The following is a 72,089-nucleotide window of genomic DNA, read 5'->3' on the forward strand; positions in this document are numbered from 1 at the left end:
TGATTTGATGAATGAAACCCCACAGGTGAACTAAATTCATAAATTATTTAAGTTCGTAGTTCGAAATCATTAAATTGGACATAAATGATTTCAATAAATGGACTAGCATGCATGTAAGATTGAATGGATAGCGTAGTTTCATGGGCTATAGGGGCATAGAGATACTCGGTCAATCACATGGGTATGCATGAATGATGCATGATCGAACTATTGACCTACTTTGAAGTTCAAAATATAGAGCTTTTGAATATATTAGTGGATTCCTTCGACATGAGTGGAACACTATTTTCATTCAATCATTGATTTAACTGTGGTACACCCGAACGTCATTCCGTAAAAGGGGACTATAAAAGGTGTTTCCTGGTTGCTTTAAAAGTTGAATGGGAGCTTTGGTTGCCATAAGATTGGATTGAGTCTACCTATTTACTTAGGAATGTGTCATGGCCTCTTGAAGAGGGAGAATTCAGAAAATGCATGGCCGTGCTCAAATGGATTACATAGTAATCATTTATTTTTGCAATTCTAACTCAGTATTCAAGAAATGATTTGTAGATTAATATGATTTTGAAATGAGATGCAATCATATTATCAAATCGACAAACATTGACTTAAGGAATTTTAATATTTCACACTTGTCTCAGACAAGTGGGAGATTGAAGGATTTATGTCTTCGTCAAGTGCAATTACTAAATATATCAAGGATCATTATTATGGAGATAATTAGTTCATTCTTTTGGGTCGTCATTGTCTATTGCTAGATATGATAAATGATCTTTGGGCTAGTCAAATAGTCCAAAGCCAAATAGAATGGATACGATGAGGTCACACACAAGGGTTTTGGATTGAACAAGTATGAAGCCCATTAATGGGCTTCATGAGGCAATGACAAGACATGTAAGTTGTAAGGCTAGAGTAGTTTGGATTGGGTTAGGAGTTTGGGCTTCAAATGGACTCTAATTATATATGTGATATATAAATAGAGGCCTTGCCTAGATTAAGCAGAAAAGACACAATTAACCAAAGCAGTGAATTGTGAAGCAAGCAACCAATCCCTCCCCCTTTCACTCACACGCCTCTCTCTCCCCTTCCCTGACCGTACAGTTCGGCCAACGGCCAAGGTGGACGAACGGTGGTGGTGGTGGTGATTTGTGGCTCGTTTGCCTCCTCTCCTCTCCTCTCCGTAGAAGGTTGATTGAAGGGTTCAATCATAACTAACTAGCATTAGTGGAGGTTCAATCCTTGCCCGTGACCAAGTAGAGGAATCACGTTTGGGTTCTTGTTCTCCTTATTGTTCTTGCTCGATCACTCGTGGAATCACGCTTCACGTATAATTATGTGTTCTTTGTGTGTTATGCATAGATCTTGTGAATGATGCTTATGAATAAGATTCATGCAATTCCGCTTATAGTATCTAAAGTCCTGCACATCATAAGAACCACTCCCATCAAGTAATGTTAACCCTGGTGTTGTTGTCAAACTCTTCTTTAAGGTTTGAAACTCTTCTTCACACTTATTGCTCCAAATAAACTTAGATTCCTTCTTCATCAACGAAGTCATAGTACTAGCTATTCTTGAAAAGTCCTTCACAAATCTCCTGTAATATCCGGGTAGGCCTAAGAAACTCCGAATATCCGACACATTCTTGGGTGTAGGCCGCCCCTTCACACCTTCGATCTTTGCACGGTCTACTTCTACTCCTTCCTTAGATATGAAATTTCCCAAAAATGCTACCTTCTCCAACTAAAACTTTGACTTTGAGAATTTGGCATACAACTAGTTATTTCTTAAAGTAGCTAACATTGATCTCAAATGCTTTGCATGGTCCTCCCTAATCTTAGAATAAACCAAAATATCATTTATAAACACCACAATGAATTGGTCTAGGAAAGGTTGAAACACTCTATTCATCAAGTCCATAAAAAATTGCAGGTGCATTTGTTAACCCAAAAGGCATTACTGTAAACTCATAGTGTCCATACCTCGTCCTAAATGTTGTTTTCGGAATGTCCTCTTCCGCAATTCGTAGTTGATGATATCCAGACCTCAAATCAATCTTGGAAAATATTGCTGCACCTTTCAACTGGTCAAACAAGTCATCTATATCCTAGGCAAAGGGTATTTGTTCTTTATGGTTACCTTGTTTAACTCCCTATAATCGATACAAATGATTCACATTCCCATTCAACTTGGTATTTTCCTTAAAATTCCAGTGACTTTAAAAATTCCCTTATAAATTAAATATGCCCCAAAGTTTCTAAATAATGAATAAATATTTCCAAAACCAAATATATAAATAGAAATGAGTTTTTAATTTATTAAAATAAACCTTCTTAAATTATTAAAATACCATAAATAATTCATTTCAAATTATTTAAATACTTCATAAAATAATACTTTAAATTAATATACGTATAAAAATACAGGGTATTACACATGCAAGGAGTCTAGTTAACACAAAAACCAATTCTAAACGGAGATGAAAAAACAGCCTTGTCAGAGTACAAATATTAAAAACTACTGACATACACATCATTTACAAATATTGTAAAACTTACCACCTAGATATGCCTACATTATCCTCTGACAACACATACATCAAATGAGAGAATTGCGATACTTTAGGACATGGTATTTCAGTAGGCACATTTGTTATGTTGCTAGTAGGAGGATTTATTGAATTATAACCTCCTGTGCTTAGGCTGTGTCACTTGCTGTGGAATTGAGTTTGATGGTGCACCACGCGGCCACGCCTCCGCTTCATGTTATGCCCATGGCCGGGAGGATGAACAAAATGATGAACTACACCCTACCAACCAAAGAAAACAAGTATACAACGATTAATAACCAAATAATAGAGGTATTAAACTACTCACTATATCACATAATATGCTTATATACCTTTGTCTCACACGAAGGACCATTACTATCCCGAGCTTCCTTTGGATGACTCTCACCATACGCTACATCCAAAGTCTACAAAAATTAAACACACATAAAAACCAATTATTAACCAATAACCCCTATTAACAATCAAGTGACCAAATTAATCAATGCACTACAAATTCACACTCACTAACCCCCAATTGACCATAATCACCTCCACTTGCAATTTGATCCTCTTTAGTGGAAATACCAATCTTATTAATGTCCCAGACCTTATTCATGGGAAATTCACCCCATTGCACAGTAAACCGGTTTAACTTGTCCAGATAAAAAACCTATATCGAAGCAACACATATCAAATCCTATAAAGCCAGGAAACAACATACACAATAATGGACTGAGTTTGAACATTTCCATACATAACACTGCAAAGATTGTACACCCGCCACATCCACCGGCAACACCGGTTGAGTAAAAAACGTTGGGAAAATCTGGCAACTCTCTCCATCAACTTATTTAACACCAAGTCACACCAATTGCAGGAAGCATCATTCATAGCACAAGTCAAGGCAGGAAACAAATCACAAGCCAACCTAGGAGACTATGTAGGACATAACACCATTTCAAGTGATAACAACAAGAACAATGTTTTAAATTCCTCCTCCTCATGTGCCTCCCATTTTCCCTCCAACCTTTCAATCAACTTTAAATTCACAAGTATGCCTATAAAGATGTAAACTCTACCTGCAAACTTCCTTGACCTTGTCTTAGAGGGTTGACCATATTTTTCCTGGATTCTAATCACCTTTTCTTGCAACAAAGAGGACATTGATTTACCAGTGAGGACAGTTAAGCCACCATTTGGAATGCCTAAGACCCAATGTACTTGATTGGCAGATAACGAGAATTGTTTCCCATCTGGAGCAACAAGCACCTTATTCAAAGGATCTATACGACTCATTAACCAATATCCCTAACTGCCAAGGTAATTGTATGTCACTTGGAGCAGTCAACAACCCACCTAACCCCATTTCATTAACCCACCAAATTCTTCTCTCATCCAATGTATGACATATTCTAGAAGAGGTCTCAATACGACAATTCATTTTCGGTGGCTGCAACAATTAGGACACAAAATAGAATTACAAACTACATTCCACCTTCCAAGATTTCCAATTTTATAAATCTACAAAACACTAAAATGAGACATACCCTACCAAACACTTCATTTTGCTCCTTAATTACCTTACCCTTCATCTTCACTTGACCACCAATGCTAATACAATTATCCTTCACAACAACATTAACATTTCATTAACAATTTCAAAACACTTGTTTTCACTTTTCAATAATACACATTTCATTAATAGTTCACTATCTAGAAAAATCCATACCATAAACAGTTTCACTTCATAGAACTTTCATTTGAGGATCAGCAGATCGATTATTCTTAACCTATAATCATGATAATTGACTAAATCCATAATTTATTCCACAACTACAACATTATTCACATGTACAATGTGAATTGAAACCCAAATTTATTTGAAAATTACAATTGTTACATTCCCATATCCATGTTGGACTGTGGACATTATCTCCAATAATTGCCAAACCAAACTGCATATGCGACATTTCACAAATTTTGACAAATTTAAAAGCAATAACAAGTTTTGCCAATAAACAAACTCATGACACTTTAATGGATACTAAGATTTTTCATCAGCACCCCTAACAACAATCGAGCAATCAACATGCAGCTAAGTGAAAACAATGTTTATCTTTACTTACTTATAAGCACAAATACGCTATATCATTGCTATAATTGCTTCAAACTACAAATAATTGGCAATACGAAATATCAAACATTGACAATTAAGTGAAAACTAAACCTACATACCTCAATTGCGATTTCCTAAAATGCAAGGACGAACTGAACAATGCAAAGACGAACTACTCACCACAATATATCGATCACATTCCACATAGCTCCATGATTCTGCAATTCAACACATTTATTACGACCTGAAAAGCGAATTTGAATTTTGACTATTCGATGAACAACAGAGGAACGAAGGCGAACTTAGCCCCAAAACCATCAGTTTTCGCCTTTTCTCGCTCATAGGGTTTCGTTTGGCATACGTTAGTGAGACCATTAGTCAAAGTCTGGGCTACCGTTTGTTCAATTGTTACCGTCAAGCTCGCTCATTACAACAAAGTCCTTGCACTTTATTTTTCATGACAATTTTACCCCCGTGAGAAACATTTTTGGTTTCTCACCGAGATCAACTTGTAATTACCGGATAGTTACTAAATTGAAATTAAATTTACGGAACTAAAATTATTTTCATTGAAGTGAAGTAAAAAGGGCTTAATTGTCAATTAGACAAAAAAAAAAAAAAAAAAAGAGACGGATGAATGTTGCCCTTACCTCCTTCTACTCCTCTCTCAGCGTTCTCCATTGAAGCGCACTCAACGTGTTCCATTGAAGCGCCTTCTGATACTTGTATCCCCATTGAAGGAGCTACTGAGGTAATTAGTTGTTTCTTTTTGTACTCATTATGTCAATTTCACAATCTAGAGTTTATCGTTGATCTAATTTAATTTAATTTAATTGTCATTGTAGTAAGTTTAGGGTTCGAAAATTTGAATTATTGGTTCTAATTACTAAGATTATATGGAAGATCATAACCAGCTTTTATGTTGCTAGAAAGGAAAATTATGAGCCTAATTTGATAATTGAATCAAATAATGCCTTTCCTCCCTAACTTGATGTTCGTTCTTTTGGATCGTATTGGGAGGATGTTTTATGCAATACAGGTGATTGACATTCTGATTGTCGAAAAGAACAATACCGTCCTCTGAAAGTTATGCAACGTTTCCCGTATGATTTGAGATTCTTTTGGGCTCTTTTCTTGTTGAGATATTAATGGAATTATTGGTGCAATCTACTATATTATTATTATATATTGAAAAGCTTTCCTAAACAAGTTTAATTTAAAAGTCAGTCAGCTACTAAGCTATTACCATAGTACATGTCATGGAAATAATGCAGTAATTCGGGGCATTGCCGGGCCTAAAAAGTAGTTATGTGTTCTATAATGCTCACGTTGCCCCATAAGTTAGTGATTAGAGTCGAAAGGGATAGTGAATTTCTTGAATCAAAAAGCTGTAACTAACTTTATGAATGGATCGTTAAAAAAAGTCAAATCTTAAAATGAAAAACCTGCAAGTTGGATGAGGAATGAATTAAGCATTATGTTAGAAGTTAGATTTTATGTGCATAAGGAATTAAGGAAAATAGAAAAGGGCTGTAAAAGATGTATCCAGTGGTACTGGATGGCTATTTTCCTGAAAAACAATCATAGAGTGGTAATGAAAATAAAATGGTCTAGATTTATAAAGGGAGTATTTTGTGTAATGTGGCGCCTGGTTGTGCAATTTTTTCTTCAGGGTAGAGAGACCCGGAAGTCATGCGAGGATCAGTTACGTGGTTAACGCTAAACTTGTGGATTCTTATATCAGTATGTGGCATTTTCATTGGAAAAAGTCTTGCAGAAAGTGTTACTCTAAACGAAGCTAGGCAGCTCAGAGATGAGGTATTCTTTCTTGACAATTAAGATTATAGTTCAAATTCCTGTAAAAAAAAAATGAAGTAAAGAAAAAGTGTATATAATGTCTGATGAAAGAATATGTGGATTCCAAGAGTACCATCTGGAGTATTTAACATAAGCCATTTGTTTGGTTGCTTTCTGACTTTTGAGTAATGGAGTATAGATTTTCTTCTTAAATGTGCTCCAGATTAAATGTATTACTGCATTGTTTGGGATTGTGATTTTAATGTCATCAATGCTGTAGGATATCAATGTACTTTAGAGGGATTTTTCTTTTTTTTTTTTTGCTTGATGCCACCTACAATTAATTTTCACTCAATTTCGGAAGCACCATGTCTTCCAAATCTTTGATGTAACTTCGCAGTGAACTAGTCTAAATTTTTTAATGTCACTTTCTGATGGTGGTCTATGCCTTATATTGGCAACAATTATAATTCTGGATGATTTCAATTAAGTCATCTCTCACAAGAAAATTGAATCATCTTAGTTTTGGGACTTGTAAGAGCTGAGGTTGATAACATTATTAGGCCTTTGATGTGCTAGCTAGCATATATAGATTCTTAGAGAAGGTTACAAACTTAGAATTGGAAATTTATTGTTGTTGTTGTTGCTGTTGTTTTTAGCTGCTTGCTTACTCTTCATCTTCAACTTGCATGGCCATTATTGAATTCGGCAAGCAAGAGCATTAGATTTGAATTTCTAGTCAGACTGCTTGTATTGTGGTATAGATTATCAATGGAATTAAACCATAGAATAAACGGAATTGTTGGTGTCATTAAACCTTATTAAAATCAACCGGCTAAATTTTTGATCCATTTTGTTAGAGTTGACAAATCATGCCTCACCTAGCAGTGGTAGCATCGCAAATCATGCTTCACAATCCTTTTCAAAATTAATACGGGGCAATTTTTAAACTTATTACTTCCTATGTTTTCTTTTACTTGTAATCTAGCTTTAAGACACACTTTTAGGAGGTGATTAGAGAAGGTAAGCAGACGATTTTATCAAGATTATTGCAACACCGGGAATAAGGAAGGGTTATGTACTATATGCACACATTATTTTGTTTAGTTTGTCATTTACATTATCTAATCTCTTCCTTAAAGTGCGTGCCATAGGGCTGTGTTGTAAATAAAAGAAAATGGAGGAAGTATAAGATAATAAATCCATGACTTTAAATACATCTTTCTAACTTATCCATGTGAGGTTTTTGTTGGACTATTTTGATTGGTTTTCTATCTTTTCTTTTTATACATTTTTTTTAGTTGAATTTACTACATGATCAAAATGTTTTACTTCAGGTTGAAGAGATGTTCTTTCATGCATTTAATGGATACATGAAGCATGCTTTTCCACGAGATGAGTTAAAACCCAAGTCTTGTGGCGGAGAAGATACTCTTGGTGGTTATGCCCTAACTTTGGTAAGAAGAAACCTTCAGGTTCCCATTTTTAAAAATTTGATTTCTGCTTGGTGGAGAGTTTGATAATATTCCTACCCTAATAGTTTTGCCGCACATTGAATCCCTCTTTGTTGTAGGTTGACTCCCTTGACACATTGGCTTTGCTTGGTGATAAAGAGCGTTTTGCCTTTTCTGTTGAATGGCTTGGGAATAACCTTCGATTTGACATTGTGAGTTGGTAATCATTTGTGCTATATCATTAATCATTATTGTTGTATTGAGAGTGTTCTTTACTAGAAACCTAGCAAAAGATAACTAAATGAGCAATGGTATCATATTTCTCTATAATACATTAATCACTTTTTGTCTGTTAGGTCTTAAAAATAAAGACAAATAAAGGGTGCAAGGCACCAAATATAGAGGGAGGGATTAACTATTAAATTTTAATTTGTATCGGCAAATACGAAAAAGAATCAAACAAATAGAAGGTGGTGAAAAGCACGGGATGAAGCAAGTGCTCCTTATGTGTAATATTCTATGACTTGACTATTGTGAATAATGTCAAATTGTGAACAATATTACCATTCACCCTTGTGAAACGTGTCATATATTCTGTCTTTATGGAGTCCTATCATTGTTATGCCACCTAATAAGATATATCCTAGCTTATTTTTCGCCTTTATTTAGTGGACTTACAAAATAAAACTTTACATTGGCCGTGATGTTAGTATATATCATATCTTGTCGACTTTGGGGGTTACCAGCTTCATGGTCTTGCAATATGCTGCTTTTGTGTTGGTTACTGTTTGTGTGGTTGCAATCTAGAGTTTTTGACTTTTTGTAGTTGCACTTGATCACTCATAATCCATATCTAACCAATCACTTCACGGTTCATATTATGAATTTTTCTCTTTTGTGTTTTGATCAATTTTGCTTTAATTATAGGAGTTCTGTTAAGAGACTTATAAGTTTGATCTTCTGTGGTAACATATGCAGAATAAAACAGTGTCAGTTTTTGAAACAACTATTCGAGTTCTTGGAGGTTTGTTATCTGCCCACCTTATTGCAAGTGATTATGCTACGGTATTGTTTGCTCTCTTCTCACAGTGGTTTTATGGCTGGCACTTACACTATCTTATCTGGAATAATTTGCTCATTTTCTTTCATTTCTGCTAGAATTTAGTATCTCTTGAATTATATACTTGAACTTTTGTTGCTACTCCGTGTAAGATAATGGTCGAATCATCTAATTGATCCAATTGGTTGGTTTAGTTTTAGTTGTCATGTATGTCACAAAAATGTGCGCCTTGATGGCATCATTTTGGGGAAAATCAGCATGTAATGCAATGATCTGTTTGTTACCTTTGGTTGACAACTTGACACCATCTCGGAATAAAATCGGATGACCTGTTCCCTCCTCTCTTTGTGGGAGAGTTGAGGACTTAGAATAAAACTATAGTCACAATGTGAAAAGCATGGAAACTTTTTCCAGTTGGCCTTGGTGAAATCCGAAAGGTTTTAAATTGCCCTGAGCTGCTTACGATAGGTCCCAAAAAGCACATATCCTGGTATTCAAAATGTCAAAAGCTGTGGTTGACCGCTCATTTTGCAATGTGTACTCTTTTTCAGTCCATATATTTTCCAGATAAGGAATAACTTAACCTTTCTGAATATCGGAATCCTAATTACTTCTGGGCCTCTGGCTGCAGATCTGTTTCTTCTCTAATTCTATCGACTCTCCTATCATGTTTCTCTGTTCTTTCTATCTCTCTCTTGTTGTCACACCAGCGCTGACATGATGCCAAAATTAGAGTTTTTCAGGATCCCTCGGCTTTCAGTTGAGGAGTCAAGCTGAGAGTGTGTGTATGATGGGCAGACTTTCCAACATTCTGTTTCACTGTTTTTTTTAATTAATTTTATTAAAAATAAAGATTGAATAGAACAGTTAAGCTCATTTTAGAACTATACAACATAAATGAGTAGAAACTCTGTTCATAATTTTCTTGAACTCTTTTTTTGTAAAGAAGTCCCAAAGGACACTAATTTTTATTGATTAAGGCTATACGACATCTACAATTGACAATTAACGACAAAGAAAATAGATTTAAAAAAATTAAACAAGAACTAACCGGGAAAGGACTAAGAATCCAAATACATAAATATAACAATTCGACACATTCTCGATTCGTTGTCTCATACAACTTTTTGAGTGAATCCGTCGTCGCTTCGTAATAGCTTTTCCCAAATTCCTTTTTTCATTATTTTGATTGTTTTAAAAAAAATTTGACTTTCCATTTTCGCTTTCCATTTCCGCTGTCGTTTTTGTTTCTGTATCTTTGACTGCCTAGGATTGCACATAGGGTCACATAGTTGTAGACTTGTAGTAGTGGCATAATTGGAAAAATTTGAACTTCGTCATTTTAATTTACAACATCTAGAGTCCTGTAGATGTTAATGAGTTATACTCTTATATTTGGAAAAATATCTTTGAACTCTAAAAAATGTATGGGTGATTTCAAGTTTTTTTTTTTTCTTTTCCGTGGACAACAAATTCTTACAAGAAGATTCTACAGTAATTGAGGTGTTCATCTGTATAAAATTATACAAATCGACTCTTTAGAGGAAACAGGAAAGCCTTAGTGTATGGATGTTTCTGGGAGTTTCTTGGCGCCTTCCTCTTTTTGTGGAACTGGGAGGGGGGAAGGGGGGTGGAGGCAACAATTTGTTTTCAAGTCCTTATTAGATGAACAATTTTTTTCCATTACAACTTGTGAATCAATGCTGATTTTTCTTTACATTATACTACCTCTTTTTATATATTCCACTCACTTTTCATTTAGATCCTTTTTTATTTTTTTACTCTACTCTCTTCTACCATATTCCCTTTTGACAATCCCCCTTTACTATCTTGCCCCTTTTCCCTACAAAATTTACACCTTTCCACTCTCTCTTATGCTGTCTACGTTTTTCTTACATCCACCCACCTTTTTACTTTTTCTCTCTTTTTTTTACCTTTTCTTAAACCACTCACCCTTTTCAGTGTATAAAAGGGGTCAAGGGTGCATTATGGCGGAAAAAAGGTTGTGCTCTTTATCAATGTCTTGCCTGGACAAAAAAGGCGCTTGACTCATATTACCTCAGCACCTAGGCATGCCTTTTTAAACACTAGACACCACGAAATGGACAAGTGTTGTATGTGGATCATAGTTCTTATTGAGTTAGGAAAGCAAGTAGGGGGTCTTTGAGCCTAGGGACTTCTATCCCTTTTAGGAAGGGGTCAAAGTGGATTTAAGGGGATTGGATTGCCTCATTATATTGCTCGATTGACTGATTGAATTCCAATGATGGATAAGGAGGATAATCAACCAATAAATGCCCAATTGGCTTAGTTTCTGGGGCTAAAAAGCTGAAACTTGGCCAAACAGGGTTTTTTTTGAAATTAACTTTAGCTTCTTTCGAAGCACAAAACTGTTTTAAGTAGCATGAACAATGGAGCTTACCTATACTGCTCACAACATTTACTAAGTTTTTTTAAACAGACTGGTATACCCTTTCTGGAATGCACTAATGACCTTATACATAGAAAATACACTTTTCCTGCCCTCATCATCTTAGTTCCTCATTGTTATCTCAATGAAGTAGCAAAGCATTCCTCAATGAAGTGGCAAAGCATTCCCAAATTTCCATCCCTATTTTATTTCTAAAAAAAAGTAGTAAAACATGTCACTGTAAAGGATGAGAAATATAAGAAAGTGAGGAGGAGGAGAGGGGAAATAAAATGGAGGTCTGGTGCTAATTTTTATGAATGCGTTTGGTGACACCACTGAGGTCAATTGAAAAGCCTTTGGGTCTTGTTTTGTGGCGGTTTGAGGTTGTGTTTGGGGTATGCTTCTGGGCTAGTTCAAGTGAATATGGTGGTCATGGTCAGTGGTTGGAGTTGGGGGTGATAAAGGTGCTTGAGCTGCATCTGGGTGTTACAGATTCTACATTATGTTGATTTATGACGATTTGTAGACATTTTAGTGTCTTCTATTTGTGTGGGAGAAAGGTGTAAACTGTGGGACAAGTAGTAACAACATTATTTCTATATTTCAGAAGCTCTTTTTAAAATGGTTGGCCAATTTGCGGTAGAAGTTTATGAAAATCTTGGTGGCTTGGACAAAAAGAGCCTAAGTTCTGCTGAATACAGAATTCAAGTTCAAGCCATCAGCCACTGTTTATTCTAAAAAAAAAAAAAAAAAATTAAATAATTTGAGTAAGGGAGGATCATTGTCCTTGATTGTATCCAATTTTCTTTGGAATAAGAAGTTCATACTTCTAGTTTCTACCTCTGCCCCCCCCTCTCAAAAAACTGTTAGAAAGAGAAACTTTTAGAGTTGTAGGCCTGATGATCAAGTAGCATAGCTGACTAGCTGTGTAATCTATTAATATCCCCTTTCTTCCTTTCTCTGCCCCACTTCACCTCCCACTAACATTGGAAAACAATTCAAGTGACTAAAATGAGTATATTTTCAATTTCGATTATATGATTGGAGATATGGATGTCTAATTGCAGGGCATGAGAATCCCATCATATGAAAATCAATTACTTCATTTAGCCGAGGATCTTGCTTACAGATTGCTGCCTGCCTTTGACACGCCTACAGGTATTGATAGCTCAATTTTGTACTTCTTTTCCCCCTTTTTTGAATTATAAATGCCTAGGCTCCATCTAGTACCTTTAAATCTTTTTTCCCCTAATAACCTAATTTTTTAAAGATATTTGAAAAAAACACCATTGTTTATGGTGTGCTGCTCTTACTGTATTATCTCTCGCTGAAATCTACCCTTAGTGTAGTCTTGAAAAGTTATTGTCCTATTAAGATTTACCTAATCACACTAATAGGATCTAGTCGTATCACCAATTCAAAAGAATTACCTAAGTCCTCCGGCTAAAGCAGATAGAGAAGTAGGGTCGAATCCCCAGGGAAACAAGTCTTTCTATTCCTAAATAATTAATGTAATCTAAACTATCAAGTAACCAAGTTGTTTTGAGAGAATTAAACTAAGGAGAATAAATGAGCTAAAGCAAGATTAAACTAAGGGAAAATCAATAAATCAAAGCCTAGGGTATAGGTTCACTAATAAATAATATTCCAGGGTAAAACACAATAATCAACCATCAATTAATCAGATCATAAATGGCTTTCGCTACGTATTACAATCACATAATTAATCTACCGGTATTAAATTGTATCTCTCAAATCTTGACTTAATCATTTATAAATTAACCTGCCTATTGAAACTAAGCCTACACATCAATTCTCATCTCTTGAATCTCGAATCAATATTGCATAACTCATACAATTAAACCTGGCCAAATCTAATCGCATAGCATTAAATCAGTCAATAGGAAATCAATGGAGCATTAACAATAAACAATAATAAATTACCCCTTCATATTATTTATGGATCCTCATAACCCTAGAAATAAAACTACTCATACATATTAAAATCTAAATTAAGCAAAGCAATGAAACAAGACATGATTAATCAAAGCAATTAAATTACTGAAAATAAAAGGGGAAGAAATCGTTACCAAAATAAACGGAAATGATGAATTGCATAAACCAAAAGAGTTGAAAGAACAAGAGTATTAATCAAAAGCTTAAAACTAAGAATCTGGAAATTAACTAATGGATGATGCTCTCCCCAAATCTTGCTTAACAAAGTGTATTATACTTAGGCTCCTAAATCCTAAAGTAAAACAAAGTTTAAGTCAGCGAAAACGCTTCTCAAAAGCACGGGCCCGGTCGGGTGCCATCTCCCCTGGCCGGGCCCGCCTCCAGCTGATGGGATCCTCAACTCGCGCCTAGTCGGGCGCGCCACCGGGCAGAGGGTGCGTCCTTCCTATCTTCCTCGCCCGGCCGGGCGTGCCTTAGGGCGAGGGCTTACCCGGTCGGGCAAGCTTCCGAGCATATGTGGACTTCGATTGGGCTATTTTCTTAGCCTAATCCGCATTTCCTCTTCGGGTCTTTATGACTCGGTCCAATGCCTCGAACTCTTCTTCTTCACCGAGCCCTTAATCACCGGTTTGATTGCTCCAACTCGGCCTTGGGCTTCGGAATGTGGTCATATAAATGCGATCCTACTCCACTAGTGGCTCAAATAAGTCCGGGAAAATGCTCCAAATCTGCAATTTCCTATAAAACAATACCAAAACTGCGCAAACACTAGAAAACGCATATTAGTAATAAGAGTGGCTCCATAGAGCCAAAAATATTCCTAAATATGACTAAGGGACGGGGGTAAAACACTATATAAAATAGACATATCACACACACTATTAAAATTGTTGTTAAAGAACTAGACAAAACATATTACTTTTGTTAAGGCACTGAAGGGTAGGCACATCTTTGACACAATTCTGGTATTTTTATGGGTTTAAAATTGTCTGCAAGGAATAAAAAGTGGAGTGCTATATATATATTTTCAGATATATGGTGACTAAGATATTAGTGAGATAAATAAATAATTGGGTGAATGGCATAGCTCGAGTTTAAACATATCAAGCAATTATAGATCTTGATGTCTTTCTTTATAATGCATTTCCTTTTCACCTACTTGGGCAAAATCTTTTCCCGGGAAAAAAATTCCCAATTAATTGGAATTGTAAAAGGGGGCCTCCATCTGTCTTATCACTCAGCAACCATGTGCTAAAGCCTGGCTGTACTTCTTTCAGTATGGATGTTGAATCTGAAAAGATTTGAGGCGTTTATGATTAATCACTCTCTTTGCTAAGAAAACTGAGAAAATGTGTAATTCATGTCCTGACTGGTGTATGCAATATTCCAGGGATTCCATTTGGTTCTGTGAATTTATTGGATGGAGTAGATGAGAATGAAAGTAAGGTAAAGTTATCTGGCATTTTCTTTCCCTTTTTCATGTTACAAGATTGTGTAATATATGCCTCTTGCGAACAATGCAGAAATCGTTGTTTGGAATGATCTTGTCTTCAATTTGATAGTCTGTTGTCAGATTACTAGCTTTTAAATCTTTCTTTATTGTCTTGCGACTTCCGCCCGTCATGGCTGTATATTCATTGTTTTGATTTCATAAACTATTATCATGACTCATGGGCTGCTTCAGATAACGTCAACAGCTGGTGGTGGGACTTTGACCTTGGAATTTGGTATTTTAAGCCGCCTGACAAATAATCCTGGTAAGGAAATTTCTAGTACTTGCGGCTTGCGAACTTCTAGTTACTTTTTGTATTTTGTAAATCCAATTTAGTCTTTCTGAAAGGGGAGAACATAGGAACTGAAAATTTTAACTTGACTCCTAGTTTTAAAAAACGTGCCCAAGGCGTGCTTTGGTGCTAGGCAAGCCAAGGTGTGAGTGAAATTGCCGTAGTCCTGTCAGGCGCGTCTGAAAATGTTAAGTAAGCTTCTAAAATATTGTGTTGGGCAAACAATACACTCCCCCCCCCCCCCCCCAAATTAATTACATGTAGTCCTGTCAGACGCGACTGAAAATGTTAAGTAAGCTTCTAACATATAGTGTTGGGCAAAACCCCCCAATTAATTACAGGTACTTTAATTTCGCCATCCCTAATTTTGGAAAGACCCTTAATTACAAATTGGTTAGCCATAGTGGTGGCCCACTGGCAGTTAATAACAGAGAATGCCGGTAAGCCTTCTCTGGTGGTTTCCGGTGATTGTGGACATCTCCGTTTAAGGTCTTTCAGGGAAGATATATACTCTTTTCGAACTCCTTTTGGCGCCCTTCTCTTTCAAAATTTTTCCTTTTTCTCCGTCTCTATATTTCTGCCACTCTTTTTATTTTTGTGTTTCACCTTTTATCCCTTTATAATCTCATTTACTTAAAGCTTCTGCTTTTTTCCTCCTTAATGTTTATTAGTTGTGTACTCCCCTACAGCAGTGTTTGAAAAAGCGCGCCCAGGCGCAAGGCGATAGGGGGTAAGCGCTTAATTTGGCCTGGGCGAGGCGTTTTTCATTAGGCACAGGATAGGCGCACGAGGCGCACCTGAAGCAAATTTCTGCCAATTTTTTCAACTGTATATATAGTGCGTCTCACTTCAAAGAGGCGCACTAAGGCGTGCCTCAGGCGCAGCATAACCCTTATCGCTTCAGCGCGCCTTGAGCTTTTTATACTTTGCCCTACAGTCTAATGGTCTAAAGTAATCCTTTTATATTTTTATTTCATTATAAATTTCTGCTTTTATCCTCCTTTTTGGTTTTTAGTGGACTACTTCCCTACTGAATGCTACTGACTAAGGTAACCACTTTCTTCCCCATCTTATTCCTTTTTTTTCCCTTCATATTTTCAGGCTTCTTTAACGAAAATTAAAGTACCACAATTTTTTTCATAGGTTAGTCTATTAAAATACCAGCCCAATTGGAGATGATGATCACTGCAGTTTCAGTCTGTATCTTTGTATGTTAAATTACTTCCTAGAAGAGGACGTTTTATTAATGAAACAATGGATCCATTAGTTTGAGGGCATGATACTTTTTGTCATTAACCTTCCTTTTGCATGTGGGAGTCACCTTGAATACTCAATAATATTTTTTCCCCATCGGTAAGGATTTTCTTAAGAGCAGGAATTTTGTGTGTGTGTGTGTGTGTATATATATATATACTCTTCTAAAAAACACTGACATTAATAAGTAGTAATATCTTCAAGCATTAAAAGTACTTCAAGCATGGATGAAATTAATAAAGGAAAAGGCCCATGAGCATTGAAGAGAAGCTAAAACACCACCTAATCCCAAGCGGTAATATCTTTACTCCCTCCGTATTTTAATAAGTGCTCCACTTTCTATTTCCGGCCGCATTTTAGTAAGTGCTCCATTTCTACTATTAGAAACTTATAACAATATTTTTACTATTTTACTCCCACTAGTGGTCCCCCAAATATCAAATTTTAATATTTTTTAGATTCTCTCTCCTCCCCGCTTATACCCATTACTACTTTTTTCAGATTTTTAATAATATATTAATGCATTCTACTATTCCTTCTAAAACCGTGTTTAGAGAATGGAGCACTTATTTAAATATGAAGGGAGTATTACTTTATCTTGAGGAGGAAGTTGCTTAGGCACTATCTTGGTATACTATCAAGAAATTTACAAACTTAATCTTCTTACAGAGTAACTATGGCGATCGCAGCCGCTCTAGGTGTAAAGTAGTCTAAACTTTATATGAAATAATTTATTTTTTCGTTTCTGTTATTCCTCAACCAACCCACGAATAAAGGAAGAAAGGTCTAAAAAAGTTCTGCAATGGGGTTTCTGTTCACTCTTTAATTTTGCTCATCCTATGGATAGTTGGTAGGTTAAACTTTGAATCTTGAATACAAACCTTTTTTTTTGTTCTTTTAATGGAGCACATCTTTGTATCCACTGTAGCTAATGTCATTTTGTTAAATGCAGTTTTTGAGCAAGTTACAAAAAATGCTGTTCGTGGATTATGGGCCTGCCGTTCTAAGCTCAATTTAGTAGGTGCACATATAAATGTCTTCACAGGTGAATGGACACAAAAGGTACTTATACATACTCCCTTCGTTTTTAAATATTTGCATCACTTTGACCAGCATATTTGGCGAGATTATAACTTTGACCATTAATCTCTTTAATTGTCTATTAGTAAAAATTGTAAAATAATTAAATTATGAAGTTAGACATTGTAAGTATTCCAATTATATATTACAAATTAACATTTATTCAGTTTACAAAGTAAAAAATTAAGTCAAAGTATGTGAATAGTGCATAGGTCAAAGTGACGCAAATATTATAAAACGGAGGGACTATAAAAGACAAAGATTTTAGATGTTCAGCATCAGTTTTTCCATTGTGGAACAATTTATATTTTTATAATTTTGATAGCTGCTTTTTGTGAATGTTGGGATTCATCAGCACAAAGCTGATGTTGCTATCAATATCCTATACCCTCAATATATGATGATGATATTGAACATTTTGTGCTCATTGATATTTATCACCGTAAATGCTTTTTTTGTTGGGAATGCATGCTCCATGTGATGCATGCAGATAGAGAAGCATGCTCCAAGAAAGTTTCTGAAATTAATGATCTCAGAACTTTGATGATCATGAATGCGTTGATGTGAGCTTGCTTACATCTATGCATCTCTTGAAGGAGTGAGGAGGTCACTGGTCAGTAATTTCTGTATCACTTAATAGTTAATATACTGGACTGCCATATTTTCTTCCTAGTGGAGATTAGAGGAGGGGAAAAGCATTTACAGAGGCCAAGAGAGGGGAGAAATTTAAGCAAACCAAATAAAGGAAGAAAAATACTGAGAGAACTGAGAAAAAGTTGATACATTCAGTGTGGGGGATTTTATCAATGGGGGATTAGTCTGATTTAACTGATTAGTCATAGTAGGATTAATGATTCCCTCTCTAGCTAAACTATTTATTTTTCTTTATGGAGCTGGAAAGAAGAAATGAGAACTTTCTTAATAATTTTGTTTAGAACTGTTATGGAGAAACTTTTTTTCTATGCAATGTTGATATGTATGTTATAATCTGATGGTTGACATCTTGCCTGAGAGAGTGAGAGGTGTGCTGTGTTGGGACGGACACTCTTAGTCCTTTTTCCTAAATTTTCAAATGCATGAATTAAAATGTTTATACCTCTATATTCAATGAGCCCCGATGAAATGTATAATTGCTCTTGTAACTAACTCTGCATAATATGTCCTCCACTTCCCTTTTCCTTCTTGCATTACTGTAATGAATGGAAGGCTTATCTTGGTTCCCCACACAATCTCTTGACCTGTGTGACTCACTTGGTAAAAACTGGGTCTATGACTTTTATGTCATTTACTTAGACCAGGATTGAGGCTCCTTTTTTTTTTTTTTTTTTTTTTTTTTAATGAATGATTGAGGCTCCTTCTTAGCAACATGGCCAGCCTATACACACACACACACACACACACACACATATATATATATATATATATATATATATATAGGGGAGGGATTCGGTGAGAATAGGTCCATATGTGAGAACTCATACTTATATGAGAACTAATCTAAAATTTTGAACATGTGAGTAAAAATTTAAAACATATGGGTAAAAATTTAGAACACATGATTAAATATTTAGAATACATGATTTAAATTTAGAACATATGAATATAACTTTAGAACATCTACGTAAGTAACAATTTAGAACATCTAATTTTAAATTTAGAACTTGTGATAAAAATTTTAAAACCCGATTTAAGATTTAGAACATGTGAGTAAAAATATAGAACATTTGATTTAAGATTTAGAACATGTGAGTAAAATTTTAGAACAACTGAGTAAAAATTTAGAACATACGAGTAAAAATTTAGAACACCTTATTTAAAATTTAGTACAGATGATTTAAAATCTAAAACATATGAATAAAAATCTTAGATCACAATTTTTTTAGATCATATTAGTTAAATTTAGTACAAATAACTTAAGATTTAGAACATGTGAGTAATAATTTAGAACATACGAGTAAATATTTAGAACATGAGAGTGTTCTCACATATAAAAGATTTCTCACATATAAGAGGGGTTCTCACGAGAGCCTTCCCCCATATATATATATAAAATATATATGTTCCCATGTTAATATTGACCTCTTTTTTTCCATTTTTGCATACAGTAATGACTACTCTGTTGATACAGTGGCTACAGCATGTCAGCATGTTAATTACATTCTTCCTTTGCAGGATGCTGGAATTGGAACAAGTATTGACTCATACTATGAATATCTTCTAAAGGTTGGTATCAAATATGAATTATCTGAATTTTTCCCCCTCCCCTACCTCTTCTAAATGCTTCTTTTGATTATGAACTTTAGTGAAAATTTTGTTTCTGCTTTAATCATGTTAACCAGTGTGTAACATCCCAATGATTCCCTCTTCTTAAAACCAAATAATTTAAATAAAACCTTGGAGGATTACCAACTTGTCACTGCCACATGTGAAACGTTTAGGCTTACTTCGAATATTGTAGCAGAAATCAATGACACAAAATACTTGAAACCGTATATAAAATCAAAAGTAAACAGTAAATAGTTAATACAACTAGGAACCATTAAAGTCCTCAAAACCATTATTCAAATCAAACAAAATTTAAGAAAAACCAAAATCAAATCCATTACGCAAATTCAAACTGAACAAAATATTCATTAAAGAAACATGAATCATTCATACCGGTTCTCTCTTCATTCCCATGTAGAGAAATTAATAGACCTTTGATGTGTGCCTCTTTATAGCATATATGATTAAACACTTAGGTTCTCAATCGTTCCCACTAGTTTTCACTTCATTCCCATGGTAACATTTGAACACCATCTGTATAGGGAAGGAAATTAATAGTCCTTTGATGTGTGCCTCTTTGTAACATATATGATTAGAGACTTTAGGTACTTAATCATATTTGTAATCATAAACTCTTCCAATGGTAAACAAACGCACGATCTAACCGCAAGAAGATGCTTAGCTTATATCAATACAGTACATGATCATATTTCACAATTGTTGCACATAAAGTTTACCGTGATACATTATGATCACATACATATCATCAATTAACATGCTTAACTTCATAAAGTTCATACTTTACTTAATTCAAAATATTTGTACAATGCACTTTGTTTCTCATTCATAACTTCATATACTCCAATTTAGTTTCTTACAGCAAACTTTTCCATTCTAGGAAATACATGACAAGCGCAATAATCACACATTTAATTTGCACATGGTCACATAATTACAATAAATTTTATTGAAATCAATCAATAATTATTAGAATAATCAAATATCTTTCTATTCTACCCAATCTCACCAAAATTAATTAATTAAAGTGAAAGGATAATTTAATTTTTTTGATTAAATAATTTGGATCTCACTAAAAAAACTTCAAAATGATATTTTTTAAATTTCCAATTTCATTCGTGTTCTTTTTTTTTTTTTTTTTTTTTTTTTTTTTGTAAATTTGAAATTAAAAGTAATTTTACAAGTTCCAAAAAAATATTAACTAATTATAATAATTCTTAAATAGTTTTAGAATACCAACTAAAATATACTTTGCCATGATTTTTGACTAAAACACTTAAGTACTTTTTCACTTGATTTGCAAATCAAAATCATGGTTTCTAAAAGCCCAAAGCTGTAGATCAATAGAACAATTGTGAGTTCAATTTTTCTTACCGGTAAGAGGCAGCTAAAATATACTTTGCCATGATTTTGACTAAAACACTTAACTTAAAATACTTTTTCACTTGATTTGCAAATCAAAATCATGGTTTCTAAAAAACCCAAAACTCTAGATCAATAGAAGAACTGTGAGTTCAATTTTGCTTACTTGGTAAGAGGAGATTCTAGCACAACGCAATATCTTCTAAAAGGAAGTTGGACCTTCTACCTTTTTTTTTTGGAACAATGGAACATAATTCATCCCTTAACTATGTTATAGTAGTCCTTAATTGTACCAAAGTACAATGCACGGGATACCAGTTTGATTTACATTAGTTGCCTCTGGAACAATGGAACATAATTCATCCCTTAACTATGTTATAGTAGTCCTTAAGTGTACCAAAGTACAATGCACGGGATACTAGTTTGATTTACATTAGTTGCCTCTACTCAGGTATTTCATGTTTGTAGGGAATCAAATAATCAACCTCCCATTAGTTGATAAATTACCAATAACAATAGTTACTTTTAAAAATATTGCCATGTGGGTGGAATATTTGTTACACTCCCACCTTTACTAACCATGACTAATACTATAGTCCATCATGGTTCTTGCTCTATCTCCATCTTTCTTTCCCTATTGCTTTTGTTTGATTATATAATTTTTAGCAATCTCATAAATTATGGAAGTCAGCCAAACGTGTAAAGTAGAAATGTAGGCTTCGATAATGGAGAAATAAAATTGAATCAATAAACTATTAAATTAATCCTACATGCCCCTCATAACTATACATAGATCCCTTAAACCCTAGTAATTAATTTAGTCACTCGTGATTTAGAAACTAAAACAGTAAATAGTACATAACAAAATAGTTAAGTCCAAAGCAAGTGTTTAAAGAATAGTAAATAACGATAAACAAACTAATCAAAAGAATAAGTACATTAATAAAGAAAAATGAAGATTATATTTTACACTTTATTAATGAAGGAATTTGTACAAGAACATGTAAACTATGAAGAGAGTTACGACATCAAAGCAAAATTCTATGTTTTTAAGGAGAAGATAAAGCGTAAAGGAATAAAACAACTTAAACAGTTTTAGCTTCCTGATTTTTGGGATAAAACTAAGGAAAAACCGTCAAAAATAATATAACATTTGGCAGTCCACTAAAAACAAATCGACCTTTCCATTATCTCAGAATAATATCACCTCCTTTGGAGGTATCCACTCTATACAGGTCATAACCTTTTGGTAAACAGGTTATGACCTTTTTGGGATGCCTTTGGAGGTTCCCTTTCCCTTTAGCTTCTTTATGTTTTTGTTATTGACTTCAATAAATCTACACTCTTTGAAGGTAGTAAGTACCCCTATTGTGGGTTTGAGTGTAGAAAGTGCCCCTATGATGGGCTTTGTTCTAGTTTTGTTTTTGTTTTTGTTTTTTGAGTTTAGTATGGTACAAGTTGTTTCATGGGTAAAGATTTGTGCGGGATCGAGAAAGAGATTAATCCTTCCATTACAATCAGATATCAGACGAAAATTTTCTTCACGACTACAATAGATCGATAGACCCCCTCGTCCAAAAATGCTGCAAATCACAGCGATATAAAAGAGGGTATGAAAAATGTTCGATTTGCAACAATGGTTGTAGCTCTACTGAAAGGAAGCTTTTATTTAATTCAATTGTCATGTATTTATTAAATTTAAATCTCTTTGTAAATGTCGTATGACTTTTTATTTATGAATCAATCTTTATTCAAATATATATATATATGTATATATATATATATATATATATATATATATATATATATTATTATGAGATAATAGAAAGGACGAGTTGTTTTTAGAGGACCTCATTTCCTCATTTTGACAATTTTTCTTAAAATTAATAACTAAAGAAGTAAAATAACTTATACAACATAAACTACAATGTTGTTAGACGATAGTCGATGATGTGACACGACTACAATAGATTGATAGACCCCCTCGTCCATAAATGCTGCAAATCACAGCGATATAAAAGAGGGTATGAAAAATGTTCGATTTGCAACAATGGTTGTAGCTCTACTGAAAGGAAGCTTTTTTTTAATTCAATTGTCATGTATTTATTAAATTTAAATCTCTTTGTAAATGTCGTATGACTTTTTATTTATGAATCAATCTTTATTCAAATATATATATATATATATATATATATATATATATATATATATATATTATTCTGAGATAATAGAAAGGACGAGTTGTTTTTAGAGGACCTCATTTCCTCATTTTGACAATTTTTCTTAAAATTAATAACTAAAGAAGTAAAATAACTTATACAACATAAACTACAATGTTGTTAGACGATAGTCGATGATGTGACACAAAGAAGCTAGACAAAGCCAAGCAACGAAACTATGCGCTTGCATAGATGGCTCGCTTGTCTAATGCGTTGATGCTTGCTCTTGCCAAATCTTTTGGGCCATCGCTAGGTATATGCTTCATTAATGCCTATACAGGTGTGGGCTGCGAGCCTGCGAGCGCGAGATCTAGCATGGAGATTGGAGAGTATTGTTGGGCATCATGGGCTTGCAACACAATCGATGCTAATGCTTTGATCCTTTGACTCAAATAAAGCCTTGATGATTGCTATCCATACAATCAACACTAACACCAATGCATGGAATTAAGCAATTACAGTTGATGGACATATAACCAAGTCCCACAATCCTCAGATTGACACATTCAACTTTCGAACATAAAACATATTCAACTACTTTTTCTTCAACAGGAATCGCTCTAACACTTTGACACTCTGAAAGCAAACAAATGACCATAAAATTACCTAAAATTTTAGCAAAACCACAAATCAAGCCTTAACGAAACTAAATGAAAGCAGGTGATCCTCAAATGCAACCTAAACGTGCTTTAAAATCCTCTCAAATTTTATTTATCATCCACCTTTAGTACTCTATCACCTAAATGTTGGTCTTAAAGGTTAAACAAAGAGTCTGTGTAAGATTAGTTATTAAGATAAAAATGTTTGGCCTTGTTTGATCTTAGATTTAGTAAATTTTAACTCCTGCTATAAGATAGTAACACATTGTTGTCTTTTCTATCATATGTTCTATGATTTAGTGTTTTAATCCATGATATATGTCGTTCAACATTATAATTATACAATAACCGACTCCTTGGGAATGATTGTTTCTTGTTGAATGTACATTGATAACATGTGAGAGCTGAATCACATGTGCTCCTATACACCATTTAAATGATTAATGTTTCTCCTTTCTTTTCTTTTTTTCTTTTTATTAATTTTTTTTTTCTGTTTTTTATTTTAAATAATGCTTGTTGAATACACAATCATACTAATCTATCCTCAAAACTAAAAGGAAATGGCTTAGTACATAATTAATGGTCAGCCATAATTGTCAGGCCTTTTTACTGTTTGGGGATGAAGAATATCTTTACATGTTTCAAGAGGCTTATGGAGCTGTAATGCACTATCTCTTCACTGATCCATGGTAATTATCTACATGTTCTGATTTCATTCTTACTGATTTGGTTTACCAGCATTACTGACATGATGGGGAAATCCCTGTAGGTATGTAGAAGTAAATATGGACTCTGCAGCTATTGTATGGCCATTATTCAACAGTTTACAAGCATTCTGGCCTGGCTTGCAGGTAATACATGTTTCTAACACAATTATAATAATGGAATTACTTATAAAAAGAAGTGATATAAGCCATCTTCAACTTGAAGTTGCATTGATGACATGCAAGAAGAATTTATACCCTTTGTATTTAAAAGGTTTTAGCTGGAGATGTTGATCCTGCTATTCGTACACATGCTGCCTTCTACAGTGTTTGGAAAAGATATGGATTCACCCCTGAGGGCTTTAATCTGGCTACTCTAAATGTTCAAGTAAATTCTCAAAAGTTTCCTCATAACTATTATTAGTAGCTCAGTTATGTGATTTTAGGAATTGGTTTTGTTCATTATTAAAAGCCGTTTTAAATTGATGTTTTCTTTGAATTATTATTCAGCTATTGCTTCTAACGGGAACCTTTGGTTGAATTATAGATATTTATCAATTTATTTTTCACTCTACTATATGTAAGCACTGCAGCTCTTGTTGTATGATTGTTGTCTGTTCTTTCATCTTTTAACTTCAATACCTACTTACTATATATAATTTTCTGCACTAAGTCACGAGAAATTTCTTATATGCAAGTATCAGAGTCCTACCTTCATCTCAAATTGTAATTATTATTACTATATTGGGATGTCCTCAAAAGAAGTTCCTGACTTTTTTCTTTTCTATGCAATAAAGTTATATTTATTCTCAAATAGGCTCCTGCAATTCTTTGTTGCTAAATATAGTAAGGCTTTGACTGGAAAATTTATGTATAGTGTATTAATCACATGACCATCCTCAGTAAGAAAGCCAAAATGTTTGAACAATATTTGTAAAAGAGAGAGGCTATGAATCTATGATGCAGTGACCTGATTTAGAAATTTAATTCCAGCAAGGTCAGAAAAGCTATCCACTGCGTCCAGAATTAGCCGAGAGTACTTATTGGCTCTACAAAGCTACCAGAGATACCAGGTTTGTTGTTGTAAGAATAAATGTATATTTTCTTGGAGTGTCATTATTGATTTTGTCGATGACTACACGGAATAATCAAATTTGGTTCATGTAGCCGGCCCCACTTATGGGATTAAGGCTTTGATTGATTGATTGTCATTATTGATTTTGTTTCTGTATGAAAAGGCTTATGATTTTTCTTTCATTTGTTTTCCAATTTGCCATGAGTTGATTTGTTTTTTTTTTTTTTTTTTTTTTTTTTAAATGACTGCTTGTATTGGTATTTATGACCATTATTGCTTGCATATCACCTATAAGGGAAATTTTGCGTGGTCTAAGAAAAACTCCTAGATCTAACAAAACCAAGTTTGAACCCAAATCATATACAATGTTAAGCAAGGGTGGAGAATCCACAAGGACGACACTAATAACCATGATACATAGTCCACAACCAAGCTAATTCAAAGAAAGTAAGTGAGATATTAACCTAAATAATAACCTAACAAAATCACGAAAGTTAGAATGGAATTCTATCAAGGTAAACACCACAATGGGGTGGTTGGGGTCATGTAATCGAGGATAAATGGGGTAGGGGATAAAGCGAATATTAAACTAAGACAAGTCGGAATTGTTGATTAAAGTAAACTCTCTTCATCTTTTAATCGTGAGTAATTTATCAAGCATGGACTTTCATCCCAAATTAGTATATCCCTAGGTCAATAAAGATGAATCAACCAATATACTTTCCAAGGCCACACTATCAATCAATTCTAGGTAAACCGTACAACACTCAATCAAATAAAAGCAACAAGATCAACTAAAACAAAAAATAAGGCAAAAGGTTTTAATTAAGAATCCTCTTAATCCCAACCCTTTAAGTCCAAAAATTACAAAATCTACCCATCAACCTATCCTGCAAAAAGAGCTACTCAGTATTCATGTTCAATCTAATTATTAAAAATTCTTCTATGGCATAGCTTAAAAAATTCTTAGAAGTAATCATAAATTTTCTAGAATCACGGATTCAAATAGAAACTAGAATGAAATATATTATGCTTAAATGCAAACCTATTTATATGCGAATTTATTTATTTTAACTAAGTATGAACTAAACAAGGAGAATTCATGAGCTAAACAAACCAAATTATCATCCATGGAATAATTTAATGCTAATCAAGATAAGATAAGAGTAAAGGGATATCAATAGGAAACTAAGATTATGAAAGCTAAATATTTCATACTTTTGGATTAGATCAACTAGCAAAAAGACTAAGCAAGATTGATGATAGGATTAAAGGTCTAAATTGATATCATATGGTGTGCATGTATACCATAGGCCGTAGGGACATGTAAAAAAGGTCTTCTCTTAATCTTTAGGATCAATTGTGATAAGAAGAATCCCAAATGCATAAAAAAGGGGGGGGGGGGCTTTGAGGTTATTAAGAGTATATCCAATGCTTTCTTTTGCTTTCGTAATACATTAAGCTATAGATTAATCTATGAAGCATCTAATGAAGCATTCATAATAACAGATGTGTTGTTTGGACCACATAACTTATACCTCAAAGGAATGGCTTTCAATTTAACATTTGGTGCTTCCTTGCCATTCATGGCCTCTTCCTTGTCATCCACGTGATAGATCTCCTTAATAGGTTTGATTTCATCGTGCACAGTAGGCTCACTTGTCACCACTTGAGCAACTAGTAATCATATCTTCATAAGATTGCATGTCTTATTCAAAACAAGCTATCTTGGTTTCATTCAACAAAATGCCTTCTAAATAATCACCAGTAAGATGCATATGCATTTGAGAAGATCATGTATAACATGTTCTAAGGTGTTTAAGCAAAAACAATCATATCCAGTAGAAGGACATTTTATTACTTCGTTCATATGAAAGACAATAATGTCATTTCCCACCTTGAAGGTGGTCTTTCCTTTCCCTCTAATTTTTTTTTTTCACTTCAATAATAGCCTCCATGGTGGCTAAGAGTAGTTTCCCTAAGATAATTTGCGCATTATTATATATCATATTGTGATTAGTTCTTCCTCCATTCTCTTTTAGTTGCAACTTTTTGACTTTCATGCTTTTCAATGCATAGTTTTAACCCTTTATATCTCTAATTATATCTAAGTAAAAAAATATAAAAATTTGATATTGTGAAAATTTAAATTGAAATGAATTTAACAAGATTCCACATGACTATAATTTTGCCCAACAGATAAATCAATAAAGGTGGTCAAAATGAATAATGTAAATAGTGTAAAATTTAATTGTTGGGGGGAAGTGTACGGTAATGTGACAATTAATACGAGGGAAATGCCCAAGTTGACCTCTTAGAACTTTCAAGCGCTTTTTCTGATAATAAATTACAATGAAAGTAATTTAATATGTACATTTGTAATAGTCGCTATATTTAAAAGCATGCCCCTCAATGTAAAGTACGGTAGTTATAAGGAATCTATAATGCGGGTAATTATTTGACTTGTACAACATATTGTTAAAGAAGTTTGGGAAGCTGGCCATTTGAAAAAAGAAAATATCACAATGCGAAAATTATCTTAGCTTTTGTTCTATAAGAAAGATGGTTTCATCAAACTTGCCAACCTCCAAGTTTCCCTAGCTTACTAGTGAAGGTTTAAGACACGGTTTGTGTCTACAGACTATCTGACGTAATGCAATCTGTTGAAACAATTTACTAAGTCGTACTTTAGTGGCACCACTTTAATATCTCCAAGTTGCTGATATTCTCTCCCTTTTAGTACCTGTGATCAATCCTGATCATATAAATCTTCACAATTTTGTTATAGTTAAAAGGTGTTGGATGCAAAAAGTGATATTGGCAAAAATGATAGAGATAAATTAAGAACGCACTCAAGAACTAAGGAAGGACTACTTGTGTCATTTGACTCCCTGCGGGCTGCGACACACCTCACACAACTCATATAGTACCTTCAGATTCAGGATATCTGATGCATTAGTCACAGGGTGGGTTTCTCATGAGAAATTAAATTATTCTATAGAATCAGTGAGATGTTCTCCCAATCTCCCATAAACCTCTAGCTTATGGTGTACACAAGGAGAGAGAACTCTTTGTGATAAACTATCTATTACATTTATAAATACTTGCTCCATATGGACCTTATCAATCATGATTCGCTGCTAGAGGGTGATAAAATTTCTTTCCTTGTTTGATACTCTCTAGTCTAGAGACTTGAAGGACTAGGCCTTGTTTCGATTCTGTAGTAAAAGTTGCTAAGTTTGAGTTCTATGACCATCCTTTCTAACTATTGGGTTGGGAATCAGATAAAGATATGGCAAGGTTATTAAAGTCAAACCATAGAGGCTAGAACATTCGCAGGTTTTTGGATCTGCATTTATTTATGTCATGTTGTAATCTACATGCCACTCCTTTGAATTGAATATGCTGGGAGCTTTTACTTGTCTAATTTAGTTGTCTAAAGAGGCAAAGAAGTGTGAAAAAGTTTGTGCACAAGCTGATGAAAAAGAAGTGCAAGGGAGTACAAGACACTCTTACTTTAAATGGCTTATATAGTCTGAGCTATTGAGGATTAATACACATGGATGTTTATGGGGGAAATTCCATTTGTTATTTAGGGTTTTGTAATACATTGCCATGTACCCAAAACTATGACCAATTACCCTTTTTTTCCTAGCCCCTGTTTGTTTAGATTAGTGGATTTAATTTTTAAAAAAAAAAGGTGATTTCACCACAGCTTACCATCAAAATTTGTGTCCAAAAATGTAATGTCATTCCCGTGGATTGATTTACATATAGGATTAAATTGTAAGGGATCCTTTCTTTTTAAGGGTCAACAGAGTTTGAAATTATGCCCATCAGTTTTAGGTTTCTATTTTGAGAACAACTTTCTCTGGCTTTGTATGGGTCCACTTGTAAGTTTGGTTTTAATATCCACTCAAAGAAGATGGAATCAAGTAGTTAAGAACAAGAGTTAATAGCAAATTTCTGCATAATCTTTTTGGTTATCTGCAATACTACCCTCAAATATTTATCTTTTTAATGTTATTATTAATTCTTTATTTTTTTTAATATTACCCTCAAATAATCATCTCTCTCTCTCTCTCTCTCTCTCTCTCTCTCTCTCTCTCTCTCTCTCTCACACACACACACACACACACACACACACACACACACACAAACACACACACACACACTCATTAGAGGTGCAGTTTTCTAATGGAAGTACTTTAAAGAGGGCCAAGTGCTATTTATCATATGAGCAATCATGCATGTTAAAAAATCAGCTACATGTGTTTTTCTTATTTGATGAGGGCTACTTAGCACAAAATTCAGAACCATTGCTGTAATTATGTTGCTAGGTGCATATCTTATTCCAAATCATTTTGTTCTTGAAGGTATCTGGATGTAGGACGTGACATTGTTTCCAGCTTGCAATATGGGGCCCGATGCCCCTGTGGATATTGTCATATAACAGATGTTGAGAATCACAAGCAAGAAGATCACATGGAGAGCTTTTTCCTAGCTGAAACTGTGAGTCTTATATCTAAATGATAAATCAATCTGTTCTAATAATAGTTTTTTTTCCTGTTTTGTATATTTGAATTGCAAGTCTGTGCTCCTGTGCATAAAGATTTTGGTTTCGATATCATATCAGGATAATAATGTTTTTTGAATTATGATATTTATGTTTGAACAAAGTATTAGTCGGTACCTATAGGTTTCCCAAAAAAGGGCTATTATGTTCCATTGTGCCAAACGGCCCAACACGGATCCGGGGTATAAGGACCGAACACGCCCTGTTGTCATAAGGTCTGGCAAGGTTGTTGAAGTTGCTATTTGCTGCAGCAGAACTTTCGAAGTAGAAAATTTATATTTGATTTATTTTGTTTGTTATGTTGTATATTCATTTTGTTTTTAGTAATAACAACGCCGTCTTTTTTATGGACACTAATAAATTTATAATTTATTTGAATAACTTCAATTTATTTTCTAAGGATTTCAATTTTATTATATCCCAGTACCTATGTCCAAAGTGAAGATGGTGTCCTTGTGTCCAAATATTTTGGAAATGACATGCTAAACTTTCTTATCCATAACATTTGGATACTCATACCCGTGTGCGTGTAACATAGATTGCTATACACAAGTTATGTACATGTCTATATGATGAGGACTTCTCAAGAATCCTTTGTAAAAAGTGTTTTGTAAGCTAATTTGGTTCAATGAAAGTTGTGTGCACGGGCGCACGCGCGCGTGTGTGTATGGAGAGGCATATAGCGGAGCTTATTTTGATGGGTGATAGATTTAAGGGTATGCATGGGTCATTTGTCAGGTGCCTTATCATGCTTGTCTTTCTGCTATTAAGCCTGGCCTCATTGGTACTCCCAATTATTGGTTACCTTACTTATTGGAAAGACTTTGACTTCTTTTAAGCTGAGAATTTTTGTGTGTGCGTTGGTGTTGGGTCCATTGTTTATGTGCTTGGCTGTGCTTTTCGAACATTCAAGAGTGGTTGCAAATTCGATTTTGAGTTTTGATAGGGTAAAGGAGAAGTTTCTTTGGCGAAATGCATGATTGCAATCTTGTAGTGGGTTTGGCTGGAAAGAAATGGTCGAATTTTTAGGGTATTACAATCCCATATGTTTTGATATGGAATATAGTGAATTCGCCATCTATTCTCTAGAGAAATACAAGTATCGAGGAATTTGGCTGATATGTAGTTTTTTTGAATTTCTTTTTGAGGACACCAACCTTGTCCTCCTCCTGTATTACCCTTTTTGAGATGTACAGTAATATAATAGTTTTCATAAAATTAAGTATTTCTTTGTAGAGATGAATTGGCATTGATTTACGTAATATGTTCCTAATTTGAGACGGTGGCGTCGATTTGCTTACCTGGTGTTTTGTTTGGGTAAATATTCTGAGATAGTCAACGCAACCCAAAAGCATTTGATTTTATGCCGTGGTAGACGTCTAGAATTGCAGCATGTATGATAAACTTTGCATCAGGTTTTGATGCTGTAAAACTTTGTTCCTTTTTTTTTTTTTTTAATGCAAGTTACATTCGTGCTCAGGTTAAATATCTGTGGCTGCTATTTGATTTGGCAGTGGGTGCTGATAATCTTGTTGAAAGCGGACCTTATAAGTAAGTTCCTATATGTCATGCATATAGGTTTGTGTACTTAAATCGATTGAGAAGGGTTGGGGGGGGGGGGGAGATAATTTCTAAGGAATGGTTTCTTTTGCAGTTCCAATTATCCAGTGTTTTGTTGTTTGTTCCTTTGCAGTTATATCTTCAGTACTGAAGGCCACCTGCTACCTTCAACCCCTCAAATATCCCTAGTACGTGAACATTGCACATATTATGGTGCCTACTGTAGGAGCCATAATAGCAGCTTGAGGCAAGAACTACACTCTTCTGATATCTTGAGGAAATCCCAAGAAGCAAATGGTAGTGGAGTCCACCATAGAGGTTGGGTGCCCAATGCATTGTTATCTGCCTTACCTGATAGGACGACAAGTTCTGGCTCAGGGTTGGTGAAGGTCGGTGTATTTTATGCTCTGAACATTCTGTTTGTATGCAGCTTCATATGCACATGCTTCTTAGCTTGGGTGCCTGTTTGAAGCTTCAATTAAGTTTGTACTTCATGCTCTTGCTTCTCTTTTCTGCCAATCAGGAGAAACATATAAAAACAATGGGGATACAACTGTTGCATATTATCTCCGTTTCACAATGGTGTTAACATTTGCCATATTGGTCCATTTCAAAATGTTTATAACATGTTGCTTTATTCTGTACTTCGTATTTGACATATCCTTTTTAAAGTCTTGCCCCTCTTACCCCTCAACATTTACACATTTTGGCTCATTATCTCTTCCATTAACCACCTTTTTTCATACACCCACCCAGCTTCTTACACTGTTTATCCATCTTTTCTTACACCCACCCACCTTTTTACTCTCTCTCGCTAGTCTAATATTTGTTCAAATATAAATGTTAAGATAATTGTGAAACGGAGGTAGTATAATTGATAAACTTATTGAGAATGAATTTGTGATTTGCAGGTTTTAATCATGTGACTGCAAACAAGAGAAAAATCACTTCTCTTTGCCCCTAGGAAAGGGTGGATTGGATGTCTCTATAGGATTATTTGTTTTTATAATAGATAAACCTAATGAGTAGAATTTGTTAAACCCCTCTTTTGCCAACTTAATCAAATGTCGTTATTGCCTATAGATCAAGAAGGCATTGAATCTGAAGTTGGTTTTTGCTACAGTAAGATTTATCTATTGCATGGCAAGTAGGTTTGAACCCCATTTTTCCAATTCTATAGATTGATCTGTTGAAATTTTCTTTATGCTTTATAGGGATTTTGCCGAGGACTGAATCATGGACAAAAGATCGGGGTATCATTTGTCAAGCCTCAATTTAAGGCTCAGGAAGTTGTCTCTGTAGATAATAGGGTAGCTAACACAGCTTCTTCTAAGAGCAACATCGTGGTTTCAAGTCCTGCATACACCGAAAGTAATGGGTCTCTTGAAGAATCAAGCAAATCTGAGATGGGAAATCCGAGTCCCCAACAATAACAGCTGGCAGGACGAGAATACCATTGTGCATTAAGTTATATATAGAGGTCTGAGCATCGTGACGTTGAGCAGCTTTCATTACTAGTGTAATGGAAGTGATGACGATTCCATAATGAAGCAAAAGCACTGTAAAATATTGTTATTGTGCCTGTACTTGTAAAACTTGATTAACGAAACATTCACACCTCCATTGACTGAAGACATCAATTAACTATCCGGAGCATCGACCAAAGCCTGACAAAAACAAGGAGCTGTATCTTGATTTGTATCTTGTTGATAATAGCATCATTTGTGGCCTGTTAGCATTTAAAATCTCAGGTTAGATAATGATCATTTGTAATGTAAACAATTTTTTATTCTCTGCTTTATATTTTTGCGAAGTGCTCAATTGTATATACCAGAAAAGAAATTTTGATACATAGAGTAAATTGAATTCTATGTATAGCCGAAAATCTGCATCAATTCAGGCAGTTTCCATAATCTTATAGCACTGACAGCTTGGTAAAGCAATTTGTTGGTTAAAGATCCCTATGTGCAGCAAGTTATGTATGGCAAGGCTGTAGAAATGTACTTGTAGACTTGTAGTAGATTGTTTAGCATCAATTATCATCAATGGCTAATTATTGATTTTGGCATATCAGGTTTAAATAGGAATTGAGATTATTACGTAGTAGATATTGTGCTCTTAATATTAGTCGAAAATGCTGTTCAAATTATCACAATAGTTTAATAGTGATTTTTTTTTCCTTATTTTGGAGAAAAGTTTTCTTATAAAAAAAATTGAAGTAAAAATGGCACAAATTTGTGTTTTTGATTAGTTCTAGAGGTGATCAACAAAGGTCTGATGGCCTAATTCAACCTGAGCCAACCCGGAAAAGTGCGGATTTGGAAGATTAAGATATCTTGTAACTATGAAGAATTGAATAATGATATTCTACTTGCGCAAGGATGGGAAGGAGGGTCGAAGTCGTTTTACACTGTAAAGGTGTTGATATTTGAGCAATACGCTGGTGATAGTTATAGGGTACGGATTATATGTCATCGACCTCATCTTATATTCTATTCTCGCCATTTCATATTATTCATCCTACTTTGATTAATTTTGTCTTAGAGAAAGATTTCTAATAAGAAGATCATTATGTAATGGAGAAGTATTGTTTTTCCAATTAAACTGTTTACTTAATTTACTTGTAATAATAAACTGCTAAATATAGTGCTTTTTTTTTTTTTTTTACTTCATTGTAGTTTAATTTTACCTTCTTTGTCCATTAAAGATTGTCTTATTTGACTTTTATCAATCTCCATATTTTATTTGACTTTTAATAATCTCCAAAGCATATTTTATATGATACGAGGAGAGAGTATTAATTAAATTAAAAGTACCCTTGTATGATAAAATTATCAAATAAGGCTAAAAAAGGGACAGAAATCCCATCCTAGTAATGCACAAGAACGTTCAACAATCAGTGCATAACCCAGCTGGAAGACCCTTGCCAGTTGCCATTCACCCTAACTACCTATCTGTTAGTCCCATCCAAGCCCACCGATTAAGTTTACAAATAACCTTAACAATTACTAGTAAAATATAATTAACCCTCTCTAATCTATTTTATAAATTGGAGAAGATACTTAAAAATCCAGGATCAAATCTCGTCTAACCTTACTTATTTACCTCTAGAGAAGATCTCAAATATAAATAAATGGTAAAAACATTTATAACCGTTATAAACTCAACAACCACTCGAAATTATATATTAATTATATAAATCAATCACAGTAGGTGAGCAGTAGTGCAGTTTACATCGCATCCTTTCTGTTATCTGTCATCTAAAAGAAACGCTGTCCTGTCTGTCAAAGTTGAACCGGGCACCTTCTTCTTCTTCTCTCTCCCAATCAACAAAGACAACCAGATATTTATACATTCACAGCTATTATCAAATACACTCACAAAATTAAAATTAAAAAGTGAGCTTAGACTTTAATAAGAATTTGATCGATCAACCAATTGTTGAGCAAAAATGAGGGAAGTGATCAACATTCACATTGGTCAAGCTGGAATTCAAGTGGGAAATTCTTGTTGGGAGCTTTTCTGCCTTGAACATGGAATTCAGCAAGATGGCATGATGCCCAGGTTTCTTGGTTTTTTTTTTTTTTTTTTAAAAAAATTTTACTTTTATAAATTGGTTTGATCAATTAAACAGTTTTTTGATGCTTATTTTGCATTTGATGAAATAGGTTTGTTAATATTTTCCTTGTTCATTATAAAAATTTTGCTTCTGGATTGGTTTTTGAGATTTATTGATTAAATTTTGGTCTGAAGTTTCTAGTGATGATCAAATATTTATGTTAGAAATTTCTTCATCTTAAAAATCTTTTTATTTTTATTGATATTTAAGTTTGACTAATTGAGTTCTCATGTAGTCATGATTCAGGAAGTAAATGGCAGTATGCTGATATGTTGCTGGATTGGCGCCAAATTTGGCATATTTTCTTCTTCTTTTGAGTAGATGAGGTGAGGCGGGGTAGATGTTAGTTTTCCCATCCCTTCCCCACCTAATATTTGCATACATATCCCCATCCAAATGATGGGTCCAAAATTCATCACATCCCCATCTCGACGAATATATACCTCTAAAATCATTTCGTCCCACCACCCACTTGGGTATCCACACGCACCTATTCCCTACCTTCTCGCACTACCAACCGCCTAATCCTACCCCACCACCCGCCAGGTCCCAACCTTAGACAGTTAGACCTGCATTAAAATACTTGTACATATCCAGTAAAAAATTTATTTACTGAGTACCAAAAGAAAAATTAAAATAAATAAAGAACGAAGTGTACCGAACAAAAAAAAAAAAAGGTACAAACTTAATTGTTCAACAAATATCAAAACCAAATTCAATATAAAGATAGAACCCAATTGTTAAAAATAGTTTTTCTTATTTATAAGTGAATATAGGGTGGTTTTAAGCTTTATCATCTTACATTATTCAATATATTTAAGTGGGTAATGGGGGCAAGGCGGGTAACCTAAGATCCACTCCCGCCGCACCACCTACGAAGGGTGATCACCACCTGCAAACTCTGGATCCACCCCCGCCCCAATGGGGAGAGGATGGGGCAGCACTCCTATTTGACCAGTTCCACTGAAATCCTTACTCTTGATTTTAATGCTAATTTGGGTAGATTTTGTTAGTCCGTCTTGAGGGGATCAAATCAAGGTTACACCATATACCAAATATATAATGTTTTCAACTGTCTCAAATTCTTCATAGTTAATGTCTGTCAAATATTTCTTGCTAATTTAAAGTAGTTATAAACTTATAATCAAAGGTAGAGAAATGGTGTCACAGAGGAACTGAATGAATTTTCTAGGAGTCATTTGTGATTGTTGTAGTTATTGACAGTTGATGCCTCACATAGATATAGCTAAGATCAGATATAGCTGGATTTCCATTTCCACAACATCTACTTTAGTATTATAGTATAGTGTATGATGTCAATGACCTGAGGTAGAACACTAAAGTCAATGGGCGAAATTTTTACTAGCATTGGAAACTAGATTGCAGATTATGCTGTCTGCTTTGCTACAAATTAGTCCGTGTTCTTAATTAGATTTAAGTTGATTAATTGTTGAACATAAGCGATAAATCGTGATTGAAAGGATGGTGTTAATATTTTCATGGAATGAATGACTTGTCAAGGTGATCATGTAGTGTTTGTACTTCTTATGTATCTGATTGTGATAAAACATTTTGTTCCTTATATCATGTGCAAAACTTTCATGATTTGGATATGATTTTCTCGAGTAGATGATCAATCCTGAAATCATCACAGTAGCTCCCAACTTTTGTTTTATGTCTAATTTTTTCCTTATTCATTTCTTTCAGTGACACATCTGTAGGTGTTGAAAGTGATTCGTTTAATACCTTCTTCAACGAGACTAGTTCTGGAAAGCATGTTCCTAGAGCTGTGTTTATCGATTTGGAACCAACTGTGATCGATGAAATACGGACAGGACCATATAGGCAACTTTTCCATCCAGAGCAGCTCCTTACAGGGAAAGAAGATGCTGCCAACAACTTTGCTCGGGGACATTATACAGGTTGCTGGATTATTTTTAAGCAAGATGCCAAACTCAGCTACTTCATGTTACACTCTTCACTTATTAAATGAATTGTTGATTTTCCTGGTTTGCAGTTGGAAAGGATATGGTTGATTTGTGCCTTGACCGGGTAAGGAAATTGGCCGACAGTTGCACTGGATTGCAAGGCTTCTTGGTATTTAATGCTGTTGGTGGTGGCACAGGTTCTGGTTTTGGGTCATTGCTTCTAGAGCGCTTGTCTGTAGAGTATGGGAAAAAGTCAAAACTGGCATTTTCAATCTACCCTTCTCCTCAGGTATGTGATTTATAATTTGTTTGACTTCCCCTGTGCATATTCATATTATGAAAGCATGAAAATCATGGTGTTAATTTTCAATGTTTAGGTATCAACAGCAGTTGTCGAACCTTACAACAGTGTCCTCGCCACTCATTCTCTCCTGGAGCACACTGATGTCGCTGTGCTTTTAGACAATGAAGCAATATATGATATATGCAAGAAATCGCTAAGCATTGAGAGGCCTACATATACCAATTTGAATCGTTTAATATCCCAAGTAGTATCTTCATTAACAACTTCTTTAAGGTTTGATGGAGCCATCAATGTGGATATTACAGAGTTCCAAACTAACCTTGTGCCATATCCTCGAATTCACTTCATGTTATCATCCTATGCCCCAGTTATCTCTGCTGAAAAGGCTTACCACGAGCAGCTTTCAGTACCTGAGATTACAACGGCTGTATTTGAGCCTTCAAGTATGATGGCTAAGTGTGACCCAAGACATGGAAAGTACATGGCTGCCTGTTTGATGTACCGTGGTGATGTTGTTCCCAAAGACGTCAATGCTGCTGTTGGCACTATCAAGAACAAGAGAACTGTTCAATTTGTGGACTGGTAAGTTTAGTATTGCATCTAAAGAGTCTATGTCTAGTAGTATCAATTTAGGTTAGCAAAACCACATTAGTGTACATATTTCTCGTGATTAACTGATAACGTTTTGCAATTAGTAAAGCAGATTGTGTAATGCCGTACACCGGAAAGGGATGGGGAGTGGATACAACTGCAAGCTATTTTGGCTTCTTATTTTCTTCAACTTGAAAAAATTAGTAAAATGCAGTTTTGATCAGAAGAGATTTATGCTCTGTAAATCAGATCAAGAGAACAGATTGGGGGCTAGTTTTGTGGGAAGATATATTTTGATCAAACCTTGCATCATATTCTGGCCTACCTTTAGCTTATTGTTCAAAAATGAAGGCTCTCCTTTTAACAATCTTGGTTTTAAAAATGTTACAGGTGCCCTACTGGTTTCAAGTGTGGAATCAACTACGAACCACCAACAGTAGTACCAGGTGGTGATCTTGCCAAGGTGCAGCGTGCAGTCTGCATGATCAGCAACAATACCGCAGTGGCTGAAGTTTTCTCCAGAATTGACCATAAATTTGATCTTATGTATGCCAAGAGAGCATTTGTGCACTGGTATGTTGGTGAAGGTATGGAAGAAGGTGAGTTTTCAGAAGCTCGAGAGGACCTAGCAGCTCTCGAGAAAGACTATGAGGAGGTTGGGGCTGAGGGCAGTAATGAAGAGGAGGAAGAAGAATACTAAGGTGGTGGCATCACAGGGTCAATGTTAGCAGTTTTATCTCTCTAGTACCCTTTTTTGCAGTGTATTATTGTAATTTATTCTGGTGGATAATTGATTTTCGAGTGAAATTCTTGAGTAAATTTATCATTCAAGTGGCATCTACTATATACGTTGTTGTTTAGGGACTGGGATTTTGAAAAATGTATATCCTTTCCAAATTGTGTAAAAATCTAAAATTATAGCTTGATGTCCAATACCTATTTTTCTTTCCTGTTTTTTCATCGTCAACTTACTGTATTATTGAACTAAAGGGTATGATCCAAACATTTAAAACATCCCAAAACTTGTAAGAATCTTGATCTATAGGTCTATACTGATCCAACGCTTTACTGGTTATTGTTGCGGCTTTGTAAAGCAAAAGAGGATTTATGTCATGAGCATTCCAACCACTTTATCTGTTGCATTTCATAGTAAAACCTGTATCCGTGAAAGATTAATTGATAATAAGCGGATAGTAGAAAGCTGAGTACTGTGCATTAGTTGAGCTTGCTAACAGCATTGTGTTTTTATTGAAGTTTGGTTAACTTCACTAGCAAGTGAATAAGTGATGGCCCAAAACACAGCAGGTTGATGTAGTCACTTCTTTGCATTCTTCCTAATGATGTACATAAGTGCATGTAACTATGCATGATAATAAGATAAACAAGCATCAATAAGCATAACATAAGAGCAAAAGAATGATTATAAAGGGGCATAAATGTGACTATTAACGTACTTATCATCTGTCCTAGAGCTGTCAATTCAGGTTTTTGAGTCAGGTTCGATTCAGGTCATGTCGGGTTATTTAGTTGGGGCCAACTTCAGATGATAGATCGCTTAGTTCGATTTTGGGTCAAATTAGGTAATGTAAATATCAAAATGGAATTAAGGGCATTAAGGTAGATATATTACTTTTCAATTCGGTGCAAGAGCCAGAATGTAGAATGCCAGAAAATGTTTAAATAATAATAATGATTAGAAAAGAATTATTGACAAAGTTATGGAGGCCAATTATTTTATAATAGATATTTTCAACGAAGCCTATTCCCCTCATCAACGGTTAATGAATATTTCCGCCTCTATTACGAGGGTGCCACTATCTCACGTCTTAGCTTACTTCTTATATTAGTCTTAGGAATTATAATGACAAAATATTCATTATTTGGGTCATTATTACACATATAATATGATGAACATGATTATTTCAATTTCAAAAAATTAAAATTAGTCATAAAGTTATACATGCCATTTTGCCACATAATTGTATCTCAATGTTTATTAAATTATTTATTTTTTAATATATTCATTGCATGGTAGCAAACTTCAATTCATTACATGTAAGTGTATAAGACTATAAGTCCAACGAATAAGTTTATTGTCAATCTGAAGAAAATCCATTTTGTAGCGACCGCTATAAAAACTATGACAAATAAAGGTGTTAATGAATCTAGCTGGCTAGTGAACAATTTAATCTTGATATAGAATTGTTATGAACTAAGCACAACTGAACTCGCCTCGAAAAGTTTGTGCATTAGGCTCGACATATTTTTTTTTTTTAACTATTGTATCTTACCTAATATGAACTTTAATTTGAAGTAATACTCTCTCTGTCCCAATTTAGTTGTTACACATTCCCTAAAAACTCATTTCTATCTAGTTTACACATACACTTCTCTTTTATTTATGTAGTGTTGGTATAATAATAAAAGTAAACAACAAAAAATTAATTAACTATGAAATTTGTGCTATATACTTCTTATTAAGCTTTAATCGATTTTACTCAAGTGGAGTTTTCATGGTAAGTGAACTTGAAACTAATGTTTGAAAAAGTTTGAGTTCTGGCTCGAGCTTGACTACTTAAAGTTATTTTCGAGAAGATTTGGTTCAAACTCAGTCTCAGTCGATTAGGCTCGTAAAGACCCTGATGAGAAACCAATAGTTTATGTAGCACCCGGCCACCAAGGAGGTCGCTCATTCCGAGACTAACACCAGCCAAACACGCTTAATTAACTATAAAGTATGATTTGTACATCACGCTTCTTAAAACTAAGGTGCACTTTGTTGTACATCAAATCCTTTTTAAAGCAAAGCAGGGAAATCACATACAGTTACAAAAAAGAATAAAGGACTTGTTAATACAATGAACTTCGAGTAATGAATAAACCATGTATGTAACCCTTTCATCATTGACATTATTAAAGAGTACACAAGTAAGAAAATGTGTATACATATGTATATCATGATACAATATAATCACGCAAGAGATTAGGAGAGGACATATTCCATCTCTCTTAAAACTCCTCGTCAATAAATTTCCAACAAGCTTAAAGTTGATCCATTCCTAATACTTAACCAAGGTCAAAATTAAGTAAGAAAAAAAAATATAAACTAAAACAAGATTGATAAGGTCAAAGCCAAAGAGTTTTTTCATTTTACTCTATTGGCTTTCACCCCTCTCAACTAGCAAAGTTGAGGTGTTTTGGTTAATCAACCAAGGAAGCCACGAACAAATAGGCGAAAATGGGCTATCAAATTGAACAAAAAGATGAATAAAGTGGAGGAAGATCCCAAAGGGATTCAATAGGATCATGTACAAAATCGATGAACTCGTGTAATCCATTACTAGCCGCGTTGTAGTAGGATGCTGAAATATCCTTTTCCATTTTTATCTTCTCCATCTCTAACAATTCCGCGCCCATTGCTTGTGGAAGTGCTACATTTTTAGGCATCTCTGACGTCTCTTGGCTTTGGTTTTGGCAGCTTAGACTTAGAGGTAGCTTTAGCATGCTAGGATTTATGTCACAACCCCCAGGCATACCACATTGGAATAATGTTGAGTAATCAACTAACTCGTAGTTTCCAACAAAACCATTCAGTTGAGGCCTATATACATCACCATTATACTCCCTATTTTGATGTAAACCTTGGGTTTGTGCACTAAAATTATCAAGACTTTTATACCCAAAATTATTCTGAAATTGAGCTATACTACTATTAGTACTAGCTAAGTTATTAAAAGGGTTAGAAAAAGCGGTGTTAGCAGTACTTGAGGAAAATGCAGCCGAATTTGTAGTTGAGGGGGTAACTAAAGTATTAGCAACTTGATGATCGACATTGCTTGATTTTTGGGACTCTAGTTTTTTGTTTTTGAGGAGGTTTTTGATCCTAGAAGCAACAGGGGAGTTAGGAGAAACATGAGTGACAACAAAATTGGTTCGAGTGTTTGACCCTCGAAGCAGGCAGGCTGCTTCGTCATAGGCACGAGCAGCTGCCTCCGCGGTCTCAAAGGTGCCTAGCCACATCCTAATCTTTTGGGTTGTGTCTTTGATCTCGGCCACCCATCTCCCACTCGGCCTTTGCCTCACCCCTACAAATTTGTTGCTTCTATTCACGCTACTTGATGATTTCTTTGATTTTCCTTTGAGCTTTGTGACTTTGTTTATTGGGATCACACTTTTCGCCCCCATTTGACCAATGAAGTTTTGTTGAAATTGTATCTCCATAGAAATTTTCGAGTTTCTTAAACACGCTCTCTCTTTGTTGAATCAAAGGGCTCGAGTTAATCGAAAATTGAACATAGGAAAGGAAGACATGTAAGGATGAATTTAAAGGGGTTGAAAGAAATTGAGGGAATGGAAGTTAACTAAGAATGGTCATTTTCATGTAAGTTAGAATTAGTGGGGGAGTTGTCAACATGTCTTTCATCAATTCAAATATTTGGTACTTAAAATATTTTGTGCTCTTCGTGAGAATGTATGATTTTATAAAAAGATATGCTAAGCTGACTATCTTCGTTGAAATCGTTATCTTTTCTAGTTTAGACTAATTGTTTTTGTTACAAATGATGTGTTACTGCTAGAGATGTCTTTGTCCTAATCTAAGTAAAATGACTAAAATACCCTCTAACAACCATTAACAAGGTTTAATGATTGTATTAATATGTCATCCTTCTCTAGATTAATTGTATTCATCTTCTTCTAGTAGGGATCATCTTTGGGGACCATGAGTATTCATGTTAATTAGCTTATTCTATATCTAGAAATGTTATAAATATTATTATCATTGTAAAAAAAAAATACAATTTAACGCCAATTATTTAATCCATTATTCAACTCATTTTAAGAATTAAAAAGTTCACATACTTTATCCCTATTCTCTATTGAAAGAACCTTGACATATTCGATCACAAGTCTTGAATACTACCTGCAAAATTTCATTAAGATAGCTTGCATTCACATGAATTTACAAGCTTTTCAATTTCAGATAATTACAAGTAAAAAGAAAAAATTGACATCTATTACTCATTCAAGTTGTCTAGAAGTTATAGTAAAATATTCACAATTGTTTCCAAGCACAAATTTATCAATTGTTTCAAGAACAGAATCTAAAAATTTCAATATCATATCCTACTGTCTACTCAGTCTATTCTGTAGTCATTAGGAAACAGTATCGGCGTATTGCCATTACTAAATGGCTACCAAAATATCCTCCATGTGACCATGTCTTTACAAGATATAAGTTCACAAAACTACAATGTTGTCACTACAGATTCTGCTTACAAATTAGTATTAACTTAATTAATTAGACGTGTCAAAACGATCAAAAATTCGAGTAAGGTCAGATCTTAAAATCAAATGTCATGTTCAAACCCACAAAAAAGTGACGGACTTGCCAGGCCAAAGCAGACTTTTTAGGCCGAGTTACCGAGCCAAGCCATAGTTTATCACCTCTACTTTTCATAGATTAAGCAAATTCACAACCGGCTAAGGGTGACTACTAAGATCACATTTATTTTTCTATGTTAAAAGCGGGCCAAATTTTGAAATTGAAATAGAAAGTAGTAATTCCCATGAACTTTCAATGTACATGTTTTGAAATTGAAATAGAAAGTAGTAACTCCCATGAACTTTCAATGTACATGACATCGTTGTTAAATTTCCATTTAACTTACAGCCTTACAGGAGGTTATATAAGTGAATTCCTCTATTTTGTAGAAAGTAAAGCTTTTTAGTAAAGGATATAATATTCCACTTCCAAAGTTAACATCAAACAAACAGCTCACGTTAATATATTTCAAAGACAAGTAGCTAACACTCCCTGCATCCATTAATATTACCTCATTAACCTTTTTAATTTGTTCCTTATAAGATTGCTCTATTAAACTACACTACGAAATAACCCTTAAAACTTTATTCAAGCAATCGAGCTACGTTGGTTTACTTGAAATCCACACTAGGCCCTTGACTAAGCCTTGCACCCAATCAATCCACCCCTGAAATCCATACTAGGCCCTTGACTACGCCTTGCACCCACTCAATACACCCTTGAAATCCACAATCTGTCTTTACTTAATTACATATACGATTTACAAAAAAAAAAAAAAAAATTATTTTAAAAAAAAAAAAAAAAAACCTACTCAGTACTACTCTTTTAAGGGACGGAGAATAACATAACACAAACATTCTACCCTTACTAGTTTCCTGGGTTGGGCAACAAGAATAGCAAATACACAATTGAATTGTTTTTGTTATAGTTTGAAAACTATTAACACATACAACAGCATGGAACCATTATAAAAGTAATAAGATATCAAGCAAACCTCAAACAATGAATACATACACGATACACCCAAAAAAATAAAAAATAAAATAAAAAAGGTTACTGCAGAAAGAAAGACACCAAAATTGCTACAAAATTGATTCACAAATTTTTTTTTCAAATTGTCATGAAATTGAACGCTATTAGACAACAAATATATGACCTCACACTCTTCTATTTCCTTTTCATCTGTTATAACTTAAGATCACAGCAAGATAACTGATTACAGACAGCTCATAATATACACATTGTACATTGATATCTGATCTTCCCCAACCAAGACAACACATTGACCAACTACATGCCACCAGCAAAATTTACGATCGAGGATATTATATATGCTATGAAAAAAGAATAATGAAATAGAAGACAATAGACCTGCTCACATGTTGAGCGGGCTTTCACATAAAGATGAAATGAAGACGCCTGAAACTATTGGGAGAGAATTGACTGCAAGGCCAACACCTGCTGAGGTTGAAGGGATGACCAGGTCGATGCAAGAGTCGAAGGCGGTAGAGTTTGTTGAAGTTGCCTCAATAAATTGACCATTCGGCTTGCAGTTTGCTCTGTTGCAAGATCTTTACCCGCACACAAGACCTAGAAGCACCATAAGTGAGCAAAGGTTTAGTGGAACAAATCAGAGACGCTAGATATTACCAATTTTTGGCAGATATAAATTAGAGCAACACTTAGTTTACACAATAACTTTCAGCAAGAGATTAGAAGGTGTGTAACGGGTTAAAGGTACGCAAATTAAGAAAACATGCCAAAGTTCCCACTTTTCTCTAAGGCAAACACCGAGGCATATGTGATGTATGCAGGTGCTCAGCGATAACCCCAGTGTACCTCAAATATGCTATCCAAGTTCAAATCTCACTTATTTACAGGTAAGAATTATAGTTTAACAAAACGCTGATAATGACTTGAGACTTAACTGCCCCATAAAATGGTAGTTCAAGTTAAATTAGCATTCATGAGATAAAAAATTCACATCTGACAGTAAGGTGTACCTCAGCAAATACTGCTACTATTTTGGACAAGTACTGATTGTTCGGTCCTAACAAATCTCCATCAGACCTGCAGAGAACACAATTGCAAATGTTATAACAGAGAAATCATGTGAAATAGTGATATTAACAAATACAAACCTAAACATACAACAACCCCTACATCCCTTTTTCCATAACTCCAACAAAAGATTTTTTTAAAAAAATCCCATTACAATTCTTAAAGTTTTAAAGTGAGAAGGAATGGGACCAAGTTTCGCATAATAACATGCATTTAAAGCACTTTACCTCTCAACCATGGAACAAAGTTGATCATGTACAACCTTGGCTTCAATTAGATCTCCTTTAATTGGCAAGCAATTTAACCACATAGGAACAACCTGTGAAGTCAGATGAATATATATATGTTAAAAGGATGAAAATCAAACAAGGCACATTTAATTACTCCCTCCGTCAACTTTAGTTTGCCTCGTTATCGAGGCACGTAGTTTTAGGTAGAGTTTGGGAGTGTAGCAAGTAATAATTATTTTATTAAAAAATAGAAGTGATAAGAGATGGTGAGAAATTTTTAAAATTGAATGAGTAAGAAGCCTTAATTTTTAGTAGTGTGAAAAAAAAAAAAGCATTTAAAAAAAATGGTGGGTCCTTGACTCCTTGCCAAATAAAAGAAATGGGCAAACTATATTGAGACAAACTAAAAAGGAAACTACAAACTCGTTCCGTCATTCATCATCATTTTTCATTTTTTGTTTTCTGTTTCTTTGAAAACTAAAAACAAAAAAAGGAAACCACAAAAAGTGGTTTGGACTTTTTTGTTGACAATTTTCAAAATTAAAATAATTCTAATAAATTTGACTACTTTTGTATTATTTTTATGAAATATTTCACGACATTAAAAATTAAAAAAAAAAAAACAAAAAAACTGAAAACTATAGTGATGCCGAACAGACCCTAATTTAGATACATGTGGTATAATTATTAAAATAAGAAATACAAGTAAATAGTTTTTCATTCATTCAAAATCCGATTGTCAATTAAAAAGCTCCAATGGTCAGATTAAAATCACCACCATTACAGAAATTGAGTAGCCGACCCCACTTATGAGATTAAGGCTTTGATTGATTGATTATAGAAATTGAGGGTCAAATACATTCAACTAAAAAAGATGAGCATAACAGATAGACACGTTCGAAATACCTGAGCAGCATCTATACTATCACGATGAAATTGGCATATCTTCCCAAGAGCTGAAACAGCATTGTCATATGCCATCACATTCTCTGCACGTGTAGCATTGGGATGCCTTATCACAGCATCCAATCTTGAAAGAGCCTCTGGATTTAATCCCAAATTACTTGTCAACAGATGATATTATGGAAATCCAAATTGTGAAGAGAAAACACAAGTAAATCACACCTCTAACAAGAGGCTTGAACACAGATCCACCAAACTCGGCACAAACACCAAGACCATAAACAGCCGCCTGCAGACCAGAAAATTATATAACTAAAATGCCAAGTGCAACTCTAACAATTACACAACAGAAAAAGAATTTGGAGTCACCTGCCGAACATCTGAGTTGTCATCATTGCAAGCTTCCAAAAGGAAAGGAAGGAAGGTATCATAGTATCTGCATTACCAACACATGCAATAAATATATAAGATAAAGAAGCAAATAAAAGGATATAACAGTGAAAAATATCAGTTATAGTATCCACCTAAGTGCTGCTTCACGACAATGCTCCACAACATCATCAAAGATACAAATGGCGATTCTTCTTTCTTCTGTCGTTTTATCCTTTCCCTGCATGCCAATAAACCTCATTAATTCACCCCCAACGTGAAACAAAGCACAGCACAGACACACATTTGGATGGTTTGCATATTAAGAGAGAATGCTATATTACTAACAAAGCTCTAGTTCTGATGTAATACCCCAAACAATGGCAATTACTTTCATGATTCAATTTACATGTATTATATAGATTAATTGTAATTAAATAAAAAGTGTTGAGAATATATATGAGCATAAGGTCATCATATAGCAAATCACCACAAAAGATACTCCTCAACTAAAAGGATTAAAGGAATTATCTGCAAACAGAAAGCTACTCCGCAACTAGAGCTAGTACAATATGCAAAAATATTTACATAGCGATTGGTTGGCAGTACAATATAGCAAACACAGGAATAACACCTAGTTTATGAAAACACCTAGTTTATCCAGCAACTTAAATTTTTGACAGACACAGGAGCTCAACCAACACATTTGGCACAAAAGAATATCTACAGTGAGCCTCATAACTCTATGAAAACAATGACTGTCTATAAAATTACATGTCTCAAAACCATAATACCGCAAAACCTAATAATTTTAATGTTACTTGAACAAAAAGTTGTGCCAGGGAGATAGAGAACCTACCCACATAGGTGTCAAGTATGACGAGAGCTCATCAAAGAAGGGCAAGAAAGATGCCTTGAACGTCTTGATTAAAGTGCCTAAGCAATCACCAATCTGGCTCAAAACGTAAAATAAGGATTAATAGCATCAAAAAATTCTAAGTTAAAACCTAATAATAATAATAAATAAATCAAGCACATCTCAAAAGATCTAAGCCTACAATGCTTTTAATACTCACCTGATCAAAAAGTTCTTCTTCTTGCTCATTTTCTTCTGTAAGAATTTCTCCTTCTTCAGCATCAAAATCCTCAGCTTTAATCCTTTCTGCTCTCTCTGCCTTTCTGGAGGCGCTCGCTGTAATAACCTGCTTTATCTCATCTACTATAATTCTTACTTGGCTTTCATCCAGAAGTGTTCCAGATACCTAACAGAAAAATGGAGTTAGCTTTGCCACCAAATAGTTAAGGCAACCATAATATATTTAATAGGATGATTTTTGGCAAAATTATAAGCAGTAACATGCTAGAGTACCAAGGAATCTTAGGTTGAATCAAACAATCTATACTAAATATTAGAAAGCGTATTCAAACAAGCTTAGGTGTCATGTGGCGCTCTCCTCATTTAATTGAGTCTTTTATTTCATGTGTTTAAAAACAAGGATTGTACTAGATTTGAACTCAAAATCTTAAGTAAAAGCTAAGGTATAACCACAAAGATATTACCATAATACATGTTATTCTCTCAAAAGCATTCCTAAACAAACTTAGGTGTCACATGGTGCTCTCCTAATATAATTGAAGCTTTTCTTTCATGTTGGATTGTACAACATTTGAACTCACAACCTCTAGTTTAAAAACAAAAGGTTGACCACTAAACTATTATAGTATTACCACATTACATGTTTTTCTTTTAAACTTAAACATAATAAGGATTTGAATCATGGCAATAATGCGATAACTCGAGGCATCGCCCAGTCCCAAAAAGTAGTTATTTGCTAATCAAAGCTTGAAAATTAGACATCAGCGCTAAAATTTCACAGGCCTATGAGAGATACCTGAATGCACTCATTAAGCGCATCAAGCATGTTTGAACAGATCTCCACTTCAGGTTCCTGCAAAATTAGTAGGATAATGAGGGTCATACAGATTCACCAGGGAGATGAAGGAATACATGCAAAATCAAGCTCATCAATACTATAAACTAATCAAGGAAACAGAAAAAATCATCACCTTGTGTAAAGCCTCTACCAAAGCAGGTATAATATAATCAGACAATTGCTTAACATAAGACTCGTTCCGACCTTGGGCCAACCCCTTCTCCACAGCTAACTTAGCAGAGCGCAGCAACTCTGGCATGGCTGTAAAACACAAAATTAAAGAGCACATCAAAGCTATAGCTGATATAGGCAAGAGCATAGAAGCAACAAACAAACCAAATACCTGACACTGCTGCCTTTCTAACTTCCTCGTGGAAATAAAATTTAAGAAGGGGAACCAATGTAGGAGCAACCTGCAAATTTGTAAGAAATTTATCAACTTCAACCACCCATAGATTAAAGGAAACCAAGAAAAAGCAACAGGCCTTCAGCCACAGATGATTTGCTACAGAGGAGCCAGCCTCAATCAACTGAGAAAACACTATACAAAAGAATAAATTATGACCTGGTCAATCCACGGAAAGAAGCCTTCTTTTAGCTCGTCAGCATAGCAACACAACATGTTACAAGCCGTAGCTTTCTCCTCAAGAACACTGGTCTTGATTCCAATCCTTTTGTCCCCGAGGGTGATGGTCTCAATGCTATAATTGAAGCATTAAAATCAGGTTGTACTTTCTTATATGAAAGCAAAATGAACATGTGCATGGTTCATTTGTGTGGTGATAGAGACATCATGAACCAAATATCAGTAGATATAAGTCTAATTAAACAAGCATAGCCATAGAAGACCTAGTCTCTTCAACTCAATCAAGAAAATCAGCATAAAAGAAGCACTACTGAATCTAAAACAGTTCCAATCAGTAAAAGCAATTATGAGTTCGTAAGAGGTTAATCCTAAAGAAAAGGTTGAACATGCAGAAGATGAGAAGACAATCAGATCATAAAAGCCAAAAGTACCTCTCGTCATCAGATTCATCAATATCAGCATCTGAATCTGCTGATGTGATTGTCACATCAGGCTTAAGTTGAGCAGAGTGAAGCAATGGAGGCATAACAACACTCATATAAGGAAGGAAATCTTGCCCCAGACATTTGCAGAGTCTTGCCCATGCCTGAAAAAAATATTTGTAAGAACAGCAGTTTGTTTATAGGAATCGGCTCAGAATATCAAAACTATACAAAGGTGTCAACGTAATTTTATAGCTAAACCTGAAGCATATAACTAGTTGTTGGATCATCAGCTTCCATTTGTGATCCTTGTAACTGCATCAGAACGTCCATGACCTATAACACAGAAAAGAACCATATATTAGCTCATACAGCAAATAATAAGTAATATATTCAGATGAATAGATCCTAACCAGTTCATGACTAGTACAGTAACTGTTTCATAATAAGAGCAATTATGTTTTTAAAGTACCTGCTTAGCATCATCTCTAAACTTCTCTTTCCCAACAGCCATTCCAACCAAGCTTATACATTCCATTGACTTTGCACGTAGCATACGATTGGACTTGTCAGTTGCATTGACCAGTATAGCCTTAAGGTATGGCATAACGGCATCATAATACTTCTGGAAAAGCTCCTGCAATTAGAGGTAATGTCAGAAAATACATCAAGGTCATCAACCCAATGATAACTCAAATGTTTGTAAACTTAGGGTACGTACCTGTGATGAATCAGCAACTGATGCTAATGCAGTCAAAGCCCCTTCCTGAACCATTTGCTTTCCATTCTGGATAACATAGCACAAAAACACTCAAAAAACTACTTCAAAACATTAATTAAGAAACAAAATTACAATAAATATATGACCCAATACTGACTGAAAAATAACAATCAGATGCATGCACAAAAGAGTTAATATATCTGTGCAAGTGATGAAGGTACCTGCAAAAGGACGAGCAATTTGCTCACAATACCATCTAAATATGGTGTCAAGATCTCTGGAGTGCAATTTTCACTGAAGTTCAACACAGCTGAAGCAGCATGTGCCTACCATACACAGCAAAAAGAAGATGAACAAAACAAAAGTCAAAGGCTATTTTATCAAATTCATTTAACAGAAGCATAGCAAGAGAGAACAAGAACTGATGGCAACATGACATGATTACATACATGACATAAGTTCATAAACTTAAATAATCCCTTAACTAATGCATTTAACCCAATACTGTTAGGATCGAGATTCTACCTGGGACAAGTGCAGTAGCCTCTAACTGAAGCTAATTTAGACTTAGACCTGATCAAATTCTATATGTAATGCTCATTTTCAATATTCAAGCACGCTAAAAAATCACTCTATTTTTGTGAATCTAGTAAGTAGAATTCAAAATTCAGTGACTATAGGTAACACAGACATTTTAAGGACACCTGTCAAGTATCCCAAACATATGCTAAGCCAACACACCCCTACGACACACCTCTGAGAGACAGACCTAGTGTATGTGATTTTACGGTGAAGCATCATTGCCTCAATCAAGAATTGTAATATACTACCTCCGTTTCATATTATTTGCAACTTTTGCAAAAAATGGATGCTAGTCATGCTACAAATTTGCTACAAATTTTTTCCTTTCATTTTTAGGTTATCATTTCTCTCTATCTCTCTCCTCATCACATGCATCCATATGTTTCTCTCTCCATTTTACACTCACAAACAGATTTTGCCTAGGAGTCCTTACGGTCTTCAAAGTTGCAAAATAATATGAAACGGAGGTAGTATTATTTTTGTAAGTATAATATAAATGATAAAAATCAAATTATAAAAATGTTATCGATAATTCAATAGGTTTGACATGTATATTTTGTCTATATGGAGAAAAAATTTCTAAAAAACTACCCCCAAATAAACCACTTTTCTAAATAACCACCCTTTTTTTTACGAAATTAAAAAAAAAAAAAACCACCTGCAAAAACACACAACCAGTAGGAATCACCCCCCCTCCTTAATTCCAGCCTGTTTTCCAACTCAGAGCCCACGTGTCACGACCATATTGGTCAAAAATAATAAAATTTTAAAAAGTTTTAATAAAATAAAATTAAAAAAAAATAATCCCAACCCCCTTCCACTTCTCCAGCCATCCCATCAGAAGCAACCAATCTCACCCAAACCAACGACCTTCCGGACCACCCCCACCCCAACCAGCCGCTACACTTGTCGGCAAACCCCACCCAGCCCCCACCCCTGCTTGCAAAATTCCAGGGCATGAATTAAATTAGGGTTCTTGCAAAATTAATTTGGGGTTTTTTTCAAATTGATCCATTTCTGGGAATTGGTGGCTGATTTTGGTTGTTTGGAGGTTGAATTAAGGTTGCTAGAATTGATTGATGTCATAGCAGTGCTGCAGGGGCTGAACTGATGGCTCTAGCGGTGGTTTGGGCGGTGCCGAGGAGAAGGAAAGGAGGCAGAGAAGAGAGGGAGGCTGTGGGGTGATCGTCTGGCAGCGCAAGGCTGAGTTAGGTGGTCGCCGGTCAAGGGCGTTGGGAAGGTATGGAGGCTGTGGTGCAGTGGCAGCGGGATTGAAGAAGGGGAAGGGGGTGGTTGCCGTGGGGCTGGTTTGGGGATTTTTGTTTAAAAAAATTAAAAAATAAAAAATAAATTTTGGCCAATAGGGTGATGACACGTGGACCCTGCAGTCGGAATAGAGTAGGGGTGGTGATACCTACTGGTTTTGGGCTTTCCAGGTTTTTTTTTTTAATTTCGTAAAAAAAGTTGGTTTTTTTTAGAAAAGTGGTGAATTTAGGGGTGGTTTTTTAGAAATTTCCCGGGAGAAAATGTAACATAATTTTTTTAAAGTAATCATTTCCTTCCGTTTTATCCTACTAGTGTCTAGTGCCTAGTGCCCAAGTCCATAAAAACTAGATTATGTAAGGAGTCGTAACTCATGAGCTCAACCTCTAACCCAATTAGACACACATGCTTTGTCACAAAAAGACAATTCCTTGCATCAAAAATTACCCACACCAACTAAAAAGAAAGATAATAAACGAAGGTATTGGTTGAACACAGTAAAAATAAAAGCTATATTACTTGTAACAATGCCAATACAACAAAGCTACCTGGACACGAGGATTTTGGAAATCATCCATTGAAGATGCCAAAGCAGGCAAGACACGATTGTGATATTGCATTTGCAAATCTGGCCCCAAATCCGTTGATAATTGACCGATTGCATTAATAGCGGCCCAACGCACACGAGGATGTGGGTCTTGAAAAGAATTTAGCACCATTGACACCACTTGCTCTAAGTTCTTTATCATCACCTGTCAACTCAAGTTGCAAAAGAAACTCAGTTACCTAACACTAAACCCCCAAATCCATTAAGTATGACAAAACAAAGAATTAACACAATGTATACATTAAAATTTGCACAGGAAAACCCCTACTCATCGAAAGCTCAAAAGAATTAAAGATAGTACCTTTGAGCAACCCTCTGCAATTTGAGCCAAACAAATTAATGCAGCATGATGCTTTTGCCATTCGGGAGCAGCCAGATAAGCCGGCAACACCTCCGAAGCAACAGGAACAATGGTATTCCCTCCCAACGAAATCGACAACCTATCCAAGCACTCCTGCGCAACACTATAATTACTAGACTCCCCGGCATCCTCGTCCTCGGTATCAGCAGTATGCCACACAGGATCATCCTCAATATCAAGCAACATCTTCATCAATATCCCAAACAACCTGTGAATAAACTGTGGCAACTTCCTCATCATACCAGGCGCCCTCTCTCTCGCCTCAGCAAGTGTAATCACAAACTCAATCGCCAAATGCCTCGTCCCTTCCTCAAGAGTCTCCGCCTCCGCAATCTGCAACATTGCCCCAACAACATCAACCAACTGCCTCCTCAAAAACCTCGGCTCGGTCCCGGCCAAATCAATCAACAACTCAAGCGCCTCCTGAGCAGTAGCCTCCTGCCCACAATTCAAAGCCTCCGTCAACGTCTGCATCATCGGAGGTAACAAATCCTGAAACCTATCGCGATCCGAAGCACTCGTTAAGCATTGTATGAAATTAATCGTAGCTCCAAGCGCAGCAATCCGAACCTCGGCACTCGAATTTCCACCCAAACATTGAAAAAACACATTATAAAGCGTATCCAAATGCGGAACCAATGTTTCCCCAATATACTGCGCCAATTGCGCAAAAATCAACAACGCAGATTCTCGAAGCTTCGGATTATCCGAAGTAACACACTGAAACATAAACGGCAAAAGCTCAGGCCAACCATAATCAGGTATAATCCCAGCAGCAAGCTCAGAAATAGTATCACACAACTTCTTCGAAATCGTCTTCGCATCTTCCCTCGGAACACAAGCAAGAAGAACAGATTTTAAGGTATTCTGAGTTGAACCACTGAGTTTCGGCCATAAAAACGAGTCATCCCGAGTTAAGAGCTTTCGAAGGAGAATCGCCGCCATAGCTCGAGCTTCAGGGTGAGGGGAAGACTGAAGAAGGTGCGCAAGCTTGAGGGAGAGAGCGTCGGGTTGATGCTGCTTGCAGAGATTGTAGAGGGTTTCGGATTGAGAACGTTGGTCATTGTTGGTGGACATGAGTTGGGAAATTAGGGTTTCGAAATGGGATGGATCGGGGCCGAGAATCGCCGCCATTTGAGCATGTTGGAACTGAGTCAACTTGGACGCCATTGATGGAGGTTTGGAGGTAGGAGAGGGTTGTTTGCGCCTTACAAATAGTGGGGAAAATTAGGGTTTTTGGGGATAATTTTTGATAGAGAGAGAAATGGAGGCGCTAAAAGGTTTGTGTGCGTCCCTTTCTCTCTCTTTCCTTATTTTTATTTTTTTATTTATTTTGTTAAATGAAATAGTGTAGTAATAATTGCTTGGTAAGTTGGTATTATATTCTGATTATTCTCGTACTCAACTAGTAGGGAGCCAAGAGGAATGTTGAGGGAGAGAAAAAGAAAAGGATGGGAGTTGTGGAAATGAGTCAATTACCATTGTTGCCCTTGGATTTGTACTATGTGCACATGGGCGTCTTGGTTTGTAACTTAAAATAAACATGGCCGTCATGCTAGGGTGCTATTATGAGATGCATTTTAAATAAGGTTGAGGTGAGCAAAAATTTTAGAATTCAAAACTGATTAAGAAACAATAGTTTTAAAACTGTGATTGGATATAATGATTTGAATTGCTAGTACTAATAATAAAATTAAGAATTGGGAAAAGGATGTGGTACAACAACCTTGTAAGTTTTGGGGACTAAACGTGGTGTTGTGCAGCCTTACAATTTACATGGGCATCAAACACAAGCGACCGCCAGCTAGTCACTAATAAGGTTGTTGACAAGTGTTGTCATGTTGAGGGGAGAGCACACAAACTAGTGAACACTAAGAGTCTTAAGCCCTAGGTAGAAGCTTCGCCGACAATGGGAGTTGTGTGTGAAGCGTGTAGCTCGTCAGCAGATTCGATGGGTCATTTCATTATAACTCATTTTTAGGTCATATATAGGCATGTGACCAATCATTGGAAAGTTTTTCATGTCTAGTTGCAATTTGATTTATTTTAATCCAATATGTATACTAATTACCCAAAAGAATGCAGAATGGTCGATTTTAGTACATCACAAACTAACATCGGGCTTCATTTGAACTTGAATTCATATTTGAAATACAAATATAAATCCTTATAAATGCTACATTCACTACTTATGCTTATATGACTTAAACCAAACACCCACGAGCATATATTCTTCATTAAAGACCTTGATTCAAGATAATTATACTTCCTCCATTAATTGTTAATCGCAACAAAGGGGTTGTGTGCGAAACCTTAGGTAAAATTTTTTAACCATGATTAATGAAAAGTAAGGGCATGTACTTAATATTAATCCAACAAAAACAGCCACCACAGCTAAATAGAACCACCCAGCACCACCACCCACGCCACCTAGAACCACCACCCATACTACCTAGAACCACCACCTGTCAAATTTAGAACCACGAACACATAACCCCCCACCACGAACCCAGAACCCACCACCACAAACCCAGAACCCCCGACCCACCTAGTTCACCCACGCGAACCCAAATCCACTCACGCAAACCCAAATCCACAATCCACCACCACGAACCACGAACCCACCCACACCACCACCCACTAATCACCCACGCAACCCCCACAACCCAGATCTGAAATCTATAATATGTATTAAAAGGCATTCCTTTTAAAGAAACAATGCCACATGGCACTTTTCAAATTATGTGTGTCATGTCTTTTGGGTAGCGTCCAACGCTACGCGGAAGAGAAACCCGCCCAAGACCCGCTCACTAATTAAAGTAACTAAGCATGCAATCACATAATTAAACAACAAAAGAAAGAGAAAGGGAAATGACATTCTTACCCTCGACGCGTGCTTCGTTCCTATAGAGCTCGGACTTCAAAGCCTTAGCTCCGCAAGCGCGAGAGCCTCCGGCGGAGTCCACCCTCGAGACCCGACCCGAACGGCCTCTACCTCAAAGGTTAGTCGAGGCTAGACCAAGAAAAGACTAGAGTATTACGAACTTAAAGGTTTTCTCACCTATAGGGAGATGCCTTATTGAGTTCAACTTAAGTGATTTTTCCCAAATCCAAAACTTGGGTATTTATAGGGAATGGAGACTTGATCTCCCTTATCCCATCAATGTGGGAGATTTGCATTTTCCTCTATTTTATTTTAATCAAAAACAAAATAAAAATGCAAGGCAATCAACAAGCTCCAAGTGTCACATGGAGGGAGAGAGTAGGTAAGGACCACCAAAGGGGGACCAAATTTCCTTGCTCCCCAAGCCAAGCACCAACCCTTGGTCCCACACAAAACCGGCATCACCAAGCCACTTGGCTAGCTGTCAGCCTGCCTTGGCTGCCAAGGCTACCAGCTGGCGCCTAGCACCAAGGCTGGGCTGCTGGCCAACCTGCCCACGCATATGCGTAGTCAGCCAGCACACATAGCTAGCCAGCACACGCATGCGCTGCTCCCTAGTGCGTCTCGCTAGCACACACACGCACAGCCTAGCACGCTACTACTTGGTGCGTGATACTGTGCGATAGACGAGGCCTAGGGGTGCTTGGTGCGTGCCACTGGCTAGCACGCATAGCCCATAACACAAGCACGCATAGCATGCTGCGGTGCGTGTGCTATGTGCTGCCTGCTAGCGGTAGCGAGGCCCAACAAGCACTTACGTGTTGCTGACCTTTCGATGCTTGCGGGCTGTGCTTAGCCATGCCCAGCATGATGCGATGGCTGGTGCTGCTATGCTAGCGAGAACGCTCATCCATGCATGCACAGCCACAGCACATGCACGCATGGCACGCATCTTGCGATGCTAGTGTCATGCGATGTGCGTGTGCTAGGCGATGCTAGGCACACATGGGATGGTGACCTCTCCTAGCCTAGCACTCGCATGGCTAGGCCAATGCGAGGCTACGACTTGGCTCGAACTTGTCGCTTGCTTGATTCCACGTCTTGTCGAATTTTAAATCTGACTTGACTTGCGAAGCTCGGTCTCGACGCTCTAAGCTCAATATCCGATGTCTTTGTTTGTAATACTCTAACGACTCATTTAATCCTTTGGTTTGATTCGTCGTCTCGGATCGGTTACTCGATTGGGTGTGACCCTAAGGGTTCAGTCAAGATTAAGCTGTAATATCAATTACACATTAATATTACTGATCAGAAGCGGCCTCCACCTAGGCATTCTTCCGATCACTTGACCTCACTGAAGAATTAGTTTTCTAATAATTCTGAACCCTCTATCGGAATAATACACTTGTTGGAAGGACACCATTTTTTTTAATGTCACCATTCAAAGTATATACGCCACGTAAGCTAGCCACTTCATTTAACAAAATAAAACATGCTTTAAACAAGATTCTAACCCATAACCTCATGATACATATAGGTAGTACATTTACCATCTCAACCAACTTTTATTACTGTTTTAAATTTCACATAATATTATATATTCCTTTCATTTATTAAGTAAATTAGAGGTAATATAATTCATTTATTTTTCACAAGATTAGAATATAAATACATATGATGTAAAAAAAAAAGTGACACGCAAGGCAACGCCTAAACCACTACACACACTAACTATACAAATAGTCGAACATAATTATTAAATTAAAGAAATACACAAATTAGCAACCCGGGGCATCGCCCGGGGTACATATTAGTTGAAAGGTGGTCTTCTTCTTCAATTGATGAGAATGGGTTGAAGGAGGAGAGTGAAATATAATGGGGGAAATGATGGATGAAGAAGAAGGAGAGAGAAGATAATGGGGATGAATCTGATTTTTAATGGGTTGAGATAATTAAGTTAAATTAGGGTTATAATAATTTGTAATTATGTTATAGTAGTATGTGTTAATAATTTTTAAGTGAGGGTATTTTGGTCATTTTGGTAAAAAAAACTTACTAAAAAAGGAAAGAAATTTTTTTGTTGCAATTAAAGCTTAGCATCCAAATATAGTAATTATTGCAATTAACAATTAACGGAGGAAGTAAAAGCCACCTAAAACATTAAGAAAATACAAATGTGGCGTTGTAGAGCACTAAATAGACAAACAATCTAGGTAAGTGAGACCCTAAATTCAACTACAAAAACTAAAATAACCTACTAATACATCACATATATATATATATATATATGTATATATATATATATGTGTATATATATATGTATGTATATATATATATGTATGTATATATATATATGTATATATACATATATATGTATATATATGTGTGTGTGTGTGTATGATGTATGTATGTATGTATGTATATATGTGTGTGTGTGTGTGTGTGTGATGTATGTATGATTATATATCACTTTGCTTAATTTAAATTATTTTTGTTGAACTTTGACTTAAATAAGATTCCATTAATAATAGATAACCAAACGACACTTACAAATATTTTCTAAGAAATCTAAAATTCCAACACAAATATGTAACACCTTAGAACTAAATACATCGCGGAATTGATCAATAATAACTTTAAAAAAAAAACACCCGAAGCAATACAATATGTCTGTAAGCACTAATTCAGCTTAAAGATCCACTAATGCATAGTCGTTTGGGTGAAAATATTTATGTGATCATATATTGCTAAACAAACAATCAAAGAAATTAAACTTCCATGCATACCAAAATATATTCTTCCTTAAGGGAAGAAAAGAAAGCCATACACCAAACTCTCACTAAAAGAGAAAACAAACCAAAAAATTGGGAAGAAAACTTTCATAATGAGAGAAGAAAAGAGGATTATTAATAACTATACAATTAAAAATCTATATTTATTATATATTATGTGTCACGTGGACCCTTTACATCAATTACATGTATTAGATGTATGTCACATCACCTGTCACATGTATTGTATGTCACTTCATCCATTACACTATAAACATGTTGTAATGGCAATAAAAATATTTATTACAAGGTTTGAACACAAGACCAATAAGAAATGAATTAATGTTCTTACCATCTTTGCTATTGTCTAATTATGTTTCATATTCAATATATACTAAATACTTTGCATTTTTTGAGGGCACTTATTTAATTTCATAGTTATTATTGTTCACTTTGATTTTAATTATATAGTTTACATTTTATTGCTCAAAAATATTTAGTAAAAATGGAAACTAATAATCACCTTTGCCATTTCTGCTCAAAACAATCTCACCTATTCGAAATCTGGAAACAATCCCACCTTTGACCCTTATCTGCTCAAAACAGTCCCTAAACCGTTTTGTGAAATTGGTAACCTGTTTTAGAAAGTGACTTGTCACGTGTCACCTTCTAATTGGTTTTTTTAATAAATTAAAAAAATTAAAGAATAATAATAATAAATAAAAAAAAAGCTTTCTTCTTCCCCAATTACCTCCCCTGCTGGAGCCCCCCTTCCCCAAGTCGCCTTTCCCCTGCCTTGCCAGCCCCATTCCCTTCCCCGCCGACAAACAACAATCCCCACCCCAAACCCCTTTCCACGTTGACGAACAAAAGCCCCCCACCCCTAACCCCTTTCCCTGTTTCCCGATGACGAACAACCCCCATCACAAACAATTTCACAAGCCATGGCGGTCGGCGTTGGTTGAAAATTGGTTGCTATTTGGGCAGTGGCTTGCTGTGATGGAAATTGAGTTGTGAAAATTGGTGAAAGGTAGCGATAGGGTGAAGCAATTGGTGGTTGTCGCTGCTAGGTTTGCGCTAATGCGGGAATTGGTGAAAGGTGGTTGTTCGGTGTTGAATGGTTGCCATTGTGGTGCGAAGTGGGGGCGAGTGGCAAGGTGGAGATGCGTGGGTTGCTGCTACAGACGTTAGGGGGGTATGTGGGGGAAAGTGCAGTGGTGAGGAAAGAGAAAGAAGGTGCTCAGGTTGTTGGCGGTGGTGAGAGAAATTGCAGTGGCGAGGAAAGAGAAAGAAGGTGGTCAGGTTGTTGGCGGTGGTGAGAGGAAATTGCAGTGGCGAGGAGAGAGAAAGAAGGTGGTGGGTGGAGGTTAGGTGGTGATGTGGTGGTGGCTATGGTGGGTTGCAATGAAAGAGGGTGGTGAGGTGGGAGGAGAGAGATTAAAGGAAAAAATAATAAAAAAAAAAGTTTAACCTGTTAAACAAGTTATAGGTAAAAGGAACTGTTTTGAGCAGATAGGGGTCAAAGGTGGGATTGTTTCCAGATTTCAAAAAGGTGGAATTGTTTTGAGCAAAAATGGCATAGGTGGGATTGTTAGTTTCCATTTTTCCTAATATTTATTGATATTCAAAGTAAAACCCGGTGCATCGCCCGGGAAACATACTAATTCAGGAATAAAAGAAAGATTTTGGGCTTACCACCATCGAAGAGATGATGATGTCAGCCCCTTGCAGTTGGAAAAGGAGTTAGGTTTTTTTAAAAAAAAAAGTGGGAGAAGAGATTTTTGTTGAACTTAAATGATTAATTGAAATTAAATTACGTATGTTAAACTAATTTATTTTAAATTTTTTAATTACTTTGTATTTACTTATTCATTATTATTATATATATACATACATATATATATATATATATAATTACTAATTGCTACTAAATTAAACTTATATTTTTTTTTTGAAAGAAACTAAATTAAACTTATATTTATTAAACTTAATTAACGTATGTTTCCCGAACTTGACTTGATTTTACTAAACTCTCAATTGGCTTTTTCTTAAAGCTTTGGATGAGTGTTCTAGCTTCCGCCGTTTTCTTTTGGGAATAGAATCGAGATAGGAATTTCTTTGTGACCTCATCCCAAGTATGCAACGAATTAGGCTTCACCTCTTTGTCCAACCATTCCAAGGCTCTCCCTATGAGTGAGAAGGGAAAAAGCTTTAGGCAGATGAATTCTTGAGAAACTCCATGCACTTTAATGGTATTGCAATACTTTTCGAATTCCTTGAGGTGGTTTAGAGAACTCTCGTGCTTGGCTCCACGAAATTGTCGTCTCTCTATCAATGTTATCATTGCGGGTCTTATTTCAAAGTTGTGTTGCGAGAGTGTGAGCGATGCTATGCCACTTTCAAACCTATATGCACCGGGTATCCCTAGCTCCTTCAAGGCGCTACTCTCAGATTTTCACCCATGATTGCTTGTTCTTCTTCTTGTTGCACTACCTCTTGTGAATGATTGGGGCTCAAGGACCTTGAAGCAACTCTCCTTCTAGAAATTGTCCTTTCAATTTCCGGATCAAAAGGCACTAAAGGTCAGGCACGTGCACTAGCTATGCATACAATCTCAAAAGAAACAATTAGTAGCACGGCTACAAATGTAGCCTAAAGAGAAAAATCTTTTTGTGTTTTCAAATTAAATGAAATAGACTCAACAACTATAGCAAAAAAACTACGTCATTCCCCGGCAACGGCGCCATTCGATAGAGGATCTAAACACATTGTTATATGCTTAAAACCTTATCAACAAAATTTGTAAACACTCGACCAATCCTAAACAAAGTATAGGGGTAAGTCAAGGGTTGAACCACGAGGAATGGGAGAAAGGTTACTATAGCCTAGGATCAAGCTACTTCGAAGAATGGGAAGGTGTTGATTGTGTAAGCTATGGTCTCAAGCAACTAAATCAATGAAGAAATTCAATATCAAAAGCACTAGGGATTAGGATCCACGTGCAATCAAGATAGGAATGCTAATTGAGGGGAATTGATCAACCAAATGTTGCAAGGGAATACTCAAGTGAATAAGTTCACCACAAACTCACCAAAAGGGACAATAATGCTAAACAATCAACAAAAATTAAAAGTTAAGCATTAAGGATTAGCAAACAACAACAACATGAATCAACATTATCAATTCAATCAACAAAATACCCAAAAACAATACTACTACTATTCACAAGTATGGAAAAATCAAATTCTCATGCAAATATGATAAAACAAGTTCAATAAAGTGTAGAAAAGATGATTATACCATACAAGAGGCAAGAATAACCAAGATTAGAGCACAAATTCACCAAAATTTCAAAATCCCCAATTTTGTCTCCAATGGAGATTGAAGCTTGAAGAAGAAGAAATGGTGATTAGTAGTAAGGGAAATGAGTCATTTGAAGAGAAATATGTGGGAAATGAGTGGTTTATGAGGGAAATTTGTGAATTTGGATGGTGTTTTGAAAGATTTGGGGGTTAGGATTTGTATTGCAGAGTGAGAAAGAGTAGATGTCGAAAGATAGGATGTGAGAAGTGAGGAAAAAGAAAGGAAAGAAAGAAGGATATGCCACGGTTGGAGTCGAGCGCCCCCACGCAAGCCACCTGCACGATCGTGCAAGCCAGCCGCGCACCCGTGCGTGGGTCGCGCATGTGGTCGTGCTCAGAATTGCTCTCGGCCTTTCCTTGGAGCGCCCGCGCCACATATCCTCGCTGTCGCGCTCCCATGTTTTACCTCTTTCTCCATCCTAACCCTTGTTCTAGCAATCTTAAGTGCATCTACCTTCCTCATATGGCTCAAAATCATGCAACATTGAGCACAAACTCTCACTACAACCACTAAGCACCTCCAAATGATGCTTCATGCTTGATCAAATGAATCCAAATCGCATGATAATCACCCTACAAAAACAAACACAAAAATAAGTAAAGAAAAGAGAAGATAAGAAAAGAAAAATGAAAAATGAAAAGTTAGAGGGTCGGGTTGCCTCCCGGGAAGCGCTAATTTAAGGTCCCTTGCTTGACCTTACCTCCAAGTCATGGAGGGTCAAAGAAAACCACCTTGTCCAAAGTGGTGGAGAGAGTGGAATCATTGCCAAGCTTTGGCAAAATCACATTATGAGATTCATTTTATTGCATCATAAAAACCCGATCAAACTTATTGAACTTCAACTTCTCCTTATTTCTCTTGGGAATTCTCTTTCTCTTCTTTGTTTTCTTCTTCCTTGGAGCTATGAACTCCACACCATCTATGCTTGAAAAACTACTCTCATCATCATGCAAAGCAAGTCCAAACCAATCCGGCATCTCAATCACATCCTCAAGCCTTGAGTTCACTTACTCGCCTTCACTAACCAACTTGCTATCAAAATTTATAGAAGCAGTGTCACAACCTTCAAGAACATCATTAGTAGACGACGAAAAAGTGCAAGCAATATCATTCATAGGAAACGAATTAACGCGCATAATTCCTTGCACATAAGAAAGGGACTCATGCATAGGCTTAAGCTTGAAGTTAGCCAACTCATTACCAACACACAAAGTGATCATGCCACCTTTCACATCTATCAAGGCACCCAAAGTTGCTAGGAATGGTCTTTCTAAAATGATAGGAATGTTGTCATCTTTCGCAATCTCTAGCACGATGAAGTCAACGGGGATAGTGAAATCTCCTATCTTGAGGGGGACATCCTCAATTCTACTCTTGGGGAACTTGATAGAGCGGTCGGCTAATTGTAGGGTCATGTTGGTAGGGAGAAGTTCACCTAACTTAAGCTTCTTGAAGACGGAATATGGCATGATGCTAACACTAGCACCAAGGTCACAAAGAGCATTTTGAAATAATTTTCCATTGATATTAAGGTATTGAAAAGTTACCTAGATCTTTCATTTTTTTGGGTAAGTCATTGTGGATAAGAGCACTACAACATTCCCCAACCTTTACCGAATCAACCTCATTACACTCTCTTTTGCCACTCAAGATTTCCTTAAGGAACTTAGAATAGTTTGGCATTTGTTTCAAAGCATCGGTGAAAGGGATAAAAAGATGAATCTCCTTAAGCATATCAAGGAATCTCCCAAATTGATCATCAAGTTTGTTCCTTAAGAATTTTTGGGGGTAGGGAAGTTTGGTTTGATCACTTCATCTTGCACACTCTCTCTCTTCTTGGCTTTCTCATTAGAAACCTCACACTTCTTGCTTGACACATCATGCTCATCATCATTGAATGAATCACTCACCCTCTCACTTTCTTGACACCTCTTAGAAACACTCTCTTCAAGGACCTTACCACTCCTAGTGGTGATAGAATAAACCGGTTTCTTGGGTTCAAGACCTTAGGAGGGCAGAGAAGAGGGACTAGCACTTTCTTTCAAAGCATTGGCTAGTTGGGTGATTTGGGTCTCAAGCATCTTGCAATGGGTCATCATCTCATTGAATTTCTTGTCACTTACACCCATGTATGTAGTAAGTAACTTAGTTTGATTCTCAACGATTTCTTCAAGATTAGACCTAGATGATGCATTTGGTGCAAAGGAATTATCACCTTGAGCTTAGGTCTTTGGAACAAAACCGGGTGGAGGGCCTCTTTGTGAATTGTTTTAAATTGCCCCTTCCTTGGTTGTTCCAATTACCTCTACCTTGGTTTTGGTTACCATAACCTTGGTTTTGATTTCCAAAGTTTTGGTTATGATTACCAAAGCCTTGGCTTTGATTTTGTCCACTATAACCTTGATTGTTATAGTTACCTCAGAAACCTTGGTTCCTATAGCCACCACCTTGGTTATAGTTGTCAAAATTCCCTTGGTTGTTGTAATTACTATTGTCTTGAACTCTTTGATTATAAAATCTTTGTCCATCGTTATTAGACACAAAGTTCACATGCTCACTCTCATTACTATCAAAATCATCACATGCATCCGAAAAAGAATGAGGGCAATTAGAAGCATCATGATCATATGAACCACACACATCACAAAACAAGCATCCACTAGGCATGTTATTGGAAGTAGAAGGAGGAGTAGGGTTAGAAGATGTACCTCTCCCCTGATTTTGGGAGGGAAGAATAGGTGCTTGTGAAAAAGCACTCTCCAACTAGGCTTTGATAGAAGTCATCTCCTTCCCTAGGTTTGAAAGTTGGGATGACAAATTGTTGATGGCATTGAGATGATCAACGGAATAAATCGTGGAGCTATTCTTGCTTGTAGACTCTCGTTCACCATCTTTCCAATCCATGTAGTGCCTCACTACATCTTCAATGATATCAACAACTTCTTCCTCCGTTCTATTCATGATTGGGCCTCCGGCTCCCGTATCGAGACAAGATTTGCCTTGAGGACTCAAGCCTCCATAGAAGATTTGGATTATTTGATAGATTGGAATCCCATGATGAGGGCACTCTCTTTAGTAATCCTTGTACCTCTCCCAAGCTTCATATAAACTCTCACTTGGCTTTTTCTTAAAGCTTTGGATGAGTTTCCTAGCTTCCGCAGTTTTCTTGGGAGTAGAATCGAGATAGTAATTCCTTTGTGACCTCATCCCCAGTACGCAACAAATTAGGCTTCACCTCTTTGTCCAACCATTCCAAGGCTCTCCCTATGAGTGAGAAGGGGAAAAGCTTTAGGCAGATGAATTCTTGAGAAACTCCATTCACTTTAATGGTATTGCAATACTTTTCATATTCCTTGAGGTGGTTTAGAGGACTCTCGTGCTTGGCTCCATTAAATTGTCGCCTCTCTATCAATGTTATCATTGCGGGTCTTATTTCAAAGTTGTTTGCGGGAGTGTGGGCGGTATTATGCCACTTTCAAACCTATATGTACCGGGTATCCCTAGCTCCTTCAAGGCGCTACTCTCGGATTTTCACCCATGATTGCTTGTTCTTCTTCTTGTTGCACTACCTCTTGTGAATGATTGGGGCTCAAGGACCTTGAAGCAACTCTCCTTCTAGAAATTGTCCTTTCAATTTCCGGATCAAAAGGCACTAAAGGTCGGGCACATGCACTATGCATACAATCTCAAAAGAAACAATTAGTAGCACGGCTACAAATGTAGCCTAAAGAGAAAAATCCTTTTGTTTTTCAAATTAAATGAAATAGACTCAACAACTATAGCAAACAAACTACGCCATTCCCCGGCAACGGCGCCATTTGATAGAGGATCTAAACACGTCGTTATATGCTTAAAACCTTACCAACAAAATTTGTAAACACTCGACCAATCCTAAACAAAGTATAGGGGTGAGTCAAGGGTCGAACCACGAGGAATGGGAGAAAGGTTACTATAGCCTAGGGTCAAGCTACTTCAAAGAATGGGAAGGTGTTGATTGTGTAAGCTATGATCTCAAGAAACTAAATCAATGAAGAAATTCAATATCAAAAGCATTAGGGATTAGGATCCACGTGCAATCAAGATAGGAATGCTAATTGAGGGGAATCGATCAACCAAATGTTGCAAGGGAATATTGTAATTACAATCAAGATAACTCAAAAGGTTATCTGCTAGAAGTAAAGCCAGGTTTCCTCTATGAATGACTAGCAAGAAGAGTCACAAATCAAATTCAATCAATAAATGCAATAATCCCTAAATCAAGTAGTCATGTCATTAGGAATCACAATGCAATCTAGCTTGAAAATCAAGGTTAGCTACTCCTATCAATCCAAACACCATGCACAATTCTATCAACCAATTTAATCACAACATTCAATCAATCAAAATCCTTCAATTAGCAATGATTCATCATTCATACATGCTTCACCATCACCCGAGCAAAGAATCTACTCACTAATCATGGTGAATTGAACAAGCAAAACTAAACTAATCATCAAATTCATCATCATCATTGCAAAACAAACTATCAAGATCAAATCAATCAATAAACTTAAAATTGTAACAACTAATCAAAATCAAATACAAGAAGATTGAATTGAGAAGAAGAAGAATCTTACAAACTTTGATTGAAATCAAAGAAATTGTGCTTGCATTCAAAGTAGAATAAAATCAAATGTAGAAATCACTAATTTCTCTCTCTAAAATCTAGTACAAAAATGGAAGTTGAAGTCTAATTCTAGTTGTTCATTAAAAATAAAAGGAATATCTATTTATAGTATAACTAACTAAGGAGAAATAAGGAAGACGTCCAAAAATAGACCCGTATGGGCGCACCCTCTTACGAGCATGCGCGCCCGCGAAGATGAGGGTACGGAACAAGATCCTTGGTGACGCGCTCGCGCGAAAGACGTGCTCGCCCGCGCAGGTGATAGGCGCACCCGCGCCATTGGAACAAGGCATCGTCTCTGTGCGCTCTTTGATGTATGTGGTGAGCTCCTTTTTATCGTCATTAGATATATATGGCAGTCCCGAAATAGAGTTTACGGTGGGTTCAACACCACGGTTTTATGCGACCGCAGCTCGTGAGCACAATCACCAATTCTTGAAGCTAGTCACTCCTTGCCTTGTGAGCTATATGAGAGCTTTCACCTTGCACTTTGAGCATCCTCTAACTCGAGAAATCATCATGAAGGGTCCTAGAATCCACCTTATACCTACAAACAAATAAAGGAGAACAAATAAAAGAGAAAAGACGATAAAATCTACGAGAAATTGAAGAAAAGGTAAAATAAATGAAAATGAGACAAACTAAAGAATAAGAGATCAAAACTAAGTGAAAAGATAGAAATAAAGCTATAAAAGCAACTAAAATCATCCTAAAATAATGCCATTAAATGGCACTCATCAGAAACCCCCCCCCCACCACCACCACCATGACCACGAACCTACTACAAAAGAAAGGGATCAAATTTCTTAGTCTAACAAAAAAAACTAAAAGATAAATTACTCATTTAATCTTCAATCAAAAGAATGGCAACATCATCAACAATGACTTTGCCAATAATCCATTTCCTCCTCTAGCAAATTCCAATACCATCCAACAGGCTCATGTCCTATAGAGATGTGGTGGCAACAAATAGACTAAATTGTACTATATCCCCATTGGTAGGATTTAAGGAGGATGAAGATATTTCTGATGATGATGAACCACTTGCAAATGTGGTAGATAATCCAAAGTGCGTGCATGTTATTTTTTTGATAATAGATGAGAAGAAATGCATTTGCAAGCCATGGCAACATAGATTAATCATCAATATTTATGACAGCAAGATTGGGTATATGTCCTTAATTAATAAAGAGATAGAATTTGGACTGATATTGGCCATGAATTGTTCAAAATCAAAAGATGATAAACTTTTTTATAAGCCTTAACACAGAATAATTTTCTAAAGGAGAAGGAACAATCAAACTCACAACCAACGATCCTACCACCATAGAAAAACAAACGAACATTTATACAACGTATGCAAAAATAAAGGAAAAGAGCCAAAATTAAGAAACCGTCCTAGAGGAGAAGGAAGGAAGACTGATAAACAAGTTGATACATATGAAATTTGACATATAAGTTAACTTTACCAATTTATCCACTCTCTTTATATTCTCCTCATGCAATTTTTACAATTTAAATTATATCTATTGGCCTGGGTTGGAAACTAATTTTTATTGTTTAAAATATGAATTTTACTATATATGCCAATACTCTTATGTTTTTTCTACTCTACTATGCATATATTATTTTAATGCTAAAAGCTAATTTGTATAGAATTTATTGTAACTTTATAAAATGTAAAACTTAATATCATATATATGCAAATTTATGTACATTGTAATACTCGTATTTCATAAACAATAATTTTCATAAGGGGTGATGTTTAAAATGCATAAATTATCATACATATATAATTTTTTTTTGTACGTATGTATGACATGGTAATTAGGTTAAACTAGGTTAGGTCCCGTGTCATGCACGGTTATTTTAATTATTATTAGTATATATATTCTTTGAAACATAATGAAATATTATGGTAAATTTTTTATTTCAAAGAAAGATAGCACGAGAATTTTATTAATTTAAATCAAGTATTTCCAGAGTTTCAATGATCTGTGAAAAGGGTCCAGTAAAAACATATTCGGAATATTTAATCATATCTCACCTAGCAAGTAGCAACTAAGTGAGATACAATTTACACGTCTGCCTAGCATGAGAAAAAAAGCACAATTATCAAAGAGTGAGCTATCCTTTCGGATGTCATCATGATATAACATTATTTTCCATGTATAAACTTAAATTATAAGGTATGAAAAAACAAAAAACACTATTTATTCTCTTTATATATAATCCATAGAAAATCAGTTTTATGTAGACGAATTGGTTCATTACTCTACGATTTATTCAAATGATGAGGTCATATTTTATTAGACTAATTTTCTTTAGGAAAAAAAGGGTTGCATATAATAAGCTAAAAGTGATAATAGACAATAAATAAACGTTTATTACACCAATTTAGTCGTGAATTATCGATAAATTGTCAACTTAATTAATATTAAAAAGGAAATATATTAGATGTTTATTGCATATAGCATTTCAAGAAGTGTGTAGTTCATTTTTTTTAATTGAAGAATTGTAGTTGATTTATGTAATTGAATTATAAATCTGATAAATTTCTCAAGCATATAATATAGTGATTTCTAGAAAAAATATAAATCGAAAATTTTATAAATGCTTATTGTATATTTAATCAAGATAATATTCTTTAAAAATATTCCACCAAAATACATCTTCTTAAATAAGATTGTTAATATTTGTTTCCTTATTCTCTATAGTTAATTGCATATCAATTTAAGAAATAAAATTTAAATATTATTGCTCATCTATATTGTTGACAAAATCAACCTATTTTTAAAACCTTAAAATAAAATTTTATAATTTACTTTTATTTTAAAAATAAAATACTAAGGACACACTAGAAATTGACACGTGTTATTGCTGGTGTGTCTTTTAGTATATAGTTATGATTGATTGTAACAAAATAGTTATCAACTACTCGTATAATTATAGTAAATCCCGTATATCATAATCTCACTATGACACTTTAGGAAAAAGAAATTCTTCAAGTAGGTATCAACTACTCGTGTAATTATAGTAAACCCTATATATCACAACCCTACTATGGCACTTTAGGAAAAAGAAATTCTTGGCCATTTCCCACTTTTAACAGGTTATATTGACTAGAGCGAGGTTTCTGATTAGTGGACAAGTCTCCTTACCAAAAAATAAAAGGTTAGGTGGTTAGGAGATTAATCCCAAGTAAATGATACTCAAACTAATTTGCGTCGATTAATGCACAATTGTTAAAATAGTACACATTTTAACTTTTGAAAAATTCTAGGCATCACTACCAACCTTATTAATCATAAAATCATTCCAACTTGTAATGACTATGAGTAAGTCTAACAATGTAATAGCAACCCTAATGTGGTCGTGAGCTAATCAAATTTGTGTTAGTTAGAAACAAAGTAGACATTTGACTCGAGAATCTTATAGGTCACTCACCACTCTAACCCACAATTATTGTATCAAAATATTGGTTTTTTGTCAACTTTATTCACCCCCAAGCTACCAAACTTCTTTATTCACCCTCCATTATCATAACGAAATATCATACTACCTCCGTTTTACATTTGCAACTTTGGAGTCGTCACGGAAGCCTAGGAAAAAAATGAGAAATGGAGATTAAGAAAAGGGAAGGGCATGTGATTAAGGAAGGAGAGAGAAATTGGGAATAGATTTATAATTAACAACCCTCTATAACACCAACCACACAAATCACCACCTTGACTCACCACCACTTCACAGCACCACCTATTACCAGTCACCAACATCAACCTCATCGATACCGCCCAACCACCACACACCCACTAGCCACCACACCTAAAACCTAAAACCCATCCCGTAGCCACCACATACCCACACAAACCCGAAATTATCTACCCACCTGCTGCAACCATACCACCCAAAACCTAAAACCTAACGCACAACCACCCCATAACGCACCCACACTAACCTAAACCACTTACCCTTAGCCAACCAAAAATCATCCCACACCCTTTAAAACCACCCACCAACCACCTCTAGACCACCAACTCTCATCGAAATGAAATACCCACCGACCCACCTCACCCTAATTTAAATTCGTTCGAAATTGGTGGTTCAACCACCACCAAAAATCGCGAAATTTTCCGTCATCATCGTCCACGCGTAGATCTCTACCACCTGGTGCTTTGTCTTCGTGGGAAAGAGAGAGAGAGAGAGAGAGAGAGAGAGAGAGAGAGAGAGAGAGAGAGGGGGTCAGATTGAAGGATAGAGAAAGAATCTGGGGAATTGAAGAAGAACTTCAAGAATTGGTTTGAATTTTAGAAAGATTTGTTGAATGATCAATGAATTGAATTGGTTGGGAATTAATTAGATGTTGTGGAAATAATTAGCTTAATTAAGTTGGAATTGTATTTTTATTAAGTTTTGTTTCGAGTAACTAATTAAGTTTATAAAAATTTGAGTAAGGGTATTTTAGTAATTTCATTTAAAGAACTTTACTTAAAAGGGAAACTTTCAATGGTGACCACTACCTTCTGATAGGCACACATGGTGACCCTCTTGAAAATAGATTGTACGAAATGACCCTATTTAAAAATTTCTATCTCACTTATAACCTTATTTCATTAAATTGTAAATACAAATTAACTATGGTTAGATTTTTTTTATTTAAAAAAAAGAAAAACAAAAGAATTTAACCTAACCACCAACCCAGCCATCCCCACCACCAGTCCACCACCACCACCACCATCTCCATCTCCATCCACCCTCTCCCCC

General features: G+C 35.5%; 5 protein-coding genes across 6 annotated transcripts; 2 read left to right on the forward strand and 3 right to left on the reverse strand.

The window, feature by feature from the left end:
* Nucleotides 1–5,122: 5,122 nt before the first annotated feature.
* Nucleotides 5,123–33,793, forward strand: LOC110704792 (alpha-mannosidase I MNS4-like). 2 transcript variants are annotated; one of them, XM_021882602.1, is made up of 18 exons: nucleotides 5,126–5,415; nucleotides 6,337–6,482; nucleotides 7,799–7,918; nucleotides 8,035–8,127; nucleotides 8,894–8,980; nucleotides 12,453–12,543; nucleotides 14,732–14,787; nucleotides 15,026–15,098; nucleotides 17,332–17,441; nucleotides 19,632–19,682; nucleotides 24,523–24,611; nucleotides 24,692–24,773; nucleotides 24,901–25,014; nucleotides 25,620–25,699; nucleotides 30,078–30,213; nucleotides 31,758–31,828; nucleotides 31,971–32,226; nucleotides 33,052–33,793. In XM_021882602.1, exons 2-18 carry the CDS (start codon nucleotides 6,357–6,359, stop codon nucleotides 33,268–33,270), a joined length of 1,854 nt encoding a protein of 617 aa, XP_021738294.1. In that variant the 5' UTR covers nucleotides 5,126–5,415; nucleotides 6,337–6,356; the 3' UTR covers nucleotides 33,271–33,793. The 2 variants fall into 2 exon arrangements, with proteins under 2 accessions (XP_021738295.1, XP_021738294.1); XM_021882603.1 differs by lacking the exon at nucleotides 24,901–25,014 and having other exon boundaries at nucleotides 5,123–5,415.
* A 1,260-nt stretch (nucleotides 33,794–35,053) lies between these two features.
* Nucleotides 35,054–39,239, forward strand: LOC110704793 (tubulin alpha-3 chain-like). Its single transcript, XM_021882604.1, has 5 exons — nucleotides 35,054–35,401; nucleotides 37,164–37,378; nucleotides 37,474–37,673; nucleotides 37,762–38,270; nucleotides 38,670–39,239. The coding sequence occupies exons 1-5, from the start codon at nucleotides 35,289–35,291 to the stop codon at nucleotides 38,977–38,979; spliced, it is 1,347 nt and encodes a 448-aa protein (XP_021738296.1). The 5' UTR covers nucleotides 35,054–35,288; the 3' UTR covers nucleotides 38,980–39,239.
* Nucleotides 39,240–41,162: 1,923 nt separating this feature from the next.
* Nucleotides 41,163–42,824, reverse strand: LOC110704704 (ethylene-responsive transcription factor RAP2-11-like). Its single transcript, XM_021882517.1, has one exon. It carries the CDS (start codon nucleotides 42,498–42,500, stop codon nucleotides 41,526–41,528), a length of 975 nt encoding a protein of 324 aa, XP_021738209.1. The 5' UTR covers nucleotides 42,501–42,824; the 3' UTR covers nucleotides 41,163–41,525.
* A 1,848-nt stretch (nucleotides 42,825–44,672) lies between these two features.
* On the reverse strand, nucleotides 44,673–54,811 carry LOC110704794 (importin-5-like). The gene is made up of 20 exons (XM_021882605.1): nucleotides 53,582–54,811; nucleotides 53,222–53,425; nucleotides 51,050–51,154; nucleotides 50,829–50,894; nucleotides 50,580–50,744; nucleotides 50,369–50,443; nucleotides 50,117–50,271; nucleotides 49,665–49,800; nucleotides 49,443–49,512; nucleotides 49,233–49,360; nucleotides 49,058–49,114; nucleotides 48,242–48,427; nucleotides 48,025–48,117; nucleotides 47,321–47,406; nucleotides 47,166–47,232; nucleotides 47,019–47,085; nucleotides 46,800–46,936; nucleotides 45,891–45,982; nucleotides 45,606–45,672; nucleotides 44,673–45,192 (listed from the first exon to the last, which is right to left on the reverse strand). The coding sequence occupies exons 1-20, from the start codon at nucleotides 54,809–54,811 to the stop codon at nucleotides 45,028–45,030; spliced, it is 3,351 nt and encodes a 1,116-aa protein (XP_021738297.1). The 3' UTR covers nucleotides 44,673–45,027.
* Nucleotides 54,812–63,666: 8,855 nt separating this feature from the next.
* Nucleotides 63,667–64,128, reverse strand: LOC110704729. The gene has a single exon (XM_021882537.1). It carries the CDS (start codon nucleotides 64,126–64,128, stop codon nucleotides 63,667–63,669), a length of 462 nt encoding a protein of 153 aa, XP_021738229.1.
* Between the last annotated feature and the right edge of the window lie 7,961 nt (nucleotides 64,129–72,089).

This window comes from Chenopodium quinoa, unplaced genomic scaffold (assembly GCF_001683475.1).
Source record: "Chenopodium quinoa cultivar QQ74 unplaced genomic scaffold, ASM168347v1, whole genome shotgun sequence".
In the NCBI taxonomy this organism is placed as follows: domain Eukaryota; kingdom Viridiplantae; phylum Streptophyta; class Magnoliopsida; order Caryophyllales; family Amaranthaceae; genus Chenopodium; species Chenopodium quinoa.

Bases quoted from the DNA above. Each gene is read 5' to 3' on its own strand.
- LOC110704792 (XM_021882602.1), top strand. From the start codon at position 6,357: ATGCGAGGATCAGTTACGTGGTTAACGCTAAACTTGTGGATTCTTATA. The intron at 14,788-15,025 runs GTAAAGTTATCT...GGGCTGCTTCAG, and splicing joins TAGATGAGAATGAAAGTAAG to ATAACGTCAACAGCTGGTGG. The intron at 15,099-17,331 runs GTAAGGAAATTT...TGTTAAATGCAG, and splicing joins CCGCCTGACAAATAATCCTG to TTTTTGAGCAAGTTACAAAA.
- LOC110704793 (XM_021882604.1), top strand. From the start codon at position 35,289: ATGAGGGAAGTGATCAACATTCACATTGGTCAAGCTGGAATTCAAGTG. The intron at 35,402-37,163 runs GTTTCTTGGTTT...CATTTCTTTCAG, and splicing joins CAAGATGGCATGATGCCCAG to TGACACATCTGTAGGTGTTG. The intron at 37,674-37,761 runs GTATGTGATTTA...TTCAATGTTTAG, and splicing joins CAATCTACCCTTCTCCTCAG to GTATCAACAGCAGTTGTCGA.
- LOC110704704 (XM_021882517.1), bottom strand. From the start codon at position 42,500: ATGGAGATACAATTTCAACAAAACTTCATTGGTCAAATGGGGGCGAAA.
- LOC110704794 (XM_021882605.1), bottom strand. From the start codon at position 54,811: ATGGCGTCCAAGTTGACTCAGTTCCAACATGCTCAAATGGCGGCGATT. The intron at 48,428-49,057 runs GTATCTCTCATA...TTTTTCTGTTAG, and splicing joins CGCTTAATGAGTGCATTCAG to GTATCTGGAACACTTCTGGA. The intron at 48,118-48,241 runs GTGAGTATTAAA...GTTTTGAGCCAG, and splicing joins AAGAAGAACTTTTTGATCAG to ATTGGTGATTGCTTAGGCAC.
- LOC110704729 (XM_021882537.1), bottom strand. From the start codon at position 64,128: ATGCCATATTCCGTCTTCAAGAAGCTTAAGTTAGGTGAACTTCTCCCT.